Source organism: Sphaerodactylus townsendi, linkage group LG07, assembly GCF_021028975.2.
Source record: "Sphaerodactylus townsendi isolate TG3544 linkage group LG07, MPM_Stown_v2.3, whole genome shotgun sequence".
NCBI lineage: Eukaryota > Metazoa > Chordata > Lepidosauria > Squamata > Sphaerodactylidae > Sphaerodactylus > Sphaerodactylus townsendi.
In genome coordinates this window covers 53,991,783-54,063,871 of record NC_059431.1, presented here as the reverse complement: position 1 = coordinate 54,063,871, position 72,089 = coordinate 53,991,783, and positions in this window count along the sequence as shown.

Below are 72,089 nucleotides of genomic sequence, written 5' to 3'. Positions count from 1 at the left end.
CTGCTTGCTGCATCTATAACAGTCCACATGTATTTGTTTCCACCAACAGAAAGTGCTAGTGGTCCAATTAGGGCTGAGTGTACTTTTGTTAGCACTTCCTTTATTCCTGCTCCTTGTTGTCCTGAATAATGAGGAGCAGTGCATATGGCCCTAATGCATATTTCACCGCATTCAGTACTTTTGTTGCATTCAATTAGCTTAAAATCATAATATTTTATAAGTTTTTTTCACTGAAGCCATACTTCTGTTGCCTAATTTTACATGCCAACCATGAACACAAATGGAGTGAGAGCAGCAGTCTCCCTTTTTTTATATGATAAATGCCTCTCTCAGCATTTCCAAAATCTCTTAGATCAAAAAAAGTTCCAGTCTTTTCAGCTTTGAACTCCATATCAAGTTTTGGATTATAAATGGAACATATTACTCCACCCATTATAATCTTGTTTCCACCAATCAGCAATCTCAACATTGATATTACATTTTCATAGCATCATGTACATACAATGTCTTAATTAGGTTATGCTGTACTGTCTCTACAGTAGAACTCAAAACACCAATTCTCACAGTGCCTTTTCCAGTACCTTTCAGTGTTTTACCATCAACTTGTTTCTCTTTTTCACATTCTTTCAATTCAATAAAATATTTTTCATTATTGTAAACATGGGGAAAAGATCGAGTCCAAAAGAAATAAATTCACTTTTGTTTTGCATTCATTTGAAAACATGTATACACATCTTTTCTTTGTTAGGTCCTTTTCTTTCCCTTTTTTGTCTGTTTTTGAAGCTGAAGGTTTTTTAACACCATCTCTTCTATAAGCATTACTTGGTTCATCCTCTCTGCCTCTCCCAGCTGATTTTCTTTCATGACACTATTTAGCTATATGTCCCCTTTTCCCAAAGTTAAAGCAAATGACTTCACTGGGAAAGGCGAAGCTACAAGGAGGCCAGGGGATGTGCGTTGCACCGGGCGCGCATCTAGGGGCGCGCAAAAATTCAGGTTGGTGTTATTTGTATTTTTTAGTGTTTTTTCAGTTTTGGGCCTGCAGGTGGCACAATTCTTAGGCTAGTAGCACCAGAGTATCTTTAGGAGACTCTCCTGATGATATCACCCAGGTTTGGTGAGGTTTGGTTAAGGGGATCCAAAGTTATGGACTCCCAAAGGGGGTGCCCCATCCCCCATGCTCTTAGAACATGAATGGACAATAATATTGAAGATGAATGAACCAAGGACTCTAAAGGACTACTGATGAACTGCAATGAACTGGTAAAGAACTTTTCATTTCAAACCAGTAGAACAAAACCTAATATTATGAAGCCGCAAATAATCCAGAAGTCATTTGGAAACAGGATTAGATTCATCATTTCCACAGAAATCAAAGTATCACAGTGTATGATACATTAACAAGCAGGAGTTACATTAAAGAGTGTTAGCAATAATCCATTGCAGAATACTAGATGCTTGATGGAACAATTATCTGATAATCCAGGCATTTTCCTAGACACCTTAGATAGATGAACTGGAAGTGTCTTATGACCCAAATCCTGTATTACTGAAATTCATGTCATGGATGAAGAATTATACTCCAACTGGTTTCAGTGAAACTTGCAAGGACCTAGCTGTAGTTGTCTTGTCTGCCTTGTTGGTATCATTTATCAAGAGGAAGTGTATTGCTGTTCAAGTCAAGTTGTCAATGATGATACATAGCCTTACATGAAGTTGTGAGATAACAGATATGCTGAGAACAGTCACTTAGGATCAACTACCAGGATGTACTTAATTTGCATGCTATGTGGTCCAAGTTAGAAATGGGGGCACATGACAGCTGTCAAGAAGATCTCTCTAATAGCTATCCTAAAAATTATTGAGAACAATGACTTTCAGGATGACATTTTAACAGGTGCTTGCTCCTCTCGCTGCATAAATGTGAGGTTCATTGAAAGACAAGCAAATGAAGGTTCCACTGAGAATCATGTTGCAGTCACCATGGCCATGCCTTCAGAAATGAAGTGGTCATATGCAGACAAACTCTGAATTTAGAATTACAAGACTGTCAAATGTGGATTTCTAGTTGCTCAAGCAAAAATTAATATCACACCTGCCAGTAAAAAAAACCAAGAACAAATATATTCTGCAGCTAATTTTGAGAGCAATAGAGATGAAGTTCTGGCATAAAACCAATTACTTACTAGCAAGTTCCTATAAAGAGCAAAACATGTTACTCTTTGCACCTGCCAAAGCCACACAAAAGGTCTATGAGTTGCATCCCACCATTATTTCCACTGTTGGAAGGGGGGCAATTTTCACTGATTCTTCTTTCCTTCTATAGACGTCTGAACCTACTATAAACCTTTCCTACTATATACCTTTATTTATTGCATTCCTAGGAGCAAATGGGGGTATTTGGACTGCACTGTCAGGGTGGAGTTCAGAAAGCTGTACTGTCAGAAGTCCTTTCATCCAGGTAATTTTTGGTGGGATCCAAGCCAGTGGTGCCTGAAGTTACAATGCATATTATCACCCAACAGCATAAGAAATCAATGTTTTTCATTCAATTGGTTGGAAATCAGAATCTGATTATGTCTTCAATTCTGATAGTGAGAGGAATAATAACTGATAATAACTAAGGATTATACTTAGATCAGTTGGGAATTGTAATTTAATCTAGTGGTTCACAAACTGTGTTTTGGGACCCAAAAGTGGGTCATGACTTTCTCTGAAATGCATTAGGAGGATGGGAGGGAAGGAGTTTTCCACTATACTTTTCCACTGTTTTGTTTTCTCAGTGTCTTTAGAGAATAAACAATTGGGGTGGGAGAAATGGGACCCTAGTTCTGTATGTCTACGGAACACCAAATTCCTCCTACTACTTCAGTGTGTTTTCTCTGAAGTAAATCCATTTAATTCAATGGGGCTTTCTTATAAAGCAATCCTATGCCCACTTACCTGGGAGTCAGCCCTGTTGAATATAGACACTTACTTCTGAGTAGATATGCATAGAATTTTGCATTTTGAAAGAAGTGTGGAACAAATGCAATAATTCTTGGTACTTCTAAAAAAATAAATTTTAAATAACCAAAAAATAACTAGATCTTGGTCACCATACCAAGTACATTTGAACTTGTGGGTCATCATACCAAAAAGGCTCGGAACCAATTTCATGTGGCACAGGGAGGGTTGTAGGGAGAAGTAAGAATCAGCATAAACAAAGTCCTCTCACCCTTCCAGAGGCAGAACAAATTTGGACCTCAAGCCTGCTCCACTCATGCAAGACGGAGAGGGACAATTTTACTCACTTGGCTGTTTTTCCACCAGCTTGCTATGATGACTGGCATTTTGTTCGGCAGGATTTTTTTTAGGGTCTGAAAGTGGTACAAGGGAAAAAAACAAGTCAGCAAATTCAAAGTATAGAATTACATAGTCTGAAGGGACCATCTAGGCCATCTAGTCCAACCCCTGCTCAATACAGAATCAGCCTAAGGCATCCCTGATGAGTGTTCGTTCAACTGCTGCTTGAAAACTGCCAGAGAGAGGGAGCTCACCACCTCCCTAAGCAGCTGATTCCACTGCTGAACTACTTTCACTGTAAAAAATTTCTGAATGTCCAGCCAGTACCTTTCCACATATAATTTATACCCATTATTGAGAGTTCTGTCCTCGGCTGCCCGGAAGAATAGCTCTCTGAGATCAGGCTAGAGTGGACTGTTCAGTATCTTAAATAGAAGAAAATACCAGTAAATGCTTAATGGTGAAAAATCACCAGAATGCAACAAAAATCACCAGAATGCATCAAAAATCAACTGAATGCAACCATCAAGTTTGCATGAGGGATATTTCTTTTAATTCTTCTACAAGTGGTAAAGTATGAGATTGAGCTCATAATAAAACAATGATTTGCTACTGATTATCAAGAAGTCATTCTTACTGTATGGTGGTGACATGCAGGAAACATTATGAACATTAATATTATTTATTAAAAAATATTTTCTTGTCTCTCCTGAGAATCTGCTCGAGGGAGATTACATAAATACATCGACATAAATAATTTAGATAAATGTACTGACACCACAGAATAGTTGAAGGAGTTTTTGACAGCTCAGATCAGCACAAAGTACACATACTTATTTGCAGACCTTTTTGTCAATACCCTGGTTTAGCCATTCACAAATCTCCAGAACATTCTGCATATAACAAGCCCATCAATACTGGAAGTTAGAATATGTTGAAGTTCTCATGTGAATTGCTGTGATAAGGTGGAAATTTTCTATTGGCACTAAAATAGAAAGTATTTAATGATGATAATGGAACTTAGAACATGATCAAAACAGGCACACTTTTATGGCAAAACTAAACAAGTATTTTAATTTACTTAGCTATGTTATTTATAGTCTGCTTTTTTGCAGAGAATCAAAGCAGATTACAGAATATAATACAATGCAATCAGATATCATAAAACATCCCAATGAACAATGCAATAGAACAAGGATTACTGAATTAGAAAACAATGGGAGCAGCAAACTGCCTGAGGCAAGATATACTATAAACAGTGCAGAAATTGAATTTACAAAGGCAGAAGAAAATGCGGTAAAAGCAAGACGGTATCTGTAATAATCATTGCAGAAGACTACAAACCTATCCCCCTGCATTGTTCCATTCTATTACAGTTTGAATCACTTTACAAAAATGTTCCCCTGGTCATCTCTGTTTTACACATTCTACAGAAGCTTGCTGACCTCCTCAAGAAGGCTGTTATACCAAGTGGAAACCACTGCAGAAAATGTGAATGAACAGGCAGTTTATCTGACCCATTTGGTGCCTTCAGAAGGCTTTGCTCACTCAGAAACCTTACCTATTTATACTGTGAATATTCAGTTTATGCTTTCCCTACTTAGAATGCATCCCCTCCAGCTCTTCAGGTAAAAGACACTCCCCTAAATGTATACCAGAAATGTTTTCCATAAATGCAAGACTCAAATGATTCCCCACTATAATGTGTTTGGTGGCCATCTGTATGCAATTGCTCACCCCACCATCTTCCTTTCAAGAAGGAAATTAGAGTTGTGTTCAGCAATTTAAAAGAAACTTCGGAGATAGAATTCATGTGTTCACAAGTAACACAAAAAGTACAAGATGATAGTAACTTTGCACTGGGGTTGTAAATCAGCCTTCATGGATGGTCGTTCATTATTGCAGAGGGACATGGAATAAGAGGAAGGAAAGCTTAGTTACTGCATTCTCTACTCTATGTTTTTCATAGAGCTATGAGCAATCTAGGGTTTATAAAACTCTAAGCTTGAGGATTCATCCTCTTTATTATCTAGGGCCGTTTCCGCATGGGCCTTCATGCGCCCCCACGCCGGCAAGAATTCTGCTGGAGTGGGGGTGGAGGCCGTCGCAGGAGAGGCGGCTCAAGACGTGGAGTCGCTTCTTCTTCCCTCTCCCCCCCCTTCCCTCGTAGCTGTCGCCAGTCCTGCTGGCTCTCCTAAGCCACCATTTCGCTGCCCTCCGACCTCCAGGGGTCGGAGGACAGCAAGGGAGGGACTTAGGAGGCCAGCAGGACGATGACAGCGACGAGGTAAGTGGGAGAGGGAAGGGGAAACAGCGTGTTCCCGGCGGTGCTGTTCACACCGCGCCGCCAGGAAGACGCTGTTCCCTCAAAAACAACCCTTTAAAGGGTTGTTTTTTAGGACAACCTGACGCCGCCCTGAGGGAGAGGAAGGGCAGCCAGGTCGGCGCTGCTGCATTTCAGCAGCGCCGCCTGTGCGAACGGCGGCCTGGGGGCGGCGTTTTTACCGCTCCCAGGCCGCTGTTTTTGGCCCATGCGGAAACGGCCTAGGCTAATTTCTGTTGATGTTCTTATTTGATATCAGGTCTCCATTTGGCACTGAGAAAATCATCACAAGCCCAGTAATGGCTATATCTGCTGTTACAGAGAAACCCAAAGCAAAAACAAAGAGAGCACAAACCGCCCTATCTAAGGAATGAGAATTCATTTAGGAAGGTTTTGGAAGGTGTTCTGAACCCATGCCACTTAGGCTGAAGCTTCCTGCCCTTTGAAGTTTTCGTATCACTGGCAAATGGCATGTGGTTTATTATCCACATTTCTCCACTTTTAGTGCCACAGATGCTCCTCATTTAGCTTAAAATATTTTTCCAAGAGATTTCGTAGATTACCTGCCAAATCAAGACTAACAACAAGTGCTTGCAGAGGTGCATTTCTCTCAGTCTGAATGCAGCAATTTGCATTCAGCATTAAGCAACAGCATCTCCAAGGTCAAAGAAAGGATTGCTGAAGCTTATGCACTTTAGCTGGCTGGAAGTAAAGACTGTAAGAAGCATGTATGGCAGGGTAAATGACAGGATGTCAATTAGAAAACAAAGGCATAAATTAGAGAGGATTTTAGGTGGAGGGATTTTTTGAGTAACAAAAGCGATCAGCTTTTGTACTGATGAAGGCAAGTCTGGGAAGGTATTTGTAGGAGATTTCTAAGCTGACTCTCCTTCATAATAAGAGTTTCCTATTTTGTGCGTAATCAAGGCATAATTACAGCGAAAGGATTATCCGTGTTACTGATCATAATGCCTAGGATTTGTTCTCAGGGGATCAAGACAAAGCAGAAGAGCAAATTTGCTAATTTGTATACATTTTTGGTTGTTTCATGTGAAAGGTTTGGAGTCTCATGCACAGATATGCACAAAGCTCCTGCTAAAGTCCCACCCTACCCCACATTATAACCACAGGCACAGTCAAAAAATTTAGAAATGAATGAATTTCCCTCAGAGGAACTGACCACCCATATCTCTATATGAATCACCAATCTGGTTATGAGTCTTGATTGGAAGGAAGCAAGCCAGAACAGTGACTCATGCAAATTGTGAACGACAGCCTCCGGTGAAGACCTAGAATTTTGCTGGCATGTCTGCATCCAGAGCAACTGAATGATTCTGTCACACACAAAGTGGAGATGCAACAAAATGACTGATCTCTTCCTCTAGTGGAGCCTGATTAGAAAGAGGCAAGCCAGATCAGTAAATCAGACAGGAATATAGTGGTCAGATTCTAGGTGAATAAAGTATGACAAGGACTTAAGAAGGAGTCGTTAATTGTTTCCTTTATATCTTGTGGTGCACTGCGTTACTTCGATAGCACAGTATACATGCTGCAGATCACACTTTAGATACTCCCAACCAACTACTACCCACAATTCAGCAGTTTCTCTGTGCTCTTTGGCATGGACTGCCCCTTCAAATTTTAATCTCCTAATGGCAACAGCTGCTGTCAAAGAAGCATCAATGTTTTGTTTCTTTGTTAACTGTGAAAATGCTTGCCGGGTTGCTGGTTTTTGCTATCTGTGATAGGGAAATTCAGAAGTAGTTTGTGGATAACCCTGAGGAACTACTGACATGTTAGAAATGAAAGGGAGTTGTCCTTGTCATTAATTTCTCTGGAAAAGAGCTTTGTCTTTTGGTTTTAATATTTTTCATGCCTGTAACACATAACTAATTCAATCCCAGGTTCCGCTTATTCAGAAGCTATTTGACTGGTGAATAGGAAGGCAGTGGGTGGAGACAGCAATAGCACCAGGGCAGGTCAGTATTGAGGCATTTTGTTTCTGGGTTGTGATCTTTGGCATCCATCAGACAGCATTCAGTGAGCTCCATCATTCTTCTCAGAAGGGATCACAAAAGGATCAGCTACGAATGAGATCAACACAAAAGGGATTTTTATTATTAGCTTGCTACCCATAGCATTTGTCTAAGATTACAGGCCTTCAGATGTGGCTTTTAGAATAGAATACAGGTTGTCAATCTAAATCTTTATCTGAGCCTTACAAAGCCATCTGCTGGGTTAAGCAGGTTCATTCATACACAAACAATTTCAAGTAGATTTAGTCTAATTCCTTGCCCTGGTGCTCCTGCTATTTCCTTGCCCTGGTGCTCCTGCTATTTTGATGCGATTGTTCTGCTTCTGCATCTGACAGTATTTTTCTCCTTTGTCCCCTCCAGTTGCAAACTGCTTAATTATCCTTTCGTTGCTCTCATTAATATTACACAATTCACTCCCTCCAATGCCTGTCCTCAGTTTGTTTTCCCTCTGAACGCAGCTTCCCAGTGACATTTCCAAAGAGTGGAAACTGTTTTACATGTAGCCTTTTTCATTAGCTAGAACTACTTCCTTTCAAATTAGATGTTTTACCAAATGTAGGCCTTAAGGTAAATATATATTCATAAACTATTAGACAGCTAGAGCTTATAGAGGAAGATAGCTATTAAACTAGTATTTTCATGTTTACACTCCTGCTCAGCCCCCCAAAAGCTTTGTGATGGTAAGGAAAGAGCAAATGAAACTAACTGTACCTTGGACTGAATCAGTTAAAACACATTGTGAGTTTTTGGACAATTCTGCTTTCCTTCCCCCTACATCCCTTCCAGACTGGTAGGAAATATTCACAGTAGCATTAACAAGATCCATTTCCCTTACAGCAGAATAGCATTTTTTTAAAAAAACATGTGCATCTACAATTGTAAATCAGTGCAAACCCTACCTACATTTGCAGTTTTAAATAGCTCTGAGCAAATGTGAGCAAACTAATAATCAAGATTCCTTTTTCTGCAGCTCACTGAGCTCAAGCCAAACTTCATCCACTCATCCACTCATCCACTCATCCATTCATTCATTCATTCACTCACTCACTCATTCATTCATTCATTCATTCTTTTTTTCTTTTTCTTTCCTTTTTTTTTCTTGCAAGCAAGTCCAAGCAGATTTAAAGTGACCCTCACTCTGAGGCTTTTTAAGATAAGAAGTGTTCAGAGGTGGTTTGCCATTGCCTGCCTCTGTGTAGCAGTCTTAGACCTCCTTGGTAGACCCCCTCCAAGTACTATCCAGAGATGACCCTGCTTATCTCCCAAGATCTGACTAGCCTGAGTTATCCAGGTCATTGCACATTCATTCTACTGGCTCTTAAATAGCAAGTGGCTTCATTCATGCAGGCTGAGGCTGTTTCCGCACGGGCAGAAAATGACGGCCTGGAGACGGTAAAAACACCATCTCCAGGCCGCCATTCGCACGAGGGGCGCAGCTGCAGCGCAGCCGCGCCGCCCTCGCGCCGCCCGCCCAGCCTGGAGCCGGTGTTTCCCCAGAGCGCTTCCTAGCGCTCTTTTTGGGGAAACGCCGCAGTGAAGCCGCTGCCGAGCGAATGGCAGCGGCTTCACTCCGACTCCCCCACCCGGCACTCACCTTGTCCCTGGGCCTCCGGCGCGTCACCGAGGCCTGGGGACACGCCCCCCTGCCCGCGCAGGGCCAGGGGGGCGTGTCCCCAGGCCTCGGTGACGCGCCGGAGGCCCAGGGACAAGCCGGGTCATGCGAGCACCGGCGCTCCGCGGCGCCGGCTGCCTGCCTCTTCCCGGGACCGTCCATGCGGACGGTCCCAGCGTCTTCGGGTCGGCGCGAGAAGCGCCGACCCAGCTGTTTCCACTGCTGTGCGGAAACGGCCTGAGACACATTAGAACTTCTTCCCCATAGTACTGTTCCATAAAACTGAATGTAAACATTATGATCACATGACTGTGCCTAATCACCTGCATCTTTACAACCCCACTTAGAACCCTACTAAGTAGGGTTGCCAACAACCTGGAGAAAAAATATATGGATATGCCAGTTAAATCAAATAATCAGTGACTGTGCATAGTGGCCAAAGCAAGCTATTCCTTATAGTGTGACTGATGTATGCCAGGAGGAGGAAGGTAATTCTTTAAATTTAGCACGAATTCCAAAATGTGCCACTGGGTGCTGATGTGGCAAGAGCAGCAAGAAAAAAGCAGTACTGTGGTGTGCACTGTCTGCTGTCCAGGGTGATTGTTTCATCACAGACTATTGAGTACATGCCAAGGTCTCTCTTGACCACATCAATGTGCACACACACAACTTGTGAGCACAAATAATATCATCATTCAACCAACATTATGACCAGGTCAGAAGGAGTAATGGAGAAGGAGGGGGTGGTCGAAGACTGGAATATAACCTCCATATGAAAATCTCTGTATGTCAGAATGCCACTTGCTTGAGGTTTGTCGTGGGGGTGCTGCACTCTTTGCATGATGTTTGTTGGTTTCTCAAAAACATCTGGTTAGCCATTGCAGAAAATGGAATGCTAAATTAAATTGATACCAAGGTCACAGTGTCTAGGGTGCAAAAAATCATAGGCCAGCTCTGGATGGGTAACGACAAGTAAATTTGGACTTTTGGGTTACCATGCCAAATAGGCTGGGAATCACTGTTGTCATGCCCCCAGAGATACCCTCACTATTTTCCTTATTTAAGCTTCAGTTATACCCTTAGTTAGAATAGGCTTATTTGTTTTTTTGTACAGTTTTTTTGGGAGGGAACCTTAGTTAGACCCTGTCCCTTTAAGAAACCCTCTAGAGGCAAAGCACTGTAGCATCTTTATTAGTTAGCAGTTATTGATTTACAGTTTGTCTTTAGTTCAGGTGTCTGGAGAAGGCTGGAATCAGCAATATCTCAGATGTTTAAGGTGTAAACGATCCATTTTAAGTTATCCAGTTCCAAAAGAATTGCAAGTAAACAGAGTCCAGTTAGAGGACACTGGGAGAACTCAGGAAAAAAAGCAAGCAGCACAGACTTCCTTAGAAGCAGTTAAGGAAAGAGTTGATGTCTGCATATTCTTCAAACCATCTCCAGACGTTTTCAGCATTGCATGTATTCTTGAGGTGTCAAACTCAGGCCCTCCAGACAGTGATGTAGGTATAGATTTTTTATTGGGGGGGTCGGGGGGCACGCCTCCCCAAGCCCCGCCCTGGCCTCAGTGCTTACAAAAACAGTTCTCCGAGGCCAGGGATGGCAGACTCCACTGCCCTGCTCACCCTGTCCCCCCTACCAGCTGGGCTCCCAGCCAACCATCAGCAGTCCCTTCTGCCCTCCCCTCCGGGCAGAAGCGTAGCTAAGGAAAATGGAACCTAATGCAAAATCTGAGTTTTGCGCCCCTCCCCCCCCAGGGTGATGCTGGAATCCACCCTCGAACAGCATCACTTGCAATTGTGTTTAAACTAGGGAGCCCAGATTCTCCTTTTAAATCCACCTTAAAGGGAGAATTTGAGGTCCCCAGTTAAAACAACACTGAAAGTGATGCTGTTTTGGGGTGGATTATCAATTTCAATGTTTAAACTGGGGACCTCAGATTCTCCCTTTAAATCCATGCCGAAGGGGGTGGATTTAAAAGGAGAATCTGGGGAAATTTGGGGGGGGGTGCCTGCTGTCAGGGGTGCAATTGTTAAGCTAGCAGCACCAATCTTTCAGGGTATCTTTAGGAGACTGTCCTGATGATACCACACAGGTTTGGTGAAGTTTGGTTCAGGGGGTCCAACATTATGGACCCTCAAAGGTGTAGCCCCATCTTCTATTAGCTCCCATTGGAAACAATGGGGATGGGGCACCCCCTTTGGGAGTCCATAACTTTGGATCCCTTCAACCAAACCTCACCAAACCTGGATGGTATCATCAGGAGAGTCTTCCAAAATATCCCTGAAATTTTGGTGCTGATGGCCTAAAAACTGTGCTCCCTACAGGCCAAAAACAAAAAAAACCACTTAAAATACAAAAAACCACAAATGGGGCGGAGCTTCGGACATGTAATGGGGGGTTGAACCTGAGAACCCCCCTTACCTATGTCCTTGCCTCCAGATGTTCATGGACTACAATTTCCAGCAGCCCCTGTTAGCATAGCCAAAAAGTTACCATTTTTAAATTGTTACTTATTTGTCTGTGGGTCTTACATTCTGTTCTGGCCAAGGGCAAGGCACCTGAATTTTAGTTTGCTTGGAGAACAGAACAACTGTTCTATATAATCTGATTGCTTTTCTTATAGTAAGATGAAAATGAAAAAAATCCTTGTTCAGAGAAATTTGTCTATTGATCCTGCTACTTACAAAGAAGTTACTATGCTATTGTAGCTCCTTGAATAAAGTGACAAAGCTTTTACCCCAACCACTGTATATGGTAGGAGTTGTGGTTTTAGGCGAGGGATTGGGACATTGGCAGAGCATCTACTTTGCAGGCAGAATGTCCCACACTCAGTCCCCAGCATTTTCAGTTGAAAGGCTCAGGCAGGAAATGATGCAAGAAGCCCCAATCCAAGAACATTGAGAGTTGCTGGAAGACAGTAATGACCTTAAGTCTGATTCTTTATAAGGCAACCTTTGTGTGAAGCAAAAAATAAACAAGGCTTATGTTATAGGTTCAAGTTAATGCCTTACATCAGTGATGGCGAACCTTTTCAAGACCGAGTGCCCAAATTGCAACCCAAAATCCACTTATTTATCGCAAAGTGCCAACACAGCAATTTAACCTGAATACTGAGTTTTCGTTTAGAAAAAACAGTTGGCTCCGAGGCATGTGTTACTCAGGAGTAAGCTTGGTGGTAGTCGGTGGCTTTGCATTGAAGCAACCATGCAACTCTTCCAATGGGTGAATCACGACCCTAGGAGGGTTTACTCAGAAGCAAGCCCTATTGCCAGCAACTGAGCTAACTCCCAGGTAAAGGATCACACTTTAGTTCTTCCCATGAAAATCAGTGGGTTTAACCTCGCTTAACAGGGTTAACTACTCTGCTTCCCCAAAACTAGGTCTTATTTATTTTATTTATTTATCAGTCTTATATACCGCCCAATCCCCGAAGGGCTCCTCAGACTCTCTTAGGTTTAATGCTAATAATTGAGCCCAGCAGCCCAGGCCAGCCTAGATGTATGTGTGTGGGGGAGACACTCTGTTTGTGCGTGCCCACAAAGAGGGCTCTGAGTGCCACCTCTGGCACCCATGCCATAGGTTTGCCACCACTGCCTTACATGGTGTCGTGGTCAAGAGTGGTGGACTCTGATCTGGAGAACCAGGTTTAATTCCACATTTCTCCACATGAGGCCTACTGGGTGGCTTTGAGCCAGTCACTGTTATCTCAGAACTCTCTCAGCCCATGTGGAGGCAGGCAATGCAAACCACCTCCAAAAATCTCTTGCCTTGAAAACCCTATGGGGTTGCCATAAATCAGCTATGACTTGACAATACATACTCATGCATTCACACACAAATTCACCAAGTGTTTTCATAATGTGCAAACCCCATAATGAATGGTACAAAGACATTTCATTTATTAACCACATGTATAGAAGAGATTTCTCCCCCCTCTTAAAACCAACCACATGTTACATTAAAAGATTAATGAATGCATCTTCTACATTATGTTCAGTGAAAACAGCAACCATGCCCAAAGTAATTCAGATCAATTGTCTTTTATGCCTTCTAATTTTAACATTTATGTGAGATGGTTTTATAACTGGAGATAATTTTTAGTGAATTCATTTTTAATCTGTTGCATATATGCATTGTTTTCAAGTTGTATTTTTAGGACCTCACTTGTTAAGCATGTTGAATACATTCTGAAGAGGTGGAGTACAAAAAACCTAATTGGCTATTGTTGGTTTTCTGGGCTGTGTGGTCTAGTAGTTTTAGCTCCTAGCATTTCACTGCATCTATGGCTGGCAACTTCAGAGACATGTCATGGTAAGATGTGTTTCTTTCCATGGCACAGTGAGGAGTGTTTTGTGTAGCTGAGAATTTGTTTTGTCCACCTCTGAGGTGGAAGGGGGATGACATGCATTTGCATGTATCTGGGTGGAGTTCATTTACAATTGCAGTTGCAAATCCCATAATGAATGGGGTTTGTATGTATGTATCCTGGTGGTTTGAATGTGTGTGACTAATCTCAGAAATCAGAGTGAAGTGAGGCAGTGAGGGGCAAAAGTGAGGGTGAGGGAAGAAATTTGTAGTATCTGGTGGATTGTTGAATAGTGTTTGAAACGTTCCCTGGGTTTTTTTTTGGTGGCTTTGCTAGTACTGGTAGCCATGTTTAGTTGATTTTCAGACTCTCTTCATTTTTGTTGAAACTGTCTTGGTGTTGTTTTCAATGGCTTTCCTGTGTGGTATGACATAGTAGCTGTCAGAGCTGTCAAGATTTTCTGTGCCTTCAAATAAGATCCTACATCTGGTTTGGGTTAAAGCATGTTCAACTACTGCTGATTTCTCAAGTTGGTTTAATCTGCCATGCCTTTCAAGTTCTTATATTTTTGTCAGAATGCTGCACTTTGTCATCCCTATGTATAATTGTCCACAGCTGTATGATATGCTGTAGACTCCTGTGGAAGTCTCTCTTGTTCTCTCTTGTTCTTTGCTGACTGTAGCATTAGTTGTATTTTTTGTTGGGTTTGAAAACTGTTTGATGGTTATATTTTTCCATCAGTTGTTTTCATTTGGTGATTCCCTTGATGTATGGTAGAAATACCTTCAGCACAGAGACTGTTTTTATTCCAGTTGTGCATTTTCTAAGTTTTATAGCTCTCGTGATTTCTGTTGTGGAGTAACCATTTGCTTCAGTGTCCAATGTATCTGATTCAATTCATTAGTGAGAAGGTGAGGTTCACAGATCCATTCTGTATGATCTACTAGAATTTTGATTATGTCCTTTAATTAATTACCCACTCCCAGATGCTATTTGCTCTGGAATGTTGGAATACTAGAGTGAGAAAAGGATTACCAGCTGTATCCTGTGTTGCAGTCTGATTCAGATTGGCAACCCATTCATCTTCTCTTTTATACTGAAAAACCAATACCTCAAAAGATCTCTTTATTGGAGTACCAATAGACCTCTGAGTTTGTCCCTGAGAATGAGCACTGTTGTTTTTTTCCTTCATAGCTGCAAATTGAAAACTTCCATTGTCACCATCACAGCAACTCTAAATGCATGGAGAACTAGTCATTCGTCACAAGAAAAACTAGTGTTGTTAAAAGAAATACTCTTAATTATTCTTTAGCCTTTAAAGGTGCCACTTTTTTCCAATTCTTTACCCAGTTTCTCTCTGAAATTAAACAATCAATTTCTTCTTCTTTTAAATCTGGAGACTGTCTTAATCAATTCCATTTGGTCAAAGAGAAATTTGAGAAGAGGTAGGCCAGAAAGGGAAATCCTCCCAAATTTCAGACTTTTACTCAATAGACCCGCAGAGACTAGCCTTCCCAAACCTTCCTTTCCTCCTGTTAGAACAGGACTTTCGAGCAATGGTAGGGAGGGAGGAGAGAGGTAGCTTTCTCAGGCAATGGCATCAGATCTTAGGGGAGCACTAGAACTGTCTTAGCAATGGTGATGATGAGTCTCATGCCCTTCCATTGCTCTCTGAGCATAGACGAAAAGGAAAATGCAACTGGACACCATGTCATAGTTAGACCATTTGAAATGCTGCTGTCACTTTTGCTGCTGTGGCCTCTGCCAGGGAGTGCTGTCTGCCTCAGAAGACCTTCTTGTCCTAGGTCTGCCTGCTGGACATCTTCAGGACTGTTTTTTTAAAAAAAATTAAAAATAAGAATTGTTCTTCAATAATATTTTAAAATGTTCAGCATGTTTCGTTTTCTGCGGGGGGTGTAGTTGAGGGAATGGCACTTTGTTTCTGGTATTGTTAGAAACAGCTTCCCTTGTTTTTGTGCTGTTTGCTATGTTTAGTTTATAATTTTAAAGGGTCTGTGTGCAGGGAGGAGGTTTTCCAAGTTGTTACTGTTTTTAAAAGTGATTATTATGCATTCTTCTGGTTCTAATTGTACACTTGTTCCTTTATAGCTGTTTTAAAGATCTTTGTGTGTTGTGGTTTTTGGGAGAATAGTTATGTGGAGTTTGGGAATGTTCCTGTGGGTTTGTAAAATGTAATTGTTGTGGTAGGTTTGAAGAAAATGTCTGATTAGGTTTAATAACAGTTAATTTTAGGTGAGGGCTTAGGTAGTTTAAAAACACCAGCCTAGTTGGGCTTGGATTCTCTGGTTCAACATTGGAGGCTTTTGAGCAGCAGTTGTTCTTGTGTGTTTGGCTTCCAACTTCTTTGATCCCCTCCCCCAAAAAAAACAATGGAGACAAGTGGGATGGCTAGGAGCACCTTGTTCAGGACCCCATAGAATTAAACCACTAGTACAATATGCTTTAAACTTTGGAGAGAGGGGTCTCTGGTGAATAGGCAGCACTAAATTACCTGCAGGTTTGATACCATATAGTTGACAGGAAGTTCAGTTCCCCCCTCCCGCCCATGCTTCATCAGGAATAATGGAAACCAAATCATTCTGAAATCCTGAAAAAAAAATCTAAACCTGAATCCCGAAAACATATCAGGGGATCTTAACACACTAAAAGGGTATTCATGCCCTTCCTGAAATCAAAATATTAAAAGTATTCATTTTTAAAGTGCTAATCTCTTTCATTGACTATTATCATCAAGGACCCACATGAAACATAAGCCATCATCCACCAACAATCCCCTTCAGCCATTTACAGAGACCAAACAGATCATCATCTCCAGAAGATACACACAAATTAAATAATAAAAATATCAACTCTCAGAAATCCACGGGGGAGCATTTCAGTCTCCTAGATTGGCACACCATGGCATCAACCACTACATGACTCTGGCTTTTGTTCCATAGCCTACTGTCATATTGCTGTAACTTACTTTGGTTGATCTTCTGGGTTCACTTTGTGAAATAACCTTTTCCCTTATTTTTCTACTGAGTCTAGAAACAGCTACCTGATTGTAGTTTCTTTTGCATTTGACAGAGTTCAGATCTGATAACTTAGGCCACATCCAATTCATTAGATTTTAAGGTGCCATTGAACTTTCTGGTGGTAATTGCTGCACTGCCACTCAAGCTTCCCTATATGCTCCCTTCTGATCTCCAGTGCCACTGCTCTCGTTCAGCTAAAGCAGCTGCACAATCTCATTTGTACCAGCAAAGCACTCCACAAGGGTCATATCAGTCTGGATAATCAGGCATAAGCCCTCCAAAATCTCCCATAGACATTTCCTCTTTATTTGCTTGCCAAATAAAGCAATAGCCCTTCTTTCATCAAGGATGCTGAGCAGCATACAGCAGAAGGATCATCATACATTCAGCTGTATTATAGCTTGAGCTACAAGGACAGAACCATCTAAACAGAATCATAGAATCATATCTGTATATTGAATGTTTTCAAGCAGAGAGATGACAATGGATGAATATTTGTGTGATGAAGCCCCTCAGTATGGGCTTTGGGAAGGTAGATATTATCATTTTTTTTCATGGAGCAGATTCCAGACAGGGGATGATGACCTTGGTGCTGACAGCAGATCTGTTCCCTAGGCTGCATCAACAGCAAATGCTGGTAGGATGGTCCAAGTAAAGCACTAGATCCTGTTGTCTTGTGATGAGCCCTTTTGTTTGACAGCCTACCCAGTGCTGTATATAATACATCCCATTGTCATATGCCTCTGAGTCTTGCAGCATGCAATTACTGAGTGACTGCAGAGCTGCTTATTGATACCATTGACTGCTGGCTGAGCATAACTATGTCAGACATATAGCACCATTTCTTCTGAATTCCTTTAGGGGTTTTGCCAACAAAAAGGAAAAAAAGGGTTTTGAAGGTTTTTTTCCCACCTACTTGCTTCCAGGAGTCTCATAATAGAGCCCATGCTGTTAACCCATGTTGCTCATGCTGCAAGCTGTGAGCCAACTGAGATCATAAATGAAAAGAGCTGAAGGAGCAAGCAGTTTATTCCCAGACAGCATATATTACCCCTATGCAGGGGTAACCCTTTAAAGGCTGGAATCTATTTACTGCATATGGCAACAATGCTGGAATAGTGGCTCCCTAACCACAGCAGACAGTTTGGGGCCATGTGGGCCTTCAGGCTACAGCTGGCTGTTTGAGTTCACCTGCCAGTGCACTAGGTTTCAACTTGTATGGGGAATTGTCAGATACATTGCCAGCACATATTCCTGTATGTAGGGTAAAGTACATATGATAGATGCAACGTGGCCCATGGATCACCATGTGCAAGTTATAATCTGTTTATTTATCCCCAAAAAATTTAATGGGGAATCAAGCTCTATGTAGCCCCACTTCTTGGTGACGGCTAGATTCTATATTACAGATAGCACGGTTCAGAAGTGGGAAATTTGGCTCCATGGTTATTCAGTAAGGGGCCTTGAATTCTCCATGGGAGCTACTAATATATACTGTTTTAACCACTGCAACCCTGCTTTCTCTCTCCTCTTTCCAAATTCAAACCAAATTATTTTTTATACTCATAGCTCACCTCACCTCACCTGACCTCATTCTTTTATTCTCTTGTTTCTCGTTGTAATCTCATGATACATTGAGCAGTGATGATCAGCTACACTTGGGGGGCACTCCTGACAGATCACACAGTCCACTTCCCTAGCATATTAAGTAGTAAGCTTTGCTCAAAAGGATGTCGATTTTTGGATTCATCTGGTCTTGTCAAAGTCACTCAGAGTCTCAGAGTCTTGATTTTATCTGAAAAAAGAGATTTTTTTGGAAGAGTCACTCTGGGATTAGGTTTTTACATGCGCACCTCACAACCACACCTGCAGGAGATTGTGGAAACAGAAAAAAGAACTCTTGGTTTGACCAATTATAATGACTTAATTTGATGGTATTGATCTGTTGAAGATCAATTGATTGTTTAAAGGAGCACAGGTGGTGTATTGAGTACGATGTACAAACAGCTGATTCAACTTGCTTTTTGTTCAGAATTGCACATGCAATAAATAAGCAATTATGTTCTTAAGAGCTGTAAAGCTTGGTCTGCAAAGCTCTCAGCCCCACCTACCTCACAGGGTGTTTGTTGTGAGGAGGGAAGGGCAAGGAGATTGTAAACCCATTTGAGTCTCCTACAGGAGAGAAAGGGGGGATATAAATCCAAACTACTACTACTACTCCCCCCTCCTCCTCCTCCTCCTTCTTCTTGTTGTTGTTGCATGCCTGATGGCCAAAGTTCTGTCATCCATTACTACACTTTATTGACTATCTGTTCACTGACATCCTAAAGGGCTGAGCTTTGGATTCCTCCTGAATCTTAAGGGCTAAATCCTTTTGACTATTATTCTGCCCTCTTTACCTTGTAACTTCATCTAAATGTTTCAGAGACTAGAGAAGCCAAAGGAATTGCTTGCTTCATATAATTTCTGATTTCTTAGAGCATAATTGTTCAAAGCAGTTTTTCTGCACAAGAAAAACATTTAAAAACTCTTGTCAATCTTATCTTTTGAACGAAAGCATGATCCCATCTTGTTGATGGAAAAAGTGGCCAGAATGATATCAAAAAGTATGTTCTACCCATTACATGAGCACAAAGATTGACTTCCATTACAGATTCAGTGAATCCAACTTCATTGATGCATGCTATATAAGGATGTGCAGCTCCAAAAAAAATCAGATCCAGAAAGCCAAAAAATCAGAAAGCCAAAAAATACCAATATTCCTGTTTTTCCATGTTCCAAATACTGGTTTGGTATCTGGTTTTTTTTTTTTGGGGGGGGGGGGTTATGATATTATGCAATTCCATTATTCCTTGTGGGGAAACTTTTTAAAAGGCTGGAGGGGCCGGTTTTCTTTTGTTTTGAGAAAATTACATCAAAATTGCAGCACAGCTGCTGGTGCCTATCCTATACATAATCCCCTAATTTTGGGCCCCCAAACAAGGTGCCCCCAGCCATACTTCATTGTTAGCTATTGTGGGGAGGATTTCAATCTTTCTCCAGGGCAAAGAATAGCCAAAGACCCAATGACAAGCAAAGCAATCCCTGTCCAAAGCCTCTTGAAGCAGATGGAACCAACAAATCCAAAGAAGAAATGTAGAACCAAAGATTCCTGGCAGAATTTCACAACAAATGTACAACTTGATAATTCAGGCCCAAAGTCAAATCAGAAAATCATTCAAGCCTAACCAAATAGAAGCACTGTTGTAAGCCCAACAAATGTAAAATAAGAGAATCTGAAATGTATGCTAGCAATGCTGAACCCATGCATTCACTGCAAAAAGTAACCTTGACACAAAGCAACTCACACAAAAAATATGTTGCAGGACTAACAAAATCAGTTTAAAAGGACAGAATCAAGGCCAGACTAACATGGAAGTTGATACCAAGCCGTCAGAAGACATGGGCATACTAAAAATATAAAGAAAAAGCAGCTGTGAGAGACTTAAAAAGCATTCTCCCAATATTTCCAGTTAGTCTCAAACATTTCCAGGATTTTTCAGGACCTATTTTCAAGATGTATTTTCCAGATGTATATGGAAAGTGGTCAGTATGATATCATTTTCCACATCTGGAAAATGATATCATACAGACCACTTTCCATATACATTATGCTGCATCAAGGGAAAGATTTGTAGAGACGCACACAGTCCAAGCTAGTAATGATCCCTCTTTAGAATCTTTGAGCTTATCTGGACTCTCTATTTGAGATACTGCTTAGAATTTGTGTTTGGGTGAGGGTATTGATGTGCATTTATTTCACTTCGCAGATTTTCAGGAAGTTTATAAGTGAGACAAATGGATGAACAGGAAAAGTAAGTAAGGTGGGAGTCCTTATTGTAATAAATAAACAAGTTTAACTAGTTTCTACATTTATTGTATACTTCTACTGTGGTTACCATGAACCTCTGAAGATTTGTCAAAGCCAAATAATTACCAGATGCTGGCTAGCTATGTAAGTTTTCTATTTTGTGATAGAGATATTCACTTCAGATTAGAAAAGCTATCCACGTGTTTATAATTGACTGTATTATCAGTACATAAGAAATGTTTGACAGATACTGGGCTTGTTATCTAGCCTCACTGCTTATCTTTGTAAATATTATGTATGGAGTAAACTGTTGACTGATTCAGTCCTTTCTGACTAATAACCATATAGTGTGTAAATTTGTTCATTTTGCTAATTTCCTGCCTAAGGCAGCTGGGTTGGAGGCCTACCTCCTGCAGTTTTGTAATTTAAGGATTCTCATAAGCAGCACATGTTGATTATTTATTTATTTATTTATTTATTCATAGAATATGTTGCTTCTCCAGATGTGCCCAAGGCAGCTTACAACTAAAACAATACAACTTCTTAAATTAGATCTTCTTTTGCAAGTATGTTTAAGAATGATTTTGCACATTAAACATAAGTATTTACCTCTACTTATTTATCTGATGATCAGGTAAGGGAGTCATATGGTTACATATAGCTAGAATAAATGTCCTGAATTCTTAATTTTAACAGAGGTTTGATATTTTTATGTTACATACTCTCATACTAAATGCTGAGGTCAAAGTGATATTAAAAGGAGAACACTGAAAGGTGTTTCAAAGATTAGAAACTTTAATTCTCTCTGGAATACAATTGTAATTCCCTTTTCTTCTGTCTTCAATGGATAAAATCAAACAGCGCTACTCTAGGAATGTTCCATTTTGATCAACTATCCTCCTGCTGAAAAGTATGGTTCTTGAGGATTTCTGTTGGAACGCCATCTAAGCTGCATGCTCCGAATTATTGGAGACTGTGCGAGGCAGGAGTGTAGGGAATCCTTTTATTCCTTGCATTTGTATTTGAAGAGCCCTAGAGTTAAGGTGCTCCTAAAGGAACACTTTTTGTAAGAGCTGTGCTAACCATCTTGGCACCCAAGACTCCAGAAGCAGGAGTATTCATTGCCCAAGACTCCCAATTTCAGACCCTCAATGGGTCAAAGCAAGGATGTAGGTAAGGGGGGGTTTCTCGGGTTCAACCCTCCACATTGCATGTCCAAAGATCTGCCCACCATTTGTGGGTTTTTTTTGTACTTTAAAGTGTTTTTTAGGTTTTTGGCCTGCAGGGGGTGCATTCTTTAGGCTAGTGGCTCCAAAATTTCAGGCTATTGTCCGGTGACACTCCTGATGATACCAGCCAAGTTTGGTGAAGTTTGGTTCAGGGGATCCAAAATTATGGTCCTCCACAGGGGGTGCCCCATCCCCCATTGTTTCCAATGGCAGCTAATAGTAGATGGGGCTACCCTTTTGAGGGTCCATGTCTTTGGACCCCCTGAACCAAACTTCACTAAACCTATGTGGTATCATCAGGAGAGTCTCCTGCTGACACCAGCCAGGTTTGGTGAAGGTTGGCTCAGGGGGTCCAAAGTTATGGACTCCCAAAAGGGGTGCCCCATCCCCCATTGTTTCCAATAGGAGCTAATAGAAGATGGGGGCTACACCTTTGAAGGTCCATAACTTTGGACCCCCTGAACCAAACTTCACCAAACCTGGGTGGTATCATCAGGAGAGTCTCCTAAAGATACCCTAAATGTTTGGTGCTGCTAGCTTAACAATTGCACCCCTTACAGCAGGAAAATTGACCCCCCCAATTTCCCCAGATTCTCCTTTTGAATCCAACCCCTTCGGCATGGATTTAAAGGGAGAATCTGAGGTCCCCAGATTAAACCTTGAAAGTGATGTTGTTTCAGGGTGGGGGATAATCCACCCTAAAACAGCATCACTTTCAATGTTGTTTTAACTGGGGATCCCAGATTCTCCCTTTGTTGTTGTTGTTGTTGTTGTTGTTGTTGTTGTTGTTATTTATTGGGTTTATAGACCGCCCTCCCCCGGAGGGCTCAGGGTGGTGAACAGCATATAAATAGAGCACAATCAGGTTAAAATACAATAAATATACGTTAATACGGCTCTAATAATTAAGATGGATTTAAAAGGGGAATCTGGGCTCCCTAATTTAAACACCATTGAAGGTGATGCTGTTTGGGGGTGGATTTCAGCATCACAGCAGCCACCCATTGGGGGCCCCCGCAAACCTCAGGTTTTGCATCAGGCTCCATTTTCCCTAGCTACCCCTCTACCTGGAGGGGATAGAGAAGGGACTGCTGCTACCAGCTGGGAGCCCAGCTGTTGAAGGGTGGGGCAGGCAAGGCAGGGGAGTCTGCCATCTCTGGCCTCGGAGAGCTGCTTTTATAAGCACTGAGGCTAGGGGCGGGGCTTAGGGAGGTGTGGCCACGCCCCCAGGGGTGGGTGGGGGCATGGCCTTGCTCCCGAACCCCCCCCCCCCATAAAAAATCTATACATACGTTACTGGGACAAAGTATGATGGTATTTCATTTCATTGAGTGAAACTTTGAACAAAGTCAAAGTTGAAAGTGAAACCAAACCTTTAAGGGACATTCGGAATCTTACAGTGCGAACCCCTTCTCCATGTCTAAGAAAGCACCCACAAGCAACAGGTGCAGGAACTCTCTCCTGGCCTGGCTTAATTTTTTGCTGGTTACTATAAAAGGAATTCTGTAGAGTGTTGTAAGTATTTTCTCTTTGTACCTAAATTTAGAAAAAGAAACTGATAATTGAAAAGACAGTTATTTATAAAAATGAAACCATGACACCAAGGAACAAGAAAGAAATGCATACTTAAAGTCACAAACATCAGATAAACCTAACTTATAAGAGGTGTTAATGAAGATTACCAAACACTGGAGGTTATAAGTGATGCAAAGGCCAAAGTGGAAAAAATTAATCAGTGTGAGGAAGGAAACTACAATAATACAGAATCTGGAAGACAGAATTAATCAAATAGTTGGAGTTATTAAGCAAATTAAGGATAGAGCTGGAACATTAGAACACAGAATGGACGTATTGGAAAAAGGCACAAAAAAAGAGAATCATGACATCCTGATGTTGAAGCAAAAGAGACTATGCTCAGATTTCAAGCTTTGCAGGAGATTGAAGATGAAGACGCTATATTAAGAATAACCCAGCTGTTGGCAGAGATGCTGGGGAAGCCAGAATAATCAATGAATAATGAAATTATTATCCTCTGTGTAAGTATATTAAACAACAATTGAAAATGCTTAAGCAGCAATTTGAGACATTAATGATCAAAGAAGTGGCTTAACATGTGAATTGAGTAAAACAACAATATTTTAAATAAACTAGGACACCAGCTAATAGAAAAACTCCGAAAAAGTTATATTACTAAAATAAAGGAAGGTGGAAGAACATTAGATGAGATTAAGATAATTAAAAATGGATTTTATGAATTTTATTCCAAGTTATAGTAAAAAGTGTACAAAAATAAATATTAATTCCCTAGATGATAGTCACATTCCTGAAATGGGTGGAGACCAAAAGTACTCATTAAACAGTCCTATAGAGACTTCCTGTTTCCGCCATTCCGAGCAGTCGCTTTTCACCAAGCTCTCCCACCTTCTAAGATAAGTTTTCATTTTGTTTATCTTTTAAGCCTTTCACTCTTAGGATTATTTTAATCTTTAGAATGTTTTCACTATTCAAGTTTAATGTTTATATTTTAATGTTTGTATTTGTTTTAACGTTTGCATTTGTGAAGTGGAGCTGAGTGTTCTCCCAGCTGCCTCCTTTATTGCCTGTTTTAGAATGACTATGGATAATGAGGCTTGAATTGGATGAAACGCTGTTTTAAATGCTGTTTTAATTATTTATTTTAAAGGGATTTTAACAGGTTCAAATAACATTTTATCAGTTATTTTTAAAGGATTTTAACAATTTTTAATTCATTCTATCTTTACTAATTTGCCTTGAATTAGGCATTTTTAACTATTTGGTCAACGTGGAGCCAAGCCAAGACACTTAACTTGCGAGCACTCCATTTCAAATGTTGTTTTAACCAGTTTTAAACAGATTTTTAAATAGGTTATTTCAACCATTTTCAATCTCCTCCAATCTTTTTTTTTTGTCTTGGGAGAGGCATTTTAATTGCTTGGCTCTGTCTTGAGGAGCCAGTCTTAAAAGCTATTGTGCTTTTATGATTAAACCTGATGATTGTTAGCGAATGACCTCAAGATTCGGAGGAGAGCTCTCCTCCAGCAAGCAAACAAATGATGTCTTCACTGAGAAAAGTTCTCCCGCTATTCAATCTTGCAAATTTGCTATGCCGGTCCCCAACTGCTTTGCGTCACTTGATCCAGACAAGGCAGCTCCATCGAATGTTAACTCTTTACCTTCAAATGCAAATGTTAATACCAACTCTGATTCTGCCTCTGTAATTAAGTCCAATGAGCAGGCACACTACCCAGCAAGTAAACAGTCAGAAAACACCACTCCTGAACTATTGTCACTTTGCAAACTCATTGCAGAGTCTCTGCAAGAAATGTTTAGCAGTTTTTAAAGCGTTTGCAAGACAATTGATCAGTTGAAAGAAATTATTGAAGCCAGGGGTTTTCCATTATCCAGCCACCTCTCCTCTGGCTCCCATGTTTATAGCAAGCAACAGTTTGGTGATGCACCTGCACACTCCAACTCAATCTGCAACAAATCCTATGGAAGAGTCCGCTGCATTACTAATGAAGCGTTATCCAGCTTTCAAAGCTGTCACCATATGTTTTGCCCAGAACTAATCTGCCTTTTCATCTTTAAACACAGAGGTGTACGACCTACTTGGAATTCAACTGCTTTGGCTTAACATCACCTCAGAATCTTGCTGAAGTGCAAACTGAAAGATATTGAATTGTCAACAGTGGTGGTGCAAGATAACCCTTCTTTGCTTTTGCATCAACCCCAAAGGCTGCTTCTTACGCTTAACTCCCCCACTGACCCTAAGCTGTTCCTGGGGAATTCTCTAAAAACAAGACTATGGGAGTAATTGCTAGAAGAGTATTTCAAAACACTCTTCTACTCCCCCTTATTCCCTCCTTTAAGGATGCCGGCTTTAACAGATCCTCATTACCCCCATACGTCCAGTCTGTTGATGCTTCAACCAACGAATTGCAGCGTGTTTAAGGAAACTGAACAACAACAGCTTGTTGTGAACACATCTGGACAATGCCATGGATATTGCTGAACCCTCCAGTGCCTCCCCAGCAGACTTTTGACATAACTGATTCAAATGTTAGAAGCTCCTTTGCTCTCCTTCCTCCTGAAGAACAAGATGGAATTATACTGAGACTACAGCTACTTCCAGAGAGCCTGGCCTTAAACAAAACACTAAAGGGTCCTTACTTCAAGAACCGAGTGTCATCTAAGCGTGCTTCTTTTTCTTCATCCCAGAAATCCAAAAGCCTCTCCCCATCAATTAACCAGGACGACGGTAGCCCTCTTCCAGCAACAACCCTACCTCCTTGCTCTCCAGTCCACAGTGGTGAACTTGAACTGGACCCCCATGCCTTTAGAGACATCTATAACCCTTCTCTAACTGGTGGTTTAACATGGGCACAAGAACTTCAGACCATTGAAGCTGAAATTAATATTTCTCCCACAGCTCAATCTGTGGAAGACGTCAAGGAGTCTGATTCAACTTTCCCCCCAACAACTAAATCTGGGACCAATGGTTGTGTCTTTCCTGACACAAGTGGCTTTCTTGAGCAAGTTGTTGAATTAGATTTACTATCCGCCTGTCCACCCCTTTCATCCTCCACTTTAAAATTAATTTCCTGGAATATAGCCAGGTGGCACAATAAGATCACTGATGCTGATTTTTATAATTACCTATTCGGATTTAACATCATATTTCTCCAGAAAACATGGTCCCCTACCCCAAACCATTTATCAGGGTTTAATGTATATTATCTCCCAGCCTTCAAATCATATATAAAAGGGTGGCATAAATCTGGCCTTGCTATTTTGATAACTGCGAATTTCGATGCTGTTGTCAAAGAACTTGCCCCATGTGAGCATTGGGCCAGGCACTGTTTCTTACTGATATTTCATTCACCTTCCTAATGGTCAATATCTGTCTTGCATCATGTTTACAGACCTCAAAAGGTGACCAATTGTGGTCTGATCTTTATAATTATCTCTCTGACCTTTGTAAGACTCATCAGCCTGACATGGTGATTTTAACTTGTGATTTTAATACTACAATCAGTAAGGATGAGTATAATTTTCAGTTCTCCATGGGCTTAGACCTTGAGCTTTTACCTTGGCATTTTGATTTACCCAGGCATTCTAATGACACTTCCTTTAATCCTGTGGGTGCGAATCTTGTTAAATTTTGTCTTCAACTAGATTTAGTTATTCTAAATAGCTTGGCCCAGTTTAAATATTCGGGTGACTTCACGGATATCTCGCTTCATGGCAATAGTGATCTAGATATTATTCAGTCTTAAAAAATTTCACCTCAAGTTTGGAGTGACCATATGCCTGTTGTAGTTCATCTGTCCTTATGCCCATCAAGAGCTGTGACCACATCCTGTGCTCTTTCTATATTGCACAAAATCAAGAGGAATGAGCATACTAGACAGGCTCTCTTCTCCATAGTCCTCTATTGATGCAATGCAGATCTGCTCTGATGTCATCCTTATCCTTGGATGACTCCATTTTAAATTTGAGAATCTGACTCAATCATTGGTTTGGGCCCTCGCAACTCCAACCAAATCCTATGTTCTCCCCAAGGCAACTTCAGATCCCAACTTCAACTGTGGAATGCAAGATAACCAGAAAGCATATGAGAAAGATCTTTTTTGCCTATAGGTGCCAGGGGGCTGCTAACCTACCTGAGGAACATTGTTGATAAGCTTTGAGGAATAGAGGAGAAGAGAGAAATTAGAGATAAGATGTGGGAAAGAGTTGCTTATAATATTAATATTATGATGATTGGATTGTGTAACAGACACTTGTATTTGGAAAAGTAATTTTTTTTTCAGTTATTAAGCTAAGTGGGATAAATAGTGAAAGATGTTTCTCTTGATGGTTTGATGGGAAGTTCAACAAATGAATCTGAATTGCTTTAATATGATGTAACATTTTGAACATAAGTTAGTGATTAATTGTAATTACAATTTGACAATACATTGCAATTATAATCTTTATTTTTAAGATGCATCAATAAAACTATTATTTGAAAAAAAGAAAAAAGAAAGGTATGATTTTTGAAGACTTACCGGTTCTCTGTCTCTGCCAGAGTAGATGTAACCATATCTAGATTTTTACCAATGCCTCTAGGTCTCAGCATGTTCCCATGATGTTGTGATATGCTCTGGGATCTGGTTTCCTCAGCAAAGACTGTGATGTGCATGATGCTTTGGGATTCTCTTTAGCACTGAAGAATCATGTGGAGTTATGGATTATAGAAATGGCTTAATTGGTGCTGTGTAGGTCAGAGACTGCTCATGGGTCCCAAATATTTTTCTGTTTGCTAGGAATTGTATTGAGCATCATGATTAAAAATGTGCATTTTAACATCTGTGTGGACCTCAACATGGACAGTAAAGATCAAACTATCTTGATTCATTAATGGTATTGTAGGCGTGATGGGACCCACTAATACCTACCAAGTCCATTAATTTCGCTAAAGCTCTTAAATACCAGTGTATGCCAAAGTTTAGCATGTTAGCAAGAAGGTTAGGTTCATTTCACACAGCATATTTATAATGAGTTGCAATCATGATAAAAGAACTCGTTTTCTCTTTTTATAAATGGAAAATGAATTTATAACGATTGCAACTCATAAATATGTTGTGTGGAATGAGCCTTACTGGAACCCCATGAAATTCATTCTAGGTTATTATGAAGTTTCCCATATACAAAGCATTCTACCCATCCAAATCCTCAGTTTCAAACTGAAAAGGCTCTGGTGGCAAATTAATGTGTAATATTTGTCTTTGCCTCGAAGTGTCACTATAGTGATAATAGCACTGTAACAACATCTAGTGACAACAATGTAATAAATCAGCTATTCAAAGCATCATTGAAGTCTTCATTATTGATCTGGAATAGGAAGGCAGAAGCCATTCCCGTTCTGTTGAAGGAGACCCTATTTGGTTTACATAAATAAGCAACCATAACACCAGAACACATCTTTCATGACAGAACATCTTCAATGACAAAAGAATTCTTCCGATTAGAAAAGTATTTTGATAATCTCATAACTATTCAAATGCTATATGAAGACATAGGAAACAAAACAGTAGTTTAAAATTTCCCTCAGCATCTGTTTTCTAAGAAAACTCATATGTCTCTGCCCATACTTTAAGATCACCGTAAGATGCTATTTGTGCATCCCCTGTCCTCATGTGAGGTGAATGTCATGCTTGGACAAAATATTTTCTGTCATGGCATCAAAACAATGCCTCACAGAAGTTTGCATGACAACCAGTTTGATGTCCAGGTGCCAGGCTAAGTGGTTTTTTTTATATGAACTCCTTATCTTTTGGATAACTATATCTTATTTTCACTGTCTAACATTGTTTACGTTACACACAATTGTTGTTTGCATAGTGTTACTAGTTATACAATTTTATATCACATATTGTTTTGTGCTCTTTCAAGAGCTTCTAGAATATTTTTGAATAAATAAATAACATTTCAAACAGACTTTACATTTCAGAAGGATTTTCTCCTAATGCCTTGATTTAAAAAAAAAGAAATCTAAAAACACAATTCTATTTTCATTGTATTTTCACTGTGAAACTGGTACTCTGTTATTAAATGTGAACAATTATTGGGCATTAATTGAAATCTGACATTAGCACTAATTGCATTTTAAATATGTGTGCATAAGGGGCACTTAAATATTTAACACTAAGTAACTCAAAATAATTGATAATTTGTGAACTCCCGCATCCTTCATCAAGGAGAAGAATAACCTAAATTTAGCCTTAGTTCTACTATTCAACAAGGAAGGCATTCTCCCAATGAGTGCAGTCATGGTCTGGGTCTTTTTGAAAGCCATTTCCTCACACTTCTACTTTGAGAGACAAAAACACCACAGGAGCCTTTCAGTCTTCACAGTGACAGTTCCATGGCCTTGCAACAGCAGACATTTCAGTGGTTTGGAAGAAATTTCTAAAGGTTCAGTTACTGTACTGGACCATTATGCCTTTGAGACACATGAGAAAACACAAAAGGACTGTCAATGTCAAATCTGAAGAAGCAGAAACAAGTCTGAAATATAGGAGAGGATAAAAACAAAAGCCTGTACAGGAAAGACATTCGCAGTTAGATTAAAAAAATACGAACCGACTGTAGGATAAAGGCAAGATTTGAAAAGCAGCTGTCCCTGACAAAACCTCAACCACTATATTTTAACTAAAACCCCAATGAGTAATTGTGCTGCATCGTGAAGTCTTAAGAGCCCATGATGGCTACAAGCCAAGCAAGGAGAAAACAAGGCACAACGAAGTGGCAGGCTAAATGAGGTCTCTAGGTGCTTGTTTTATGTAAGCACAGCTCGATGTCAATCGGGGAGTAAGGGAACACATTTCACCCAAGTTACTTATAAAAAAATTGTAACATTCCTTTAGTCCTAGAGGATGCCAGCAGAAAGAATATTTGAGCACAAATAAGGTCACTGATGAAGCAATTCAATGTTTATTATGTTTTTAAGCTCATTCCTGGGGAATATTTGTAATACTGATGTCTTTTTGAAAAAATAGATGTGGCAGGACCTGCTAGCTGCTTCCCTCCCTCCTCAGGCCACAGATATATTTATCAAAGCAATATGGTGTATCCACTATGCCTCTCCATGCTCTTGATTTAACTTTTTTTCCTATAAAAATGTATCAGCTGAAGCAATTTGCTGAAAGACCTGAAGAGTTTTTGTTAATGTATTCTGCTTGCTATCGTTGTGTCACTGAGATTTACACTGGGTTGTAGAACATAAATATGCATAGACTCCACAGAATTTCTCCATAAGGGAAAAAATTAGATTGAAAGCAACAAGTGAAACCAAAGCAAAATAGAAAAAATACTATTTTTTTCCAGTGCGGAGTAAAAGCATCCATTAGGTAAACGAAGACATCATAGGCATAGTCTTTTGGAAAACATTCCATGTTTATATGTTGGCAAAATACAAATGGACAAATCTAAATGTGCAACTTATTTAAATGTACAGGCCTGTGTTTGGAGTATCTGGCACCCAGCCCACCAGTCAGAACCAGATTCAGCTTTACTAGAGATAGTGAAGCCAGAGAAATTGGAAACTTTTTTTGACTTTTGATTGGATAGAGGAGATCACTTTTGGCTGAATAAAGTGCTAGCTAAGGTGGATGGAGAATTCAGGGGTGGATTCAGCTTTATTAGAGATAGTGAAGCCAGGGAAAATGGAAACATTTTCTGGCTTTTGATTGGATAGAGGAGATGGCTTTTGGCTGAATAAAGTGCTAGCTAGGGTGGATTGAGGCAGAGGCAGAGCTGCAATGGGGACATCTGGGGTGGCTTGCCGCAGGCGCTGCCATTGCAGTCACGTGTCAGGGGTGGGGCCAGGGGGCATTTCAGGGGCAGGATGGGGCATGTCAGGGATGTTCCAGTTCATTTGGGGGGTTGGGTGGGGGCAGGAGAGGCGCACAGGCAGTTCATGTCCCAGGTGCAGTTTCCCCTCCGTCACTGGATTGAGGTCTTATGCTACAGATGTGATATCAGTGTTTAAAATATATATCAGCATCTGCAATCTATCAACTGGAAGTTGTCCATTTCTTCTGGCTAATGTATTTATTTGCATAAATGAAGACAACCTGTCATTCTTTTGTAATGCCCACAGCTGTATGAACCATTCAGGAACCTTCATAAATATGCAGTGGCGTAGGAGGTTAAGAGCTCATGTATCTAATCTGGAGGAACCGGGTTTGATTCCCAGCTCTGCTGCCTGAGCTGTGGAGGCTTCTCTGGGGAATTCAGATTAGCCTGTACACTCCCACACACGCCAGCTGGGTGACCTTGGGCTAGTCACAGCTCTTCTGAGCTCTCTCAGCCCCACCCACCTCACAGGGTGTTTGTTGTGAGGGGGGAAGGGCAAGGAGATTGTGAGCCCCTTTGAGTCTCCTGCAGGAGAGAAAGGGGGGATATAAATCCAAACTCTTCTTCTTCTTCTTCAAAAATGTTCTTTGTGTATACAATGTACATCTCTGCTACAAACAAGAAACATAATATTAGCCTATAATCATCCTTTGCTGTTATGTTCTTTTGTACGTGTGTGTAAAGTGCCATAAAATCTTCGCTGACTTACGGCAACCCTCTAGGGTTTTCAAAGGAAGAGACTTAAGCTGTTTCTGCACAACCAATTACAGTGTTGTGCTATCGGTGTTATTGGCAACGCTGCAGCAACGGAGCGTCCGCATGGGCGGGCGCACCATAGACAGGTAGCGCATTGGCTGACCCCCGGCGCTTTGCAAACGGCATTCTTTTTTTCCCAGGGTAGACATCACGGCCATTAGGTGCCAGGATTGGCCACTGTGGGCAACCATTGTGGGGTGTGTGCTCTGCAGCACCGATTCCTGGTGGACACTTTGTACGACGCTGACTGTGGAGTGCCGTTGTTGAAAAGACATGCTCAGTGAACGATTTTCGAATAAACTGTTGTGGGCCTGCTGGAGCGTTGCCACATCGCTGCAGCATCTTTTCTGCCACGATGGCTGTGCGAAGTCTCTGCCTGTAACACTGTTTTTATTGTCCTTTTACTGGTTTTTTTTGGCCCTTGCAGAAATGGCCTAACAGAGGCTGTTATAGCCTTCATTTGAATAGTGACCGTGGATTTCCTTGGTAGTCTTCCATCTAAATACTAACGGGGTCTTTCTTAGTTTTCGAGATCTGACAAGACTGACCTTGGAGCACAATTTTTGGGTTTAAAGGGACTGAATATTTTATCAGTTCTTCTGTTGTATGCAAAATTTGAGCTAGATCTGCATTTGCTAGTATTAAAGTAAAGGTTGGTGACCCCTAATTTATAGTGCTTAGAAGGACTATGATTTGTTGTACCCTTAATTGGTATCATAAGCTATGCCAAGGTATGGGAATGGGGCTTGAGAGGATAACTTCAATTTACATTCAGTATATGTAAGGATGATGAAGACTATGCCAGAGCTCCTGATTGCATAGCATTATGAATGTGTGATTTGAGCTGGAAGTTTTAAAATGCTGAGTAAACCCTGTTTCATCCATGAGATCCATGATGCTGTCACCAATTCTGTGCAAGTATACAGCACTCCGATGCCAAGCAGTTTTGTCCATCTGCTTGTCATCAGGCCTCATCAATATACCGTTGCTTACTTGTTTGCTTGCTTGCAGGGAACTACAGACTCCAATGCAGCAGCAGTGTTCGTGCATTTTGTTTGGGGTGTTTTCCTACAGCAGTGTGGCTCAATATAATGACCAGTAATGTTAGCAATGCACAATAGCCTTGTACATGGGAGTTTCTTTCAATTTTTTGTTTGTATTATTAATTCCAAGAGATATTGTTTTGTTACCGGGTTGTTTTGTATCATTATTATATCATTTGTTCATTGTTATTTGAATTTCATAATTCTGTTTTGTTATTATTTGTAATTGGTTTCAATGGAAAACCATCACCCCTCTTCTTATGTCTGCTGTTCCATGTTTCCCCATCTAAGTAGAATAAAACTCAGGGAGACTGCACTATTCCCCTAGCACATGCACACTCCTAAATTTCAGACAGAATGAATGGATCCCTTTTTATAAAGCAACAAAATTCACTCAGGCCTAATATTAAAGTGTATGGGAGAATTAATAGAAAGGATTTTGAACAGTAATACAAGACAGTACTGCAGCCACTTACTTACTTACTTACTTACTTACTTACTTACTTACTTACTTACTTACTTACTTACTTACTTACTTACTTACTTACTTACTTACTTACATTTTAGGATGAGGAAGAGGCAGACTGAAAGGCATGGGCATTTTGTGGAACAAGGAAGGCACGGCATATATCTGGGCAGGCAGGCAGGTAGCAGCAGGAATGTATTATTGTTATCACTGCGGGGTGATTTCTTTATTTCTTTATTTAAAGTGTTGCAGTTGGGTTACATTTGGAAAACTCAGACACCCCACACAAATTGACTTACACAGAGCAAACATCACATTTTATTAAGCAAATAGATCTCAAATAAATTATAATTCCTCAAAGAACTCAGAAGTGTTAAAAAAGTCAAAAAAAGTTTGTTGTAAGTCAGTGGTGTCAAACTCATTTGTTACTAGGGCTAGATATGACATACATGTGACAGGATGGGCTGGAGTGGGGGGCGGCTGCCTTGACTGGAGAGCACCCAGCAAAATTGCCAGCCCAGATCAGCATGGGTAGAGGTGGTCAGTATTGGGCGGGATGGCTGCCTCAACTAGCGAGCCTGCATTACAGGTGAGGTAACCTCATTTAGGCGGTGGCTACTTTGGCTGGCCAGCCTGTAGTGGACAGGATGGCACTGAGAGAGGTGGTTGGAACAGGGGGTTTGCTGCCTCAGCTAGTGAGCCTGCAGCAGGCTCTCCAGGCCAGATTGGGAGTGGGCAGGAGGTTGTGTCAGCTGGCTAGCAGGCCTGAGAAGCTTTCTGAAGGACATTCTTAGGGTAGTGTTCAGACTAAAATATCTTGTTACATTTGTGCCTAAAGTTTCATCTATTTTCAGCTGATTTATGGTGATCCCACAAGGGTCTTTCAAGGCCCTTCAAGAGATGGCTTGGGAGTTCTAAACAGCAGCTGAAGAGAGAGGTCGTGTATGTAGGAGGAGAGCGAACCAACTCCTCTTTTGGCGTGCCTGAATAATAATTTTTAAAGATTATTCATGACAAACAGGCATGTGTTAACTGCCCTGAAGATACCAGTCATTAAATTGCAGAAAAATTGCAGAAGATCTTATGAGCAAAGTCGATAAAAGGAAAATGATTAATTGGAAAATGATTCATTCCCAGATCTTGCTCATCATTGGAGCACAATTCTCAATTCAACCCTTGGTTTATCTACTAGGTCCGGCTTTTTCTCAGAGTGAGGTTATACAGAGGCAGTCACATCTATTCTTTCATCTGGCAACTGCATCTTGGATTGTTCTTGCTAAGTTATGGAAGATGGAAAAGATTCCAACGCAAGAGAGTGGATCGACAAAGTAAATCACCTTTATGAGATGGACAGAATGGTGCATTGGGTAAGGAATCAAACAGACGAGATGTACAACTATAATTGGGCACTGTGGGAGGAGTACATTGGCCTACGTTGTCCTACAAACAAAGTAAATAGTACAACCACTTCATCAAAGGGATGGATTCTGTGATCTAGGATTCATAGTGGGTGACACATACTGAGATGCATGGTAATTATACAATGGTTATAGGAGGAACTTGTAGTGGGTAACAAAAGGGAGTTAAAATTTGTGCTAATCAACAGGTAGTGCAATTACATAGCATTGACATTGAAGTGGGACTATGATAACCTATGCTCATTAATTGGTTGCTTAACTTTGATATATAATATTTTTAAATAAGACGTTCAAAAATACAATATATGTAAGTAATTATCTTGATATATAGATGTTATTATACTTTATTATGTTATACTTTATAGATGTTATTATACTTTATTATACTTTATTATACATTATACTTTATTAGCATTTTATTTGGTGGGTGATAAATGTTATGTTATGTGTTTGAAGCTGTTGTAAAACTTTGGATTTGAATAAAAGTAAATTTTTAAAAAGAGAAATGGCTTGGCATTGCCTTCCTCTTTAGAATCTTCATTGAAAGTCTCCCTTCCAAATACTGATGACATCTGATGAGATTGAGCTATGCCATGCCACCTTCCCTACTTATTCTGTTACACTTTGACAGTGTAACACTAAGCAGGTCTGCTCAGAGGTCAATCCCATTTTATTTATGTAGGTTTACAACTAGGGAAGTATTGGTTAGTGCAATTTGAATAACACTTTCCTGGAATACTTTCCATTTCACAGACCTGCCGTAGATTATAAATTTCTTATGTCCAGCTTTAAATGTTTGTAAGTTTCATCCTGTGTTTCTGAATATTCTTTGTTTTTCATCTATGTGACAAATTCTTTCATCTAACTTTCTTTTTCAGTTCTCACTTCTAACTATTTTAGTTTTTGGGCAATGCAATCTTGGAGTGAGGGGTTGGTTGCACTGTGGCTGGGGACAGCACAGCCACAGCAAGCTGTTCTGCATCCTAAGAGTCTTATTGCTCTGTGACAGTGTCCCTTACCCCATGGAACTAGCCCATGCAGCATAATGGGCTGTACCACTGATTTTGCTGCTGCAAATTCACAATGGCAAATGGGGAAACTGACTAAAGCTGGCCCCATGCCTGGCCCCATGCCTCTTTTGGCACCAGCATGACCCCCTGAGCTGTGGGCAGTCCTGCCGAATAGCTTCCCAGCACCAGGGTAAGTGTCTCCACACTGGTATAGATAAATGACCCTTATGCCAGCACCAGGGTCACGTTGCCTCCTATGCGAATTCAGCTCCCCCCTCCTTTGGGATTGCACACTCAACTATTTTAGCTTCCTGGACACATTTTGAAAAAAAAATGTTATGTTTTCTGCTCATTTCTAGAATCTATAACTATAATTAACACCATTACCCATTCCTTCAGTTCTAATATTTGAACACTATTTTGATACTCCAAAGTTTACATTTAATTTTAATATTGCTATTAATGTACATAGCTTTATAATTGTAATGAATTAATTCAACTCCAGTACATTTATATTCATTTCAGTTCAACTTAATTAATTTAAATGTCAATAATTTTTCTATTCCAATATTTCAAATAAACTTCATCACCAGGATAAATAGTTAAATGCTAATCAAATGTTTCCAACTGAAACTCACTCTAATTCCTTACATTAATTTAATATTAATTCTGCAAATGAATTCTGTGCTTCTTCCTCCTTACCTTGAGATCATTAAATACCTTTAACTTAATCCCACTATTTTAATTACATATGTTCAAATCTAACAGTAGATTCTTCCATTCCAGTCCTTCAAATAAATTCATTCAATACAAATCCCAGAATTCAATCAGTTCCAAGATCCCAGCTAAAACATGTGTTCCTTTTTTCTTATTTAAAATGTCATTAACCCTCATGACCAAACAACAGTAAAGACTTTCTCCCTGTTCCTTGATCAAGAAAGACTATATATATATTTATATATACACTTTTCGAATCAGTATTCCTTATGTCCTTCTCAGTCAAGTTTGGAAATGACAAGGACATCTTTTGTCCTTAGTTAATGCAGATGCTTTTAAGACAAGTGTGTAAGGAAACCACACCTGACACATGCCAGGATTTATAGTCCTCCTTCACCTTCATAGATGGAGAAGGTGCACTTGATGGGAGGCTTTGGTTAGCACTTCCCTCTTTGCCATATATCAGATTTCTCAAGAAAGAACCTTCTAGCTAGTCTGGGAAGTGGAATTCAACTCTGAAAAATGACAATATAAACAATTAATATTAATAACAAAATTTTAATCAGGTCTTCTTCAAAGGAAAAAATGGGAACACAATAGGGGCAATGAATTTACAATAACAAGAAAAATTGGGCAGTTGGAGGCTAAGCTGACTGCACATGGGCTATTACAATAGCAGGATTAACAAAGATTGGACAGTACAGTTCTTTTCTGCCACATCATAGGAATCCTGGGGGCCCTACAGTCTGTGGGCCTAACTTCCTCTTAAATTTTTCCAATGACTAACATTCTGTTTCCAGCTGAGACCACTCAGTGGCCGCTTCCGCACGGCCACGCTGGGGGTTGGGTCAGTGTACATGAACAGTCCCCGTAATGACAGGGAAGACGTTGCCGTGCTGTGCCGTCGCCCGATCGACTTACCTTCCCTGCGACCTTCCGGCGCGTCGCCGAGGCCAGGGGACACACCCCCCTGCACTGCATGACTGCTCCGGAGTCACAGGGCAGGGGGCGTGTCCCCAGGCCTCGGCGACATGCCGGAAAGTCGCAGGGAAGGTAGGTCGATCAGGAAAGGGGGGGGATGATGCCTTCCAGCCGCCATTTCCAGTCGCTGGAAGCTGCCGTTTTCCAAAAACCTTGCTCGGGGAGCGAGGTGGGAAAATGGCGGCTTTGTGCCACTGGGGGGAAAGGGCCAATGTCTGCTGATTCACTGTGCTGGAAACTGCTACAAAGCAACTACTGAAGATGTAGAAAGATACAAGTACTTTTGCCACTGCTGTTTAGTTTATGCTTATCTGTTTTTGACACTGCTGCTTAGTTTATGCCTTTCAGTTGCATGATAGTGCAGCACTTCACTGAGGCTGAATAGTGACTTTGAATACACAGCCCATGCTGGAGATTTTGATCCAGCTTACTCATGCACATGTATCAGTCAAAATCTCCTCACTTGGTGACTCATGTGAACTGTTTCTACTGAAAAATAATGTGTTTGAAGTGACACAAAAGCTTTGGCTGTGATGTTTCATCTGTAGTGCCTTCAAGTCATCGCTTGATATTACAGTCACCAAATGATAAATGTGTATGATTGATCTCACTCCTCAATGCTGTTTCAGCTTGACAAATTTTATTCTGAATACAGAATAGAATAGGAATAAAAGACTAGAACATTTTCTAACTTCCTCAAACCTGAATGGGACAACTAGGCTTTCAAATGGGAACTGTCTAGTGTCATTTTGTGCCTTTCTTGGACCATTTGCAACTGATCAGTTAGAGCTCTGCTTTCTTGCTCAATGGGGAGTATGTCATCAGATATTTCCTAAAAATAATAGCTTCAGAGTGTGCCTCATTTCCTTCTCTCTTAGTGATCCCCTTACAAAGGCTATTAGGAAATTATTCTGTAGCTCGAAAGATACAAGCTGTTGAACTCCTGTGTCTTCAAAGATCACCAAATATGCTTTTGTCTTTTTTAATCTCAGCTTTGTTTCAGAAGCCAGGATGCTGAATAAGATAATAAGATACCAAGATCTAAAAATAGCGTCTATTCTACCTTTATGTCATTTCATGTCCTGAAGGAGAACTGCTGAATGATTTGCAGGTAACCATTGCTAATTGCTTCACAAGTCCAGAGCTTCTCAAAATTGAATTTCAGCTTATGAAAAATGTCAGAATTAAGCCCCTCAGATGTGATATTCCCTCTCTCGTTGAATTTGTGGATCATGGCCTGCTGCTCTGAAAGACTCTTCCCTCCTTTGCTAGCAATATGCCATAGCTCTGATCTCTGAATTATTTAGCTGATCAAGCATAGCAGCCCAGTCTGCATTCAAACAGTTTGGTTGATATCTTCTTGAGTAAAACAGGTTAAACAGAAAATGTTCATTACCTCTTCCAAAAGAAAATTACTGTTCAGTTTTTACTGATCCATTGAATGGTGAGGTGGGCATTCAGTCATACTGTCTGTTAAAGCATTCAAAATATGTACATTCTACATACATAGAATGAATCACTTTTCAAACCTCATGACCCCACTCCTGGATATAGCTGAATGTAGCTGAATATTTGCAGAAAGCCTTACACACATGCAAGTGTACGTGCATAGGATTTGTATGTGCAGTTAGGAAAGTTTTCCCAATTGCACATGCAAAGCCTAGAGTGAACTCAAAATATTTCATTTATATGCATGGACTCCTCTGGTGTGAATCTGAACCTGCTACCACTGACACATGTGAAGTGTCCATACTCTGAATGTCTCAATATGGCTTTTGTGATTGAGTGCCTCCATAAATATTGAAAATCTAGACCATGCCATTCTTTAGGTAGGAGTATCAATGAACCTTAGTCCTAATATTATACTGTCTAAATGTACACATTGAGAATTGTATGTGTGATTCAAAGGTCCAGGTATGTGTACTGGACATTTTCAGGCCCACCATCCCCAAAACACTAGGGCAGCACTTGAAACATCTTCGAATTGACAAAATTAACATCTGTCAAATTCAGAACGCAGCCCTGCTGGGATCCACACGAATACTACGCCAATACATTACAACTTCCTAGGCCTTCATTGTAATGAAGACCAACAACCAGCCAAAGATCTGGCAGCTGTGAAATCTACAATAATAATACCTTTAAATCATAGCCCCCATGACTGCAATCTGCCCCCCTTCCAAAGCCAGGAATAACAATCACTGACAATCACATACAGTCACAAAGTTGTATATAGTTTCAACTTTGTGCACATCATGTGGTATGTACTATCCTGTGTAGACCATCATTTTGTGGCTTGTATGCTGCTGAGGGACTTCGGTGATGGGTAGGAAATAAATGTACAGGAAACAAACAAATAAATAAATTTCAACTAAAGGTTGAGTGTGTACCCTGAAATAGATAGAGACATTCCCAGATTGTGGGTATGGTTGAACTCCTCTTAGTAAATATGCTGTCCAGTGGAGGAGCCCCTATGGGATATGTAAAGCCTAGATCTAGTGTACACTGGTCTATTCTTCTAAACATAACTCTCCCCATGTCAACACCCAAAGTATTGTCTTTGTGACAAGGCTTATGCTGTGCTGCCGAACTGCTTATGTAAACTAACTGGAATTTTTGTCCATCTGTATTTTATCTTGTCATGCCAATAAAGGTTTTGTATTGTATTGTATTGTGTACCCTGAAGAGCCATTATCCATGTTGCCCGCTCAGAGTTGTGAGCATTTTTTAAATTTTAAAACTAGTGTTTTAAAATTAAAATTCTCAATTCTTCTTTAACCTGAAACCCAACAATCTGTTTCTTTTCATTGTTTAAGGAATGTTGAGAGTCTCTAATCAATAGAGACATTCAAAGAGAGGAAGGACAGGAGGTGAGTTTTTACAGAATTTCAGAATTTCACTCTGTGGATGCTCAGAGGCTCTGCAGGTGCTTCCTATCCTCATGCCAGACCACCATCCTGTGGTGTGTTACATAAAACATAAAACAACTGCTAGGACTGAAGTTACTAATGGTTCATTGTTTTCAAAGAGAAAATTTATAACGATTGCAACTCATTATAAATACGCTGAGTGTAATCAGTCAAAGGGAAAACCTCTCTTCTAAAAGAGAAGAGAACAAGAGGAATCATTGGCTATATCTAAAAAAATGAATTTCAGAAAAAGATATTTCCCTTCCCCGAGAGAAGCAACAAAAGCTTGGTTCCAGGTACTGCAGACTCAACATTTGGAGACGGGCAGCCCTGCATGTTACACAGAAAATGGAAAAAAATGTCCTTCAGACATTCTCCCTAATTAATTCAGTATCAGTGAACAGAACTTGTACCTAAGTCTGGACTTTACAACCAGTTGACTTTTTGTGAGAATTTATCTTTTCAGAAATAGATTCCAATTTTTTGTTAGTGCAGACAATATTCAGATGTTTAGAAAATGCTGTGGAATGAGATTTTGCATGCCAACAAAATTTAAATGTAAAAAATGTGCTTTCAAAAATGAATGTTTTTAAATCAACTATTTCAAACACTTGGGTGCTTCCGGGCTGTATGGCCGTGTTCTAGCAGCATTCTCTCCTGACGTTTCGCCTGCATCTGTGGCTGGCATCTTCAGAGGATCTGATGTTGGGAAACTGTCTAGTGTCCGGCCGTGAAAGCCTTCGACAATACATATTTCAAACACTCTTTGAAAAGTCAAACCATATCAAAAGGTTCAGTTAACTGGATAGTTCACTTACAGGCTACCAATCTCATATGCATTTTTTCAGTGTAGAATGAGGGTATCTGTCTTCCTGTAACAAGTATTGGAGGGCATGAAGAAAAAAGAGCAGGTACTATTGTAATCCTAGTTGGGCCCCATTTATTTATTCAGGAATATGAAACATCACATAAAGAATCTATTGCATGCTAACTGGTGCTTAGTTGGAAAGGTGAGAGATCTCCAGCTCCTAAATTAAAATTTAAAACTTTAGGCGATTATTCCCTCACCCCCTGCAGCACAGCTGGGAACTTCGAAATGGAGTTTTCCCCACTTCTTTCTAGGCAGAACAGGGGATTCTCCAACAATGAAGCATTTGGCAGCCATGCGACTTTACCCCGCACTCCTTAATTCTCTCTCCACCAGAGTTCCTGCTGTTTTGTGGGCAGGAACAGCCAGGAAGAGCAGGAAGACCCACAGAGGACAGAATCTAGAGCTGAGTTCTTCACCTTTTCTACTAAGGGGAGTTAACATGCTTTAAGAGGTTTGGAAACTGGGGTTTTAACTATCAAAGGCGGTTTAGTGTGAAAAAGCCTAAAGAGTGTGTATACAGGGGAATCAGCCACGGAGGAAATAAAGCCTGAACATGAAGGAGATCATGCATATATAATGCATACATAATGGGCTATGTTTCTGTAATAGCACAATCCTGTTCTCAAATTGTACTGGCTGCATTAAGAATAGGATTATTTATTAATCTCCTCTACTGGTGAAACATCATGTTATGCTACTGTAGTTATACTGTTGTGTGGTAATTATGCCATTATAATTGAACTGATGGAAGGGTCATTACAAGACATCTTCCATTTTTCTCTGTCCTTCTCCCTCCCCCCTCCCCCGCACCTTGCAGCACTGGGACAAACTCCTCTCTGCCAGTGCAGTGCTGAGTTACATCTGCATAAGCACATTGACTTAGTAAGTGTTCCATCAGGTCAGTAAATAATATTTTGGTCGTTATCACAATAAAAGCAGAGAGGCAACAGAAGGAAGAGACCTGTTTCAAATCCAAAAAGCCTAATTAGAGTGGCAACACACTGCCCCAGGAAGATGCCTTATCTCACCCATTATCTGGCCATCAAACTGTTAATCAAAACCATTTGTCACAAACCGTGCATGTTGTATGAGCATTTCCCAATAAAAGTTTTCTTGCTTAGATTCCCCATTGCAATATAGTCCAAATGGAACATAGTGTAGGGGTTGAGAGGAGTGGACTTTTATCTGGAGAACAGGATTTGATTCCCCACTTCTCCACATGAGTGATGGACTCTAACCTGGTGAACTAGATTTGTTTCCCCACTCCTAAACATGACGCCTGCTGGCTGATCTTGGGATTTCATTGTTCCTGAGCTAGTAGCAGAGCTTGGCTACTTAATAAAAGACAGCTGGCTAGTGTTCTGTGAATCACTTTCTAGATTTCAGGGCACTCTTTAAGCTGGGTGCAAAACCTAAGCCAGCAGCTCTTAGGGGTTAAAAATTGTGGAAGGAAGGCACCGTCAGTTGCATAAGCAATTATATACTCCATTGGAATATTGTTCTTGCTTAACTTCTCACTTCTTCAAAAATAAAAAGTCCCTTAGTATTTTTTTTAACCCTCCTGGCAAACAATACCTCTTCTATCACTTCATTTCTATTCCAGAATCTCACATAAACCATGAGAAGAGTGTCATTCTTGTAAGGTAGTTTCTATTTGTAGAGAGAATTTTCAGGATTGGACTGCACTGACCAATCCCTCTTCAGTGCCCTGTGTCATCTCATCAACTCTTTTGGCAACAATGGAGTTACTCAAAAGAATTGCCTGAATTGTTTCTTTGTCTGTGTAGGTGCTAAAAACCGCTTATGACTAATTGGCAACAATAACAATTAATTGCAGTTTACTTTGTGAACTAAATACTTTAATTTCCTTTTAAAAGGACCAAGTTACAGTAACAGTTACCAAGCAAGTATTGCTATTATATAAAAGAATCTAATGCACATAGTACTGTAAAATGTCAATACACATAACAATGCAACCAATTTTCAAAACAACTTCAAAGGTTATACACGTGGGAGCTGTAAATACACTGATCTTGCATTATTTCAGAAGGACATGACAGAAATGCTAATAAACTATTTCACAAAAAGGTCTGCTTTCTCAAACTTTTCCCACAAAGTCTGAACAGGATTGCACACAAGCTGATTTCCCACCATTGTCGTAAAAGAGGGGCTCAAGCTGTGGTTGAAGTATTTTCAATTATTCTTTTACAAATTTCAACAACATATCATTGATGGAGATGCAGGTCCTTCTTTTTTTTGTGTTTGACTGTGTACCCTATGTTTACTATTTGTGAATGGTTTCTTAGGCACTCACATTCATGACATCAGATATTACTACGGACACTGGAGGAAGGATAAGTGTCTCACCAATGTTGTGAGCATTTCCAATTTTAGCAATCAGTTACTAATTTTGTATGATGCAACAAGACCCTTTTCTAATTTCTGTGATGTTTGAATAAGTGTCTGTTTAATTGTTGACCTTCTCTAGAAATTATCTCAAAGGTCTTTGGAGAGATTCAAAGGTTTATCCTTCTTCTCTGGATGAGAGGAATCCAAATGTGTGTTTTTTGGTAATTAGTCTCATGTTTTCATTTGAATCTGCAGTCATGCACTTCAAACACATGGGCAAATATGGGCTTTGTGGGAGATGTGATGAAACCATATAATAAGTATTCCACCAAATACTGCCATCACTTTTTTTTGACAAGGAACTCATGAGTAAAATTATTTTTGAAAATAATGAAAATAATCATCAGTTAGTTCTTACAAGGAAAATAATGAACAATAGAGAAATCCTTGGAAAATTCCCAATGAATTTTAAAAACCTTAACAAATATAAACACAATATGAAAGAAATATAGGCCAAATCACAATTGCATAAGTCACATAATGAACCTTATAAGGTGATGTGTGAAGAATTGTTTCTCTTAAGCTGGGAGTACCTTACTCTAGGCTGATGACTTGTGCAATGAACGAAGAGTGAACTAACTATACTCAGCATATTTTGCCTGGCATATATGGGAGGCATATTTATAGAACATTTGATCATTATTAAAACCCAAGAAATGGAATTTCATAGAAGAACTAAATTGATTTAATTCATTCACAAACATGCCATCACACATGACAAAAAGGGTATTTCATCAGTTCAGTTACCAGGGCCCCTCATAACCCTTGTCATCTTAAATGAAACATAGGACTGCCCTGGCTGGCCATAATATTTCCCAGCCACCTAGTCTTATACCTAATGTGTAGAAGTTCCTAACATTCCTTCACAATGAAAATCATCCACCTTCAATGCAAGATGAAGGAAGAAGCAAACTGAAGTGAATTGTTGGTACTCAAAGTAAGACAGATAATGAGCGCGCGCGCGCGCGCGCACACACACACACACACACACACACACACACACACACCCTGCTGTCAAGTCACATCTGACTTTTGGTGACCCCTGGGGTTTTCAAGGTAAGAAATGTTCAGAGATTGTTTGCCATTCTCCACATCATGCCTCAGCATCATGCCCCTGGTATTCCTTGGAAATCTCCCATCCAAATACATACCAGGTTTGACAGCTAAACTAGCTATTAGCTTCTGCAATAGGCGATCAGGCCAGCACAGGCTATCCAGGTCAGGGCCATAAATGTATGCAGTGCCATAGCTATAGATATATATGGGGTGGGTTCGGGGCTATGCCTCCACCCAAACCTGGGGCATAGCCACACCTCTCCAAGCCCCGCCCCCAGCCTCAGTGCTTATAAAAGCAGCTCTCTGAGGCTGGGGGTGGCAGTCTCCCCTCCTCTCCTCTCCTATCCCCTGCCTCACCCCCACCCTCCCACCAGCTGGGCTCCCAGCCAGCAGTCCCTTCTGCCCTCCCCTCCAGGGAGAAGAGACTGTTGTTCCCAGCCTTGAAGAGCTGCTTTTATAAGCACTGAGGATGGGGAGGGGCTTGGGAAGGTGTGGCCCCACCCCCTGAGCTCCATCTCTTAGGCTCAGTGCTTATAAAAGCATCTCTCTGAGGCCGGGGATGGCAATCTCAGCTCCCCAGAGGGGAGGGCAGAAGGTACTGCCAGCTGGGAGCCCAGCTGGTGGGGGGGCAAGGGGTGGAGCTTCAGACATGTAATGGGGGTTGAACCCATGAACCCTCCTTACCTATGTCCTTGAATGTATGAGAGAAGGAAAGATGAAGGGTTGTACATTCTTGTAGTGAGTTACTTCAAACTTGGCTAGTAGAAATAGTTGTCTCTGTTATAACATTTTTGATAGCTTTAGGAAATCAAGAGAATCTCTGAGCTCAGGATATGTTCAGAAAACTGACCCATGACTACACAGGTGATGGAAATGAATCAAACTTAACAGTTCAGAAAATCCAGAAAAATGTCTTGAGGTTCCCTCAGCCAGCAACTCAATACATTCAACACAGCTCCAACTATATAGCACTTCCAAATTGTGGGCTTAATAATATATGATTTCTACAACATGATCGACATATTGGACACATTGCCAAATTGAGGGAATCGGCTCCCTGCTAATGGTTGAGTCATCCAACTGCCTGGCTAATGATAGGTCATTTTTCCCCATCTGCTTGTGAAAAATGACTTTTACCCACCCCAAATGCAACATGACATTTTTGCATCATTGTTCTGGATGCATTTAGAGCAAAGTCCAGGGGGAAATAATATGGACAGAGGGCAATCAGTAACAGAATGCAACAGCAGGTAATTAGTCAGGGACAAAATTCATGTGTTCAACAGACTGTTTTTATTCACTGTCTTCCCTGTTTATGTATGAAGCAGGGTGAATGGATCTAAATTAGTACAACAAAATGCATGTAGATAAGGGACCTGGAGCACTGTCCCATTTCCCCCCACATCCCTATTTTCCATCATTGTGGATTCTAATTCTGGAAGTGGCTGGGAACAGAAGTGCTGAGCTAGTGGAATTCAGTTACCTAAGACAGAAGAAGGCTTCAGCTCACCTCAGCTATGGGAAACAACAACAACCAACTTCTTGTAAAAATTAGATCCCTACATGAATAACTAACATGGTTGCCTGGTCACTCCTAGTTTGACTGTCAATTAGAATAAGGGCTAGAAAAGTAATAGTGCCATCCTAAGCCAAGTTGCAACCTTCAATGGATGACTTTAATTAATTGAAAAGGCTGTAACTTTGTTTAGGGTTTCACAGTGAGTCCCACCAAGTTCAGCTTGAACCTTACTTTTCCATATCAAATCTTACATTGCCAGCCTGGTCTCTCAAGTAAAATGGTAAGGTATTTCAAAAGACAGTGCTCTGATGCTGAAGTATTGCAATGTGTACTGTGATGTGATTGAATGGTTTTAATTGTGTCTTTTGACCTCTCTGTGGGGAACCTTTAGAAGAGCATTTACATTAATTTGAAAGGTCTGAGCTGCCAGACTTCCAAGCAGGATTTCTTCTAACACCACCTGCTGCTGGGAGATTTGGACATAAAGAATGCCTTTAGAAGGTGGGGTTTGAGGTGGATGTGATGTCACTTTTGGGTGATGCTCTAAGCTGGCTCCCCTACTTTTAGAGTAATACTATGTGGAGTCCATTTTTCTCCCACTCCCCAGTTCCTCAGGGGTGGGAAACTGGGGCTGGGAGTGAGCAATTCACTGATCCAGGTGGGTAAATTGGAGGCCTATTCCAAGGTGGTGGGGGTGGAAGATTCTTAGAGTTGATAAGAATTCTCCCACCTCAGGAAGAGGAGGTTTACTTCTCCTCAGAATCTAGTTCTGGAAGATTCAATAGCTAAGAGACACTGAGCAGAGACTCCCCAAGTTTGAGGTCATTATCAGAGCACAGGGATCACTGTCAGACTCCAGTGTGCTTAGTGGTGTAACTAAGTATATAAACTATTTCATTGTTGGTTCATAGTGGCATACAAAAGAGGCAGCCTCTGGTCATAATGGCTGAGCTACATAAGTAACCTGAACTGGTTCAAATTACTGGTGGTAGTACAGAAGATTCAGCTCTAGAACCACTCCAGTAGCTGCGTTGATTCAGGACATTTGGAAGTGGAAACAACCATAACAGACTGCAGACTGGAATCATGGACTTGTAAAGGTAAAGGTGGTCTCATGTGCATGCACCAGGTCATTACTGATCTATGGGATGATGTCACGTCATGATGTTTATTAGGAAGATTATGTTTACAAGGTGGTTTGTGGTTGCCTTCCCCATTTGTCTACACTTTAGCTCCAGCAAGCTGGGTACTAATTTTACTGACCTTGGAAAGATGGAAGCCAGAACCAGCTACCTGAAACTGACTTCTGCCAGGATCAAACTCAGGTTGTGAGCAGAACTTTGACTGCAGAGCAGCAGTTTACCACTCTGCACCATGGGGCTCACTGACTTGTAGATATTCAATCTCAATGGTAGTTGGAATATCAGTTTAAAGCCAATGTCCAGCTATTTCATGCAAAAGTGGCAACCATGTATACATACGTTAATATAATGTCTGTGTTATGTAAATAAAGTAATATTAAAGCAGGTGTCTGAAATTTATTTTGAGGCAGTATGGTTGACTTCTAGAGACTGAAGTAAACAGAAGCATAAACAATATTCAAAAAAGTAAGGCAGTGTAGTAACCATCCTCTGATGGGAAAATCATTCTTCATAAGACTGATTTTTTTTGGTACCACCATGCAGAACAATTTAATAACCAATAATCTGCTGTAAAAACAACGAGATCAGAAAAGATTCCTTTGGGCTCTGCTGCAAGGCAGGTCTGTTGATTCTCCCCCTGAACTTAGTAAATATTGCAAGTGGAGAGGGAAGGTGGGAAATCCAGCCTAACACCCAAGAGCTGAGGAAAGCTTACATATTTGGCACAGGGGATTGGCAGTAGCAAATCAAGACAATGTCCTCAAGAGCATATTCCATCACCTGGGATTTACTGTAAATACCACTCTAAAACTGGTTTTGAACTTTGAAGTTGAACTGGAATTTAAAGGGAAACGGAACAGCACTTCGGCATTACATATAAAATCAATCATATTCTAGGACTAAAAATACATCATCTTTGAAACCCCCCCAACCCTCATCGTTCTTATTAGACTTGAAAGCATGCCCATTGATCTAGCAAGAGCAATTTTCTAATAATTAGACTGGCAAAGAGGATCTGGGATTTTTAATGAGAGAATGGAGAGGAATGTTTGAATGGACCTTAGAAAGCAGTGTAATGTAAGATAAAAGAGCAGTTAATATCCTTGCTCACAGAAGTTAGAGATTATTAAACTAAACCGCAATCAAATTATTTTAACCAAGCCAAAAGTTAAAGTGCATACACATTAACACGCTGGCTCTTTGACTCTAAGAAACAAATTATATTTATACTATATAATGAAGAAAGTCATAGCCCAGAGGTGAACAGGATGTTACAAAAGTTTTCTTACACTTGTGACCAGGAATTTGGTATGAATGATGTATGAATATCTTGAAAATTCCATACCATAGATAAGATCGTGTTAGCTAGTTTAATGCACTTTTCTGCAAAGTTCTAAAAAATATAGTTCTGGAATTAAGAACATAGTAGATATTGAGCTACATCTGAAGTGCCTACAAGTTTTATTGCAGAAAAAAGATGACTAAACAAGGTTATGACAAAATTAGAATATATTTATGGTATAAAGAAAGTAATCTTTTTCACTATCTCCCATAATAAAAAGTCAGTGTCGCTCCATGATGTTGATGGTCAGTACATTCAAGATTCACATACACAAAAGAGTATGTTTATCAGAAATCTTATGCATGTTGTCATGAAACATTAAAGAAATTAACTGGGGGAAAGAATGTGCATTTCTGACGCAATGATTAATAATTCTGCAGGCTGTGCTCGCAAAATTCTAATAACTAGCATCTGTCTAGCAGGAGAAGAAATCAAAGGTGTTCATTTTCTTATAAAATATGCATTGTTTTTTATTTTAAAAGAAAGATGCAAATCAATTTTAGTTTGAAAGGCACATTAAAAATGTAAGCTCAAGAGCACAGGATACATTTTACAGAAGATTGCAACTGCTAACAGTTTTTCTCATCTACCCGAAGAAATCAAATGAAGCCAGTTTGCCTCTAGGGCTTTCAACAGCATTACAATTCATCTTAATAATGAAGTTAAAATTAACTGAAAGAAGAATTTCTGTTTTGAAAGTCTTTCTTTCTCCCAGAGTACATATGGGTTTATTCATTGGATATGGATAAAACTAATATCCTCTGGGTATATTTAAACAAGATGGCAAGATAGGAATGTTGGTAGTGCTGGATTTGTGCCACACAATAGTACTTCAAATAAATAGATTCTTTCAATGCATACCGCAATGCTTTGCCATAAGCAGCCTGGCAGTTTGTTCTGTGAGAGTATGTATTGCCCCACTTTACCATGTGCACTGATAAATGCTTGATTCTATGGCTGTTTAGCTCTTATTTCTTCAGTATGAATGATGACTTCATTTGTATTGCTATTCACAGACCAGGCAAAGGCTGACTCCTGGTGCAAATAAAATACTAATAAAGAAGATATCATCTTTGAGCATATGCAGAGTGCTTTCTCCACAGATGACTAATCACAATTGATTACTGCATCCCTAGAAATAATGGTCAAGCCTTCCAGGTTGAGTACATCTCCTCCAGCAAATTTAGACCTATTCTATTAGTTTTTATTTATAAAGCTCAAATGTTGGGATCCAACAAGACAGAAATTCCCAGACTGATAGTCTCCCACTTCAACTCAGTTCATTCCTAAGAGCTGAGATCTGTTCATGTTACAGTGAGTGTGTAAGGAACCTCGAAGGACTCGAAACAAGTAACTTAGAATAGTTCTTTATTTCATAAACTTCAATGATCACACTACACGGAATGCAGATTCTGACCTTCCCGGGAACAGGCAGCTTCTTTTACGGGTTCTGGAGCTCCTCCCAGGCCTCCCCAACCCAATTCCCACGATGCAAGAAAAGCAAACTTCACACACATATATGATAAGCGCAAAAGCAAGGTTAACTTCGCAGCCACTCTGGGCACACAGCCCAGATCCTGGAATGTGCCAAGGCCAGAATGCCTGAACAGAAACACACATCAACCCCCTACCTTACATTCCGCTTCTCCTAAGAAAGCTCTTTCCCCACCCGGCTTGTGTGGGAAAGACTTATGGAAAGCGGAGATCAACGGGGGGGGGGGGGCATCAATATTCTCTACATAAACCCACTGATTATGGCCCGAGGGATACCCCACCCAAAAAACTAGGTATTGCAAGCGTTTGCGGAAATAGCGAGAGTCCAGAATGGCATCGATTTCATAATGCTTGTGGCCATCAATAATCAGCGAGGCGGGAACCTCCGTTTAGATTCCGTGCCAGGCATCGGAATCTGGAGCCTGCTTGAGTAAGCTAGAATGAAACACAGGGTGAATATTACTTAACGAATTTGGCAATTCTAAACGAGCAGTCACATCATTGATCACCTGGGTGATCCGAAACGGACCTATGAATTTCTTGCCTAGCTTGGTGTATTTGTGCACGTTTCTAAGGTTTCTGGTGGACAAATAAACCCATGTCCCAATTTGTAGGGGAAAGTCAGTTCTACGTTTGTCCGCTTGAGTTTTTTGCACTTCCTGCGCTTGTGCCAGCGAGGAAGACACGGTCTTCCAGCCTTCAGCCAAAGACTGGATCCAGTCGCCAAAGTCCGGGGTCTGCAACGCCTGGTCGGGGAGTTGAGGCAGGGGTGGAAAAGAACGACCAGACACCACCTCAAAAGGGGTTTTGTTGGTGCTACTATGAACCGCATTATTATAGGCTTACTCAGCAAAGGGTAGAAGCTCAACCCAGTTGTCTTGATGGTAATTGGTGTAGCAACGTAGGTACTGTTCCAGTGTTCTGTTGGTCCGTTTGGTCTGGCCGTCACTTTGCACGTGGTACGGGGCAGCGACAGCTGACGCGGTTCCCAGAATCTCCAGGAACGCTTTCCAAAACTTAGATATGAATTGGGGGCCGCGGTCGGAGATCACTCTCTCCGGTGACAAGTGCAAACGGTAAACATGTTGAATAAACAATTTGGCTAACTTGGGCGCCGAGGGGATGGTGGAACACGGAACAAAGTGTGCCTGTTTCGAAAAGAGATCCACCACCACCCACAAGACCGTATTCCCATGGCTCTCGGGAAGATCCGTAATGAAATCCATGGATATCACTTGCCACGGTTTGGCAGCTGGAGGAATGGGGTGTAACAATCCGTGGGGTTTGCCGGGGATGGATTTAGCCTCAGCACATGTCGGACAACCCTTAATGTATGCTTCAATGTCCTTGCGCATGGTGCGCCACCAGAATTGTCGCCTTAATAAGTGGAGCGTTTTTAAAAATCTGAAATGTCCCGCTTGTCTAGCGTTGTGGCCCGCCAGAAGAACCTGCTTATGTAGGGTTGGCGGGACGTACCAACAGTCACCCCTCCTCCACACTCCCCCTTTCAATTGCAAGAGGGGGTCAGATTCCTCCTTCGGGACGTCCTGCTGCCCCGCCTCCTCCAAGTGGCGTAGAAACGGCGAGACAACGTCCGGGATGTTCGTAGGGGGAGGCGCTGGGGGTGCGGCTGTTTGGGATCGGGTTACCGCCAATCCCAATTGTGAGGGTGAGAGGATGGTACGAGGTATCGCACATAAGGAGGTGTCTGCCCCCTTAGGCAGGCGGGACAAGGCATCAGCCAACTTGTTGCTATTGCCTGGAAAGAAATGGACTGTGAATGTGAACCTGGAGAAGAAGTCAGCCCATCTCAACTGTTTAGCCGACATTTTGAGTGGTGTAGACAGAGCTGCCAGATTTTTGTGGTCAGACCAGACCTGGAAGGGGCGAGCAGCTCCTTCCAGCCAGTGCCGCCAAGTACTAAGAGCCTCCTTGATGGCAGCCATTTCTTTGTCTCCAACAGTCCAGTTAAGTTCAGGACCAGACAGTTTTTTCGATAAATAAGCACACGGAACAAGTTTATTGTTTTTATTTTTCTGCAAGAGGGCCACTCCTAAGGCCTTGTCCGAAGCATCTACATGTACGACGAAGGGCAAGGAGGGATCCGGGTGTTTCAAAATCGGTTCTGTAGTAAAAGTGGTTTTTAGAGCTTGGAAAGAATCCTGACAGTCTGGGGACCAGGAAAGGGAAGCCCCGGGTTTAGACGCATGAGGACCTTTCCCCTTGGTGCGAAGCAAATCTGTGAGGGGCAGAGCAATTTTGTCAAACTGGGGAATAAAGTCCCGGTAGAAATTGGCAAAACCTAAAAAGGACTGAAGTTCCTTGCGAGTTGTGGGGACGGGCCAATTTACAACAGCAGCCACTTTTGCCGGATCCATTTCTAAGCCCTCCGGAGAGATCCGATAACCTAAATAATCCATGGAAGTCTGATGGAAGGCACATTTAGACAGTTTCATGAATAGGGAATTATCGAGTAGACGCTGCAATACAGCTCTGACCAGCCGCACATGCTCTTCCTCTGATTGGGAGTATATAAGGACATCGTCTAAATATACCACCACCCCCTTAAACAGAAAGTCCTGCAGGACATCATTGATAAAGCGACATGAATAGAACCCCTGGGGCTCAATGAGTGGATAAATCCGAAGGGCATTACACGAGTATTCATATTGACCAAATTTCGTTATTAAAGGCTATTAAATGTTCAAACCCTTCCGCGATCCGCGCACCGGTAGTGCCAGAGCTTCCATAGAGTCCAGCTTTGTAAAAATACGCCCCTTCCCCAATGCATCGAGGGAGGTCCTTGATTAGGAGCAAAGAGGGTAGTTTAATTTAAAGAGATAGAGAGCCGTTCAAACCTCGATGTCGGTTTTGCAGAATTAAGTAAATGAAGTCCCATCTTTCTTTTACAAGCAGAACAGAAGGGCTGCATGGGTGCTCTTGGTTTGGCCCGACGAATAAAACCGCTTGGAAGCCAGGTTTTTATCCTAGGGGAAAGCCTGAAGCTCTTTCTCCTGAAGGTTGGAGGCTCATCCCGGTAAATTATATTCTACACCTTAGGGGAGTTGTGTCCACCAAGTTGAGACCACAGGAGGATTTTACAGTCTGTGTCCCGATGGGGGGGGGGGTAGTTGGTCGCATTCTTGTTCTTCAAAGACCTTGGCCAAATCCCAGTAGATTTTAGGGACTTGGGGTGACATCGAGAGCCATTGGTTGGGGTTCATCGGGAAGTTCAGTAGATTCTTCCAGTGGCTTCCCCTCATGCATGTGATCCCCACAAGGAGGATCCGTGAACCGAACAATGCGTTGCCCCCAGAAAATGGGTTCATGGGATAGTAGCCAGGGCATCCCTAATATGGTGGGGTGTTTGGCGACTGGAGCCAGGATAAAGCTATGTCTCTCCCAGTGCTCTGCGCAACGTAGGAGCACTGGTTGGGTTCGAAAACGGGCCGGGCCGTCGGTGCCTAATGGACTGCCATCCATTTGAGTGAAAGGAATGGGTTTGGCCAATGCTATACGTTCAAGCCCTAATTGCTCCGCCACTTGAGGCCTCATAAGGCAGTGGGAGCAACCTGAATCCACTAGTGCACGTGCCAATATGCGTGTATGCTTGGATGTGTTGTCCAAACAGGTCATAATAGTTATGGGGGCGCCCCCATCACTCACCGCATCTGGAGCTGGGTTCTCTTCCGCAGGGGCTGACGAGAGGCTCACCCCTTCAGGCTCGGTGTCATCGATCTCTCCTGGTTCGTCATCAAAATACGGCTTGCGTAGCTCCGCTTGGGGATCCCTTTTAGGCCCTGGCTTTGCGTGGGAGTCCCGTGGCTGTCACCGCATCTATGCTGAGGAAGGCCGGGAATGGGGGCTTTCTGATTCTTTTGGGCAGTTGGCCGCCATGTGGCCCGGTCCTCCATAATATAGACATAATCCGGTAGGCGATCGGCGTCGATCCGAGGTGGACTTCGGTGACTGATGGCCCCACTCCCGTTTTCTGCTTCGGCGCACAGCAAAAGCGGCAGGTTTGGCGCTAGGCTTGGTAGCTGCAGGATTTCCCATTCTGGAACGGGTACGCCCGGGTCAGGCTGATGATGTTCCCTACTTTCAATCCACTTCTGGCGATGGTGCGTGAAAGGCTCACGCACCATAACTGCCCAGGTGCAAATGGGGTTTCAGGGTCTACGCTATGCATCGTGGAAATATTACGCATTTCATCGCGTTCAGGCCAGTCCGGTAGATTTGCTAGCTGCCAGCTGAAACTCTCGAGCGAATTCAGCAAAGGATTTGGTCCCCTGCTTGATGGTTTTAATAGTCTTAATAGCCTTGTTCTCCTCTTCCGGATCTTGAAACCGCAGGAGTAAGGCAGCCATGGTTTGAAGTTCAGGGCCCCCCCCTATTTCGTGTAATTCCACAAACCATTCTGCGGCATCCCCATTTAGCATGGATCCGATGTCTCGAACTTTTTCCGCTTCCGAGCGGTAAAGATCATCAAACTCAAGCATGTGTGCATCCAGCTGTAGGATGAAATATGGTAATTTGGAAGCGGTTCCATCAAAGCGCGCCGGGATGTGGGGTCGAGGGTAGCCCCGACCAGCCACCGGTGTTACTGGTGGCGCTGGGGCAGGGGCCGGGACCCTTCCAGGTGGTGGTTGTGCAACTGGGATTGGTGGCGGCGGGGGCTGCACTGGGGGAACTGCCCTACGCTGCGGCAGGGGGGCCTCTATCCGAAAGCGAGCACACACGTGGTGAAGACTGAAATTGAAGCGGCGGGCGAAGGGCAGATCGAGCACCGCGAGCTCCGTCTCTCTGGATCAACGCTTCTCTTGCAGCCAGTTGCCTCTTCTCACATACGTGGTGAAGAGTTTCTCAGTCCTGCTGCAGCCTGGGTCGCGGCTCCCTCTTTTGCATTGGGCCGGACTCGACTCCTCTCACTTTGCAGGCTTCCAAGTGCTTTCAAACACTCACGCTGGCGCTGGAGTTCAAGCCTGGATTACATTTCCAGGACTTCGATCATGGACTGTGCACGCATCTTGGAGATATTGGTGTCTAAGGACATCTTTCTCCTTTGCCAGTTCCAATTCTGGCTCCTGGCATTTGCTGTTGCCCACGTTCCAGTTCCAGGGCCAGCCCGTTCCCTTTCGAGGGGCTTCACAGGCTCCTGTTCACGTTCCAGTTCAAGGGCTTCAAGCTCCTTCGAGGAGCTTCACGTTCTGTTGTTCCCAATCGGAACGTTTTGGCCAATGCATCTCGAGGGCTTCGAAGGCTGCTTCCAGTCCAATGAACCCGATAGCCCGCGAACGAGAGGCGATTCAGAGTCCACAGCAACCCCCGGCATGGCAGTCGCCCCTCCCGAAGTTCCGTAGAGTCCGAAGTATCCCGAGTAGCGTGGGCATCCTCTGCAAAAGTAAGTCTGACCTGGGATCCTTTTTGTAAATCCAGAACACCCTCCGTGGAGTCTCGGGGTGCTGATGGGCACGAGCACTTCGGGCGCGCTCCTGTGCTCTGCCAGTAATGTTTGGGAGGAGGCTCCTCAAGGTATTGATCCAGAAATTTCTCCAGAGATTCCTGGGTGTCCCCATGGATGGTCGATACTCCGATTTCCTCCATCACCGTTCGCATCACCAGTTTGTAATCCATATGTTGATGGGTGGTGACATGCCGCTCTTGGGGGGCACGATCCATCGACATCCTGCCACCAGAATCGTAGAACTCCTGACTCACTTCAAGACGTTCGTCCGAGACCATGCGCCGAGCCATCAGGGGGACTTCTTCCACTTGCTCGTGCAGTTGGAGGAAGGCTAAGCTCCGGCTGAGCCGAGGCTTGGAGGGGGTCACCAGGGAGATTGATTCCGCTGGCTCCTCCACAGGGACCGTCGTGTGGAGGGAAGAGAGGGAGCCCTCTTTGGGGGCTACAACAGTCTCTTCATATTCCGAGTTCAACGGACCCTTAAAAGTCAATCTCCGCATGTTGGAAGACATCGGAGATCCACAGAACGGATGAGGATGGTGCTTGGCCACAATCAATCTGAAAATAAAGTTGTGAGAATCTGCATAATGTAAGGAACCTCGAAGGACTCAAAACAAGTAACTTAGAATAGTTCTTTATTTCATAAACTTCAATGATCACACTACACAGAATGCAGATTCTGACCTTCCCGGGAATAGGCGGCTTCTTTTACGGGTTCTGGAGCTCCTCCCAGGCCTCCCCAACCCAATTCCCACAATGCAAGAAAAGCAAGCTTCACACACATATATAATAAGCGCAAAAGCAAGGTTAACTTCGCAGCCACTCTGGGCACACAGCCCATATCCTGGAATGTGCCAAGGCCAGAATGCCTGAACAGAAACACACATCAACCCCCTACCTTACAGAGTGCATGTACAACCTGAATGAACCTGTATGCAACTGTTTGTAAGCTGGAAAATGTACATAGGAGGGCAACCAAATTGGCTAAGGGGTTTAAGCACCTTCCCTATAAGGAAAGTTTAAAGAGTCTAGGACCCCTTCCACATGGGCAAATAAACCCCTGCTCCAAATATTCATATGAGTTCCATGACCACAGGAATCAACTCTTTTGGGATTGGAAAAGATTCCTGAGGAGGTCACAAGAGAAATATTCACAGTCTTCACTGTAATGGAACATTGGGACGGGGAAAACCCCATTTCAGGGGGGAATTTTGCATGGCTCCCGCTCCTAAAGCAAGGCTGCCCCACGTCCCCCCCCCAAATGGGTTATTGGAGAATCGTGAACAAACGGCTGCTTCAGGAAGCTCTTTACCCAGCCATGCTTCCCAGGTTTTAACAGTCCCTGCCCACAACCTTCCAGTGGAAGGAGGTGCATTTTTAAAAAAGCTGTGCCTCCATGCAAAGGCATGGCTGCAGCCTGTGTTGCATCTGCGGCCTCTGTTCGCTGCCTGCATGGAGGCATGCGAACACAAAAACAGAGGAGTGGGTTATTTTATCCTGCCTGCAAGTGCTCTCCCTGTGCTGTGTGGAAGCGTCCTAGCCTAGGACTTTTCAGTTCAGAAAAGAGATGAGTAATGGGAGAGGGGACATTATAAAGGTTTATAAAATTATAAATGGGATGGAAAGAGTGGACAATCTTTTTTCCCTCTCCTAAAGTACTAGGACTCAAGGGCCGTTTCCTCACGGCCACGCTGCAGGAGTGTGTCAATGTAAACGACGCCGATGCACCCCCCTGGGACCATTCGCACGGATGGTCCCGGTAGGCATGGGGAAGATGGCGCAGCCTGTGCAGAGGCTGCGCCGTCCCCCGAATGCCTTACCGTCCCTCCGGCCTTCCAGCGCATCGCACAGGCCAGGGGACACGCCCCCTGCCCTGCACGACAGCTCTGGAGTTGCAGGGCAGGGGGGGCATGCCAGAAGGCCAGAGGGACGGTAAGGTGTTCGGGAAAGGGGGGAATGGTGCCTTCCAGCTGCTGCCATTCGCACAGCAGCGGTTGGAAGCCGCTGTTTCCTAAAACAGCTGCTTTGCTGTTTCCGAAAACAGCTGCTTAGGAAACAGCTGCTTTGCGCCGCTTGGGAGTTGCGAGGCCACCATGTGAATGGTCTCCCAGGGACGTTGTTTTTAGCATCCCTGGGACGCTGTATTTGGCCCGTGCAGAAAGGGCCAAGGGCATCCAATTAATGGGCAGTAGCTTGAGGATAGACAAAAAGAAAGACTTCTTTTAAAAGTGAATGATTAAAATGTGGAATTCACTGCAAGAGGATATAGTAATGGTCTCAGGCATTGGCAGCTTTAAAAGAGGGCTAGACAGATTAATGGAGGATGAGTGACTACTAGCCATGAGTGACTACTAGCCATGGTGACTACTAGCCATGAGTGACTACTAGCCACTACTATGAGTGACTACTAGCCATGGTGATTAAAGAGAATCTCAGTATTCAGAGGAAGTAGATCTCAGAATACCAGTTCCATGAGGCAGCATCAGGAAAGGCCTTATTTTCATTTTCATTTCATATTTAATTTATATCCCGCCCTCCCCTGAAGGGCTCAGGGTAGTGAACAAAAAGAGCAACAGCAAAAAACAATAACAATATAGAATAGCAAAACATCAACAACTATAAATCAAAATATAGGAATTACAGTATCAAGCAATATAACATACAAAATAGCAAGATATATGAAACAATTAAATATCAGTAAAATACATAGTAATTTTAAACATCATTCAAATACGATAGAATACAAACAACTCTATAAATTTCAAACCAAAAACTTAGCCTCTATTCCCTGTTGTGGCCCTCCAGAGGAACTGCTTGACTACTGTGTGCGGCAGGATGCTGGACTACATGGCCCACTGGCCTGATCCAGCAGGACTCTTTTTATGTTCTTATGTTCTTAAATTAATAGGCACTGATATTTTCTGGAACATCCAGCAGCACATTGCTGAATTTGTAACTTTCCAAGTCAGCCTTAATGCTCAAGAACAAAATGGCTCAGAGCCTTTAACCTGGAGCTGTACCCATGAAATAGATTAGATAGCAAAAGTGTAGTCTTCAGGCTTATGCTAGAAAAGAATCATTTGGTTGAAATGACAGTGAACAACATTCAGCACCTCATAACAGATCTCCAGGACTCCTCAGGATTGAACCTAGAACTGTATACTAAGTTTCTAAGTCTGATTGTATTTGATATAATTAAAACCTGTAGGAAAAACAAGGTTGTCACATTCAAGACAGAATAATGATGCTGACAATAATGGATTGTGTAGTAAAACTGCACACTGAAAAGCTGGCGGTTTCTACACTTGTCAGGAAAGATCTCTGTCCTATTATCTTTTACACTCTGCTCACAATGTCAACTGTTTGCAGCATAATTCAGCTGCCACTCTTTTTTTAGATGACTGTCTCCCCCCACCCCAGCTATTTTCATTGTACTTCACATTTAGGAGAAAACTACAAGGAGAGTAGAAATCTGGCTCCGGATAGAGTTTTAAAACCATATTTTTTCTTTACTGTTTGGGATACATTTTCAACAACAATGAGGATTTGAAATGATGAAAGGAAGGAGGTGGGTTCACCCCAGGGTATTTGCCTTCTCACAATAGATTTCTTTCACCTTAGAACTACAGCAAAGTAGCTGAGGCAGCGGGAGCTGAACCTCAAGCTGCAGCTTGGTCCTGAATAAGAGAATACCAGGGGGAACCATCTTTATAACTTGCCTTTTTCCTGCCTGTCCCTCATGTGCCTAATGGCCCTTAAGGACAACAGGAGAGCATTCGTATCAGCTACACCATAATGTACTGCCACCAAGCACTATGCAGTTTCTATTATATGCTGAGTATTTAACACTTGCCTCCTCTGCAAAAGGCCTGGGTGTGATCCTGGAATCTTCCCTGTCTACAGATGCCCAGGTCGCAAGGACAACTATCCAGAGATATTTCCTCACCAAAGATAAGACCTGGACATCTCGGAGGAAGAAGCTTGATGGCCCCTGATGGTCCTGTATTGTCATTGTATAATTCAATCTATGATGTAACCTCTAAAATTTACTATGAGAAGTCTGTACTTTTCTGTGTGCAAGGTGCTTTTGCCAGGCTTGGCCATGCGCCTTGTCTGATGATCACCAAGCTGCTGCTGAATTCACTTTCTACTGAACGAAACTCTGTTCGGCCGCATTAAAACTTTATTTTATTTTTCAATTTGAATTTTGTGGCTTCAATTTTATTTGCTGCCAAGCTGAAATCACGGAAATCACTATTAAAGTTGCCCCTAGCACGGTTCCCATGAGGATCCGTGTGTTTTAACCACATTTTTGTGCCACTGTGGTGCCACGGAGCATGGGATGCAGGATTATTGTGTCTAGGGGTATGAGCTGTGATGTGCAGGTAATTTTTTGGGTGACCAAGAAAAAATATCATGAGGATCCACAAAGATCCATGTTTTTCAAGCATGTTTTTGCACCACAAAGCATAGGATGTGTCATTGTTGTGTTCAGACATGTGGCTAATGGCTGGAGTTGTGATGTGCTGGTGATTGTGGGGTGACTTAGTGCAAAAATCATGAGGATCTGTGTTTTTTGCTGGAAGTGAAAAACTGTATGCTGTTTTCTACCTCAAACACAGAGGGTTTTACCATTAAATCGGATAGCTAGAGAGGGTCATAGGTATTGACCTTCTCTCTATCATACTCTATCATACTGACACTATCCCTTTGATATGTAGATTACTATTCTCAGGGACTTCCTTCCTGTTTCTTCCTCCTCTCTACACTTCTCGCCCTTCCATGCTGCACCATCCCCATCTAGCCAGATAGATTAGAATAGAGGACCTATCTCTCCACTTTTCTATCCTTAATGGAGTTCATTAATAAATACTACACTTATTAGATTAGAAACTAAGAATGACTCCAACTTTTCTTTATGCCTACGCACACACACACATGCTTGGGGATGCTCCGCTGTGCTTATGCTTCAGTGCACTCTGCTTGTAATGTCAAGGTGTCTCTCCCCAGCGAGATAACCAACATTTTTCAAGCAAGCTTTTGCACCACTGTGGCACCACAGAACATTGAATGCATTATTGTTTTGGTGCTGCCTGTAGACTAAGACATGTTCTATAGTTTCATGGTGGTTTCATTTCATTCCAATGCAAAAATCACATGTATTCTTGAGGATCTGTTTAAAATCGTCTGGATCTGGCTTTTACCCAGATTTTTGGATGTTCTATAATGTGATGATGACTTTGAGGTGACGTGGTGCAAAAAAACTTCGTTTGGTTGTGGTGGGGAGGGTGGTCACCCATATGGGGGGGGGCAGAAAACTCAGATTTTGCCCCGGGCTTCATTTTCCCTCTGCCGGGACTCCAACGAGGGAACATATAAGACCTTTACTCTATCGGCTGCACTGGCTACCAGTTGAATTCTGGATCATCTTCAAGATTCTTGAGTTAATCTTTAAGGCCTTGAATGGTCTGAGATCATCATATCTTTAGGACTGCATCTTCCCATACTTCCCGTGAAGGAATCTTTGGTCCTTCAATAGCAATCTCTTAGTGATCCACAGCCCCACGGACATACAGCTGACTTTTGTTAGAAACAGAGTGTTTTCGGCCCCAGCTCCTACACGGTGGAAAGCATTATCAGCAGATATCAGAGATCTGTGGGATATCAAACAGTTCCACAAAGCGTGCAAAACTGAGATGTTTCACTGTGTTTATAACTGAAGCAGTTATAAATCACACTGAGTTACGTTGACCCACATGTTAGCACCCCCCCTTTTGGGTGTTAATGTTAGTTTTATTATAAGGGCAATGTATTTGATTTAAACTGCCATCTGGGGACATTTTTGTTAGGGTATTTTAACTGTTAATTATGTCATTTATTAGTTTTATAATGTAACTATAACTATGCATGTTATCCACCCTGAGCCAGGGCTGGCGGGATATTAAATCGAATCAAATTAAAAAAATTAAAGAATCATGTGCCAAAATGGGCACACCCAGCCATTTTTACACTCAAGAAGGCATAGGGGGAAACAAGATGACAGCTTGACCCTTGCAGCTTTTTAAAATGGTGGTGGCAGCCCCAAGAATGCCATAGTTTCTAGTTCAGCCCTCAGTCGACTCTGGGGCTGAAACAAAGTATGTGTTTTGCTTTCTGGCACTTGCAGTGCAATCCTAATAACACTTTCCTAGATGTAAGCCCCACTGTATAGATCTCAGTTGGATACTAAGTAGGCAAACTGAAGTTTAATCCTGAAATCCTGAAAAAATGGAGGCACTTCTAATGGGAGTAAAGTCTGACTCAGGAAATGGGTTATCCCTTGTTCTGGATGGGGTTACATTGCTCCTGAAGGAGCAGGTTCAGAGCTTAGGAGCACTCCTGGACCTGGGCCTCTTGTTGGATAGGATGGCAGCAGTGGCCAGGACTGCCTTTCACCAACTTTTATTGGAGATCCAACTATGGCCCTTCCTGGGTAGAAAATATCTTACCATTGTGGTGCATGCTCCGGGTAACATCTAGATTAGATTACTACAATGTGCTGTGTGTGAGGCTGCCCTTGAAGACTGCACAGAAGCTAGAGAATGCTGCAGCCAGAGTGTTGACTGAAATGGGTCATACCAATCATATCGCTTCAATTTTGTTCCTTCTACACTGATTTCCAGTTTGATTTCAATTCAAGGTGCAGGCATTAACCTTTAAAGCTCTGTACAGCCTGGGACCAATATGTCTGAAGGACCTCCTTCTCCCATATGAACCAATCTGTCCACTCTGATTATCTTTGGAGGTCCTGCTCAGTTGCCATTGACATCTGAACTTAAATGAGTGTCAACCTGGGAAAGGGTTTTTTCAGGCATGCCACCAAATTTTTGAACTTCCTCCCCAGAGAGATTTGTTTGCCCCCCTATATCGGTGCCTTCTTTCAGCTGGTTGAGACTTTTTACATTTCAATAATATGTATTAGTCTTTCTCTTTAATTGTTTACGTGTGTGCTGCTCTGGGGATCCTGATCAGGTAAAAAGGCAGTAGAATTTTTTAAAAGATAAATAAGTAGCAATAGCCCTGTGGCACAGAGTAGTAATTAGCAGTACTGCAATCAAAGCTCTCTTCACAACTTGAGTTTGATTCCACCAGAAGTTTCAGGTAGCCACCTGAAGGTTGGCACAGTCTTCCATCCTTCTGTGGTCGGCAAAATGAACACACAGCTTGCTGGGGGTACAATGTAGATTACCAGGGAAGACAATGACTCCATAAACTTAGTCTGCCTAGTATATGTTGTGATGTGATGTCACCCCATTGGTAAGTATTGGTGCTTGCACAGAGTAGTAGCTTTACTTTACATGTTTAGGATTGCTGACTTAATCACATCATTGGAATAATCACCCTCCTCCTCCTGTGTTTCAAAAGATAATTGGTGGTTAGTAGGTTTGCCAACAGACCTTGAACAGAGGTTTTATTGCTAGAAATGGACAGCTGAAGTTTTTCATGGCAGGTAAATAACATCACCTGGTGAGTAACATTGAGTATACCTCACTTAATAGAACAGGATAGTTCCCACCTGGCCAGTTGATAATTCTAGTGATTATTACGTTTGAGAAATAACATCTAATATGTCACATCCTTTTTCAGTGACAAGAAATGCAAAAAGCTTTTAAAAGCCTTTCAAGATCAGGAAAAACAATGTAGAAAGGAAATCACAAATGAGTGAAGATGATATTTACTAGAGTCACAGATAGGACAACTGTACACGTCATAAGCAAACATCCCCATTTCTGTGTGGCTGTGGCACTACACATACATTCTAATCAATGCATATGATAGGTCCGGGGGTGGGGGGGGGAGTTTATCAATTTTTTTTAGCAATCCCACATGTATTCCTTCTACCCATTTACAGTATATGGAAAGGGATCTTGACAAACATAGCTTGGAAATCCCTCGTTCAAATATCACCACATTCATGAAATAGCTGAATGATTCTAGGCAAGTCACTATGTGCACGCTCAGCCTCCTCTGCCTTCAGTGACATGGATGTAGATGTGGATATAGAGTTGTGAAATTGTTGAAGCTGGGATGTGGTACCACATTTTTTCTGAACTGTTTTGCAGAGGGAAGCAGATTTTGGGGATTTAATTGTGTGCAATATTTATTTTCTTATCAGACCTAACATTTCTGCTGCTGTTAGCACATAACATTGTACATGCGGTAGAACATAACTGAAATCTCAAAGCATTTATACATCTCCGAAATCAAGTATAAATGCTCTTTGTATTGTTGAAGTTTTCACAGCTGGAATCAACTGGATGTTGTGGTTTTTACGGGAATTGTGGCCAAGGACTGGCAATGTTTGCTCCTAATGTTTTACTTACATCCATGACTAGCATATTCAGAGGCATGCCATGGTAAGACATGTTTCTCTCCATGGCACAGTGTGGACTGATTGTATGTGGTGTATATGATTGTGAATGTGTGATGGTGTATATACCCCACCATACAGTTACTCTACATTGTGCCTTGAAGGAAAGCACATCTTACTGTAACATGCCTCTGAAGATGCCAACCACTGATGCAGGTGCAGCACAAAGACTGAATAATGTAACAGTTAACTAGATTAATAGTGTGAACCATCTACTAGGGGTGTATGATGCCTCATGCCCATAGACCATATGTGTTCAAGTGTGAGTCACCAATCAACATTCATCTCAAGTATATAAGATTCTCTAGTCTAAACTGGAAAGCCACTAACAGGCACCTGGAATCCTGTTAGCCAGTGTAATCTGGCTTCAAAATAATCTTCAGAGGCTCATGTAATTGTGGTATTTTCACAATTCAATAGTTTTGTTCCATGTTAAGTTATTCATACAGTTCATGTGCAATCATGTTTATCTCTGCGCTGCTAATCTCTGAATATTGATTGGTGACTCAGACTTGAACACATATGTCTAGGGTAAGGTGACCAGATGGTCACCTTTGTGAACCAGGACAGGGGGTTAGGTGGCCGCGCGTGTGTGTACGCGCAGCCTCAGGAGCACACTGCCTTCTGGGGCACTGCCTGTCACAGGGCGGGAAACGGCAGCACCCCAGAAGGCAGCACGGGAAACGGCAGCATGCCCCAGAACGGCAGCATGGCCTTCTGGGGCGCTGCCTGTGACAGGGCGGGAAATGGCAGCACCCCAGAAGGCCAGCAAGTTTCTGAGGTCAAGAGCAAGATGTTTGATAGCAGCGACGGCGTCAGCCAGGAGCGCACTGCCTTCTGAGGTGCTGCCATTTCCCGCCCTGTCATAGGGTGGGAAATGGCAGCGCCCCTGAAAGCCGTGCTCCTGCGGCCGTGCGCACAGGAGGCTGCCACACTGCCTTGTGCCCCAGAAGGCAGTGCACCAGCCTCCAAAAAATTGGGACAATTGAAATAACTCGCGGGACGCGGGACAAATTGTTTGAAGGCGGGACTGTCCCGCCAAAAGCGGGACGTCTGGTCAACCTAGTCTGGGGGCATGAGAGGCATCATATCCCCACAGTAGAAGTGGTTCACATTGTTAACCATTACATTATTCAGTCTTTGTACTGCTAGCCATTTTTTGTGCAAATTATTAGTTTGTTGTATTAGAGTTGCACAGCGCTTCTCTTTGTATTTGTATAGAATTTGATGAAAAAAAGACAGACATCTTTTGCCTATTTTTTTCCTTTGACGGCTAATGACAGTGCAGGATTGAGAGGTCTAACCACCCAGTAGGAAAAACATTAACCACTCTTCTTGCCCCCCTTCCACCCCCCCCAATCACAATTGACTCTAACATGGCTTCTGCTGGAATTCTTTAAAGGTCAGAGAATGCAATCATGGATCTCCCAGTATCATATCTAGTTTGACTCTTAGCTGGAATCATTGTCAGGATAACATTGTACTCATAATATATATATGGAAGATCCCTAAATTCAATGGGAATCCCCAGAAAACTGCTCCCAGATTATAATTCCTACCTCTGCTACCAATCACAGTGCATCACAATGAGTACAGAAACCTCAGGCAGGGAACAGAGATCATGTTTTCATCAAGGAGCTCTGTAGGGGGGAAGTTAGAACATAGTATTTCACATCAATTACCTAAGGGTCAGGCTTACATCAAAGTAATTGTTAAAGCACTTGTCTTATTGCTAACAAATATTTTTGCAGAGCCCTTTTATCTGTAATACTTCTGCCCTCTAGACATAAGCATCCATCAGGAACTAAAATCTACTCCTGTAACTGAGGCACTCCACACAGTTCATTACATAAAAATTCTACCAGTTGGGGGAATCCTTACCAGATCAGTAGACTTTATGAAAACAGAGGCAGGAATACATGTTGGCTCTAAGACACAACTACAAACCACAGTTGGTTGGCAACATACACAAATTATATTTTTGGGCTCCCTTGCTTCATCTCTTTTCTTCTGTGCAGTTTAATCCTGATGTAGAATCTTGAACAAACTATGATTCATTGAAGTATGGGCATTTCTCAAAACAAGTTTTGAACTGGGAGTTTCGAAACCAGGATGTTTTCACATGCACTTTGTACATGAGGCAAGAGGAAGGGAACATGTTAGCCATGTTGGCAACAGACCAAATTTATCAAAAACTTTGCCACTTTGTGATATCCTTGTGGTATATTTTTTCCAATTCAGAAATAGTTGTCCTGTGTTTCTGACAGCAAACAACAGAAAGCCCCCTTAATTCCACTTTCTCCTTAAACAATTTATATAGATTTTGGATTTAATTCCGTATTTTCCACAAATGGAATTATGTATCATGCCCTTCTCATACCATTTTGGTATTTCCCAGGAAAAAGATGCATCAGACACAACAAAACTAGTCAACACTAGCTTTGTATTGCTAGTGGTGGTAGTAAAAACCTGGTCCTGGTTTGTTAAATCTGAGAAACATCATGCTACAGAATGAAATTATTCAGCTATTTTACAATCCTAAAAATGATGAGACTCCCTCCTTCCATTTATAGCATTTTAATGGGTTCTACAGAGGGAACTTTATTGTTTTCCAGTAAAGCAGGTGGAGTGGAAATTGCTTCCAACACTTTTATATTCCATGATATAAACCCATAATTCAAATTTAGAAAACTGTATTTTTAAACTATGCTGGAAAAATAGCACTTAGCTTCCTACACACAAATGATTTCTGAAAACAACAATACTATCCTGTAAATTATCCTTGATACTTCATTTGCAGTGGACAATTTGTTGAGCTTTCTATAAAACTGGTTGAATGGTTTCATCAGAAAGGCACAAATAAATGATTAAAGTTTATCAGGCTTAAAAGTGTGAAACATGTTTTTCCAATTGAAATACAATTTCTATTAACTATTCTGACTGAAACAAAGTGTGGAGTTTTCTTCTGCAACTATTACAGCTTATATCACTCAGATGCTAATGTAACCTTTTAGCAATGAAGGAAATATACTACAATACTTAACCAAGACCCTTGTCCACTAAGATCCATGTTACTCATCTAAACAAGAAAAGTACAATAGACCATCATAAATATAACACAAGTCAGGGTAATTGTCACTCCTACGTGGTCAGTGTTGTTCCATCACATTTTGTTGAAATGGAAAAAAAATCTATTTCTTTGTCTAGCTCCACAGCAAAACAATCAGAGCTGAACAGTTTCACAGACTTCACTCTTCAAGCAAGCTCTTCGACTGTGCAAGGTTGTCCCTGTCAGAGGCTTTAAAATAAGATGGTTTACAAGGAAACAAAAATGTGCTTTCAAATGTCCTTGTCTTGTAAAAAAAAGGGAAATTGTACCTTCCAGGGATTTTCCCCTCTGCTACTGAGGCTTCGGTAGGGTGAATTACCTGATGTTGCTTCTGCTCTTTTATTTGATTCATTATATTTACCTTATGGCTGTCAAGGTTCAATTTAGTCTTTTGTTCAGTAAGGAGACCATATTCTTGATGACATGCATAAGGATGAGAAATGGTGAGGACACAATGGGGAAAATATGGAGTAAAGATGATTGCTCTTTTTAGAATGTAATCAATAACATCCGCAGAGATAACACTTCCATATACCAAGTAGATATTTTAGGTTGCACATATGTTTTCTGAACATACATACATAAATGCACAAATTATCTCTTCCCAAAGAAAGGATTCTACATTAATTTAGACTATGTGGTCTTACCGACTGAGACTGATCATTATTCTTTACAAGAGGGGCAGTTCGCCCCATTGCTGAATCTACTGAGGCCATCACCCCTTTCCACTCACACAGTACTTATCTCAATGGGTGAACCCAGAGTCGTTCCAGGCTTGCCTGCCAAGGCTGGCCCTGTCTTCCACACAGTCCCAGTTGCTCTAGGTTCACTCGCTGAGGCTTTCCCCCCATCTTGCCCCATCATGGCCCAAAGTGCTCATTATGTAACTTAAGTCCACTGCTGCTGCAGTGCTTAGGCTTGGAGCATCTCCTGGCATCCACCACCATGGCAGCAGTAGCTCCAGACTGCTGGAAAGACCAAAAGCTGCTCTAGGCCCAGCTGAGCTGTTGGTGGTTGCTGGCAGCAACCAAAGATAGGTGCATTTTCTGCAAATGCATGAGGGTGCATGAGCAAAGAATGCTTTATTTTGTTGGGGGAGGGAGTTAAACTTCATGTTAATTTGTTAAAAAAAAACTTTTTGAATTTTTATACTGACCCAGGAAATCAGTGTGCCCCCTATTTGTGGATTTAGGTATCCACAAGCAGAAGGCGCACATGAGAATTAGATATACAGATGGACCTATGAATTCCACTCACCAGAAACTATACATCTACTGTTTCTCATGTATTCACTTATCCCATTATGAAAAAGAAGTTACACTCCTTTGCCTTTCAAGTCACTCTCTTTCATCTTCCTTCAGATCACTTGAACCTGGGGTTTATCTCTTGAACATGAAATAAATCAGAGGCTGGGATGATTTGTGGGCCTCTTACCCAAAATTAACTACGTAATCACAGAAACTAATTTGAATGTGTAGGTGTTTACTTTTTAAACTATGTTAATCTATGTACTTCTTTTGATACAAACAATGCATTTTGAAATGCATGCAAAGTGAGTAATTTGTCACAATTGTTTAGATAAGAGGAAAACATTATCACTTGCTCTTAAGATATTATTCGATGGATTTCATGTGTTAAATCAATTTATGTGTAAAATGATGATAAAGAGGTAATTGCTAAATATCATTCACTTTGAGGATGGATGTATAGTGGAGTTGGAAAGGGACACAAGTGGGATTCTCACATGCCACATATCCCTAATCTGAGCCCTGCTGTCTCTTCAGACATGCCACAAAAGAATCACAGCTGTCTAACACTGGTTTGCACAATCCATGGTCTTCTATGTGCATACCTGATTTGAAGAGGACCTGTTCCTGAGAGCCTTTTTTTGTGAAAATACTGATTCAGAACTGAACTGGGGTTAGTATGCTGAGGACAGACAAGAAACAGCATCCTCTGAGGCAATGACCAGCCACTGTTAAGAGAGTACGGGACTAGATGGCATATGTTTTAGTGAATCAGGGCAATACTTGTGGATGTAAATCAAATAATATACTAATGAACCACTTACTTCCCCTTCAAAGGGCATCTTTACACATTACAAAGTCCTTGGATTTGTTGAAGAACAACCTGAAGACTTTGCATCAGAAATGTGACAGGGGTTTTCTGCCTCCTGCAAACATTCTTTTCTGTTTGCAACCAAAGCAGGTTAGGAGAAGCAAATTAGCTGCCACCCCCCTCCCCACTGATTTTGCAATTACCAGTTACCTGGTGGAGCTGCTATTACCTCCTTCGTTAAGTCGTGTAACTGACATGGCTACAGGTAAATTTCACACTGGCGCCCATAGCAGCGCCACCTGCTGATCTGCAAATACAAAAATAGCAGGGGTGGTGAGGCGGGGAGGGGGGGAGGCTAAAGCTGTTTTTTCCACCTGCTTTGTACACAAGCAAAGAAAAGCTGGTCTGATGCAAAGTTCTCATGTTGTTCAGCAATGAACACAAAGAATTTGTTATGTGTATGTGTAATGTGATCCCTCATAGTGCCACTCTAAACAGTTACACCTTTCTAAGTCTTTTGAAGTCAGGGATCTTAAAGGACCCTAACTCTTTTTAGTACTGCACCATTAATTTGGCAGTTCCCTTGTATCACTTCTGACACTGGCTTTTCCCAGATTTGAGCTATCCAATTGAAAAAAGATGCACCAAAGGCTTTTGCTGTTCTATGTAACCTTGCTTGATTTTGAAGCAATTCTGGAAGTCCTGAAGGAATACTAAAAAACCTCTTGTTAACTAAAATTTCCTTTAGTTGGAAAGTATTGCAGCAATCATTTCCAGCAACCCCTACTGTTCAAAGTTACAAGATTGGTGAGAGCCCAATTCATATGTGCCACCTGAAGGAGGCAACTATATGTACCAAGCTGTTTTCTCAAGTTGCCATGCAGTCCTAGTAATTTTAAATACATCACGGTTAAGCAGAGTCATCTCCCTATCTACCTTTCTCCATTTATTTGCGTAGATAGGATTGCAATCACTGGAGTACATGGGGAGTCACTTCACGCCAGTGGCTTTCCTAGCGATTCACTGCCAGCTGTATTGGCACCTCAACACACACATAGCATGCGATAAGCATATGCATGGGATAAGAATCAGTGCTGGTTCAGTTCTTGCTTGTCTTATGGTCTCTGTTAGGCCACAATGCCTTCACATCCTCTGAATAGGGTTGCCTGCTCTGAGTTGGGAGATCTGAGAGCAGAGCCTGAGGAGCGCAGAATTTGGTGAGAGGAAGGACTTCAATGGAGTATAATGCCATAGGGTCCACCTTTTAAAGCAGCTATTTTCTTCAGGTGATCTCTGTTGCCTAGAGATCAGTTATAACCCCAGTTGACTAGCCACCACCTAAAGGTTGGGAATCCTACATGTGGAATCAGCAATATTTAAAGTTGCCCACCTTCAGGTAGCGCCTGGAGATCTCCTAGTGTTTCAAACAATCTCCAAACTACAGAGATCAGTTTCTGTGGAGAAAATGACTGTTTTGATGGGTGGACTCTGTGGTGTTGTACCCTGCTAATGTCCCTTCCCTCCAAGAAACCTGCTCTTCACAGACCTCACCCCCCAAATTTCCAGATATTTCCCAGCCCAGACTTGGCAACCCTCATTCTGGTCACTGTGACTGAGCTACTTGGGATGAACAGATATTGGTTGTTTCAGTGCATTAGTATGCAACAAGCAGATTTCAATCGCCACATGCTCTAGTTCAGTTTGTTTGAAGCATTTTTTTAGGATTGTGAAGTTGTCAGCTGAATATACAATCATTTGTATTGACTTCAGTATGTAGAAAATTGTTGTTTGTATTTGTCCTAATTTTATTTTAACACGAAAGATTAGATTCTTAGACTCATTCCGCACATGCAGAATAATGCACTTTCAAACTGCTTTCAGTGCTCTGTGAAGCTGTGTGGAATGGCAAAATCCACTTGCAAACAGTTGTGAAAGTGGTTTGAAAACACACTATTTTGCGTGTGCGGAAGGGGCCTATGTGTCCTAAAATCAACACAGGGCAACACAACAGAGATTGGAAAGGAGCATTAGATGTGGTGTCACTGCAGGACTGCCCCTTAGCCTCCAAGAGGGCTTCTCGGCAATGCAGGGAGACAAAAAAAGCTTCCCCCCACTTCTGAGAAGCCCTCCATTGGGCTCTCAATCCTCGGCACTGGCATTCCAGCAGGCAAAGTCACAGTGGAAGCTACTAATGTTAGCTCCACACACACCCTCACCTATGCCTCCAGAACACCTCCACTATGCCGGTGGAGGGAATGGGAATGCTGGAGTGCTGAGGTGCTCTGCAGCACATCTGGCCACCATGGAGGGCCATTTGCCTCACTATTAGGGTAAATGCCCTGGGGATGGCAAATCTGATGGCGCAGCCCAGCACTGCCTACACAGGCAGATCCCCCCACATTTTGGATTGGACCATTAGTCATCTGTATGCACTTCCAAAAATTAAAATTAGGTAAGGGAATGATAGGTAAGCAAATACAGGATCATAAGATGGATGCTCTCCCCAGTTTGTAGGAAATTTGCAATAAAATGTCAAAAACTGCAGTCAGACAGAATTTGTATTGTACAAGCATGCAGGATAAGAGGATAAATATTGTCATGCATTTTAAGAGAAATTATCATTCCGGCAGACTAGCCAGACAACACAAAATAGATTATTTATTCTGCTTGCAAATTACATTCTCTTGATAGTTTAGTAGTGTCTTTTTCCCTGTCTCTCGGCATCCACCATGTACAAACAACCTTGCAGTATCTCTTGCTAAAGAATTTGCATAAATAAAAATTATCCACTAATTTACATAGAATGCTTC